The following is a 72,089-nucleotide window of genomic DNA, read 5'->3' on the forward strand; positions in this document are numbered from 1 at the left end:
TTTATTGATTATTCGAAAGCGTTTGACTGCGTAGATCACAACAGATTGTGGCAAGCTCTCCAAGAGATGGGAGTTCCAATTCACCTCATCTGTCTCCTCAGGAACCTTTATGAAGGGCAAGAGGCCACAGTCAGAACTGGGCATGGTCTTACTGATTGGTTTCCGATTGAGAAAGGGGTGAGGCAAGGCTGCATACTGTCGCCCTGCCTATTTAACCTATATGCAGAGTGCATCATGAGAAAGGCCGGTCTGGACGAGTCTTCAGCTGGAGTGAAGATTGCTGGAAAACGTATCGACAACCTTAGATATGCGGATGATACCACTTTAATGGCAGAAAGTGAAGTGGAACTCAAGAGACTTCTGATGCGCGTACAAGAAGAGAGTGAGAAGTTTGGGCTTAAACTGAACATTAAAAAGACGAAGATCATGGCGTCTTGCCCTATCAAGTCCTGGAGCATCAATGGACAAGAAGTGGAAGCTGTGACAGATTTTCTGTTCTTGGGCGCCAAGATTACCTCGGAAGGAGACTGCAGCCATGAAATTAGGAGACGCCTGCTTCTGGGAAAGAGAGCAATGGTTAGCCTTGACCGCCTAGTAAAGAGCAGAGAGATTAGTCTGCCAACCAAGATCCGTATAACCCGTGCTATGGTCTTTCCAGTTGTGATGTATGGATGCGAGAGTTGGACTGTGAAAAAGGCTGACCGCCGAAGAATCGACGCGTTTGAATTGTGGTGCTGGCGAAGACTCTTAAGAGTTCCTTGGACTGCCAGAAGATCAAATCAGTCGATATTGTCGACCATAAGCCCTGACTGCTCATTGGAGGGTCAAATTCTAAAGTTAAAGCTCAGCTACTTTGGTCATCTGATGAGAAGAGAGGAGTCGCTGGAGAAAGATTTGATGTTGGGAAAGGTTGAAGGTCGCCGGAGAAGGGGTAGGCAGAGAACGCGATGGTTAGATGGCATTCTCGAGGCATTTCAGATGAAGCTATGTGATGTTAAGAAGATAGTGAGAGACCGGAAAGCGTGGCATGACATGGTCCATAGGGTCACGAAGAGTCGGACACGACTGAACGCCTGAACTGAACTGATGTATGTTATATTTCTATGTTATGTATGTTATGTTACATTTCTATTCTTTCTTTCTTTATTTTTATTTTATTTGACATTTTATATTTTTATACACCAATACGCATGCGTCAGCAACAATCGGCTTTTCATTCTGAGCAATTTGACACTTTTGAACACATTCTTCAATTATTTCAATTAATAAATTACTTCTAAATTTTCTTCCTTAGCATCACCAAGCACTGGTTTTTCATTCTGACACCTTTAAACCCTTACTGTCCAATGTTTCCTTTTTTCGTTTCTTTATTTCATCAATTGATTAATTAATTACAAAGATTTTACTAACTCGTCATCGCCTATCGCACACCAATCAATATTCAATCACTGGAAGCACAAATTGGCATGGCACTTTTATTTTATGCAACCCCCGATTATTTCCGAGATGAATGCCAACTACTGCGTCGACGGCATGGGAAGGAAAGTGCTAAGCGCCAGTCCAACTTGCGTCAAATTACGCACGATACTTTTGTCATAAAATAAAATGCATCCTCGCTCATTTCACCAACCAAGTATCTTCTAGTGGGGTGAGCGACGATGATTGCGCAAACCAAGCTAACAAACTCGCGATGATCTCTCATAGGCGTTTAAGGAAACAGCAAAGGCGCACCAACAAAAAAAAAATCCACATTACAGAACTCTGGATACTGTACCTGGATAGGGATGACGCTGCGGATTGCCGAGGGGCCCATGCACAATTCGTAGAGCAATTTGTAACTGCGCTCGGCAGCGCGGCCGGTGGGCTCCGCCTCGTCTCGGCTGTCAAAATACGCTTCTAGGCGTCGCTAACAGAAACTGCCAGGGACCGGAGAGGTTCAAGCACAGCACACTAGGTTAAAACGTGAAAAGCGCGAACAGAACGGCGAGCGCTGACGGACGGACACGAAACGAACGGATGGAGCGAACAAAATACGGCGGCTAGCCCGGGATCAGCGTGCCGCTCACGGTTGCCAGACGTACTTTTGTAAACCCTCTATTGCTCTGGCTAAGTGTCAGCAGAGTCTGCTGTAACCAAATAAAACCTGCTTATTGTAACCACAGAGAGAAATTTTCTATTCGCAGGCATCGCGGTGTCTAGTTTGCCAGCGCCAACTCATGGCTGAAGGTAACAGGGAGTCCACAACACTAGACATAGTGTTGTCGGTACATCTAGTGACAAAAAGAAGACCCCCAGTGAAGCGACCAGTTCATGCCCAGAAATGATGTACTTAGGTGGCATTTATTATTTTCACTAGAATATTTTCACTAAAATTTTATTCTAGAACTAGAATTTCAAAAACACTTACTGTAGATAACACGACGCTAGACCGGAAAACCAAAGCGGAATATCGAGCCGGATTCAAGCACGGTGCCGACCACTGCAAAATGCTATCGACCTCGATCTTGTCAGCCCCATAAGAAAGAATAAAGCCTTCCATGCCTCTATATTCCCCCCGCATACACTCTGCAAACTCATTTATCCCTATTTAGACTGTGTATCGCGATTGTGTCATGTGTGTATGAAAGCCGTGACATGAAAAGCGGGAAAGCAATCATTTCTGGTAGTGTTTCTGACGTGTTGGGTTGTGGGCCTCCTGATGATATAGGAAATCAATGCCTCTTCCTCCGTAGGGTCGCCAATTTCCCGCGTGCATCCGGGTCTTTTTGCCGCCTTTGGCATCGTGTATTTTCCCTTCCATGTTTCAACAAAGACAACATAGCCAATTTCCTCGCTCGTTTTGCTTATAACCATTTGTGGCGACATCGCACAGCAAAAGCTGTGATTAATAATAGTCTTAAGCGACTAGACGTGCGCTTTGCAGGTTAGTCACCGGGAGCTCTTGCGGTGACTAACCTGCAAATCGCACATCTAGTTGCTTAATTGGAAACGCGAGTATTTTATGTTGGCAATAAAACATTATGACGAGCTAAACGCACCTTAGAAACACCTGTCATCCTTAGAAACAAAATCATCGACTCTTATGAAGGTAAACGAATCAGTCCGATATACTGAAAGCTTCATTGAAACTTCCATAGAAAGGACATAAACGCAGAGTTTTTTATTGGAATAGATACACACTGCTTCACAGTCATGAGTTGTAGGAGACGCACTGCTTCCTCCCATTGAAAATCTATAAATTTTACTTTTTTTGCCTACGGTGCCACGCATTATCTCGTTTGAGCAAACATTTGCTCTCTGGACAGAGCGCTGCACTTATCTCTCTCCCCCTTCTATCTCTCCCGTGTTCCTTGTTTTTAACCTTCCTTCAGGACGCAATCACTTTGCCTGATGAAGGGAAGCAGTTCTTCACAATGATTTCTCTCTAGCCCAGCATGCGTAATAGGTGACCGCTTAGAACTTATTTAATTAAATGTCACTCCGGTCATATGCTGGCTTTTTGTGGACATAGGGGATTCTGCAGCGACGTTCATTTAAGGTATATTTCAAGCCGACAAAGTACTGCCAATAAACTGAGATTAATAGAAGTTATAACGAAACAACCTCGTGCCTACTCCTTCGCTGTATCCTGGCACCATCATTATCCTCAGCCTGACTATACCCAGTGTAGGGCGAAGGCCTCTCCTATACTCCATTTAACCTGGTTCTGTGCTAGCTACATCCACTTGACCTCTGCGAACTTCTTAACCTCATCCGCCCACCTAACTTTCTGTCGCCCCCTGCTACGCTTTCCTTCCCTTGGAATCCAGTTTGTTACCCTAAGCGACCATCGGTTATCTTCTCTTCGCATTACATGTCCTGCCCATGTCCATTTCTTCTTCCTAATTTCCACTAGAATGTCGGTAACTTGAGTTATGTCTCTGACCCACTCTGCCCGCTTTCTATCTATTAATGTTACCCTTACCATTTTTCGTTCCATAGCCCTCTGGGTTGTCCTCAATTTAAGTAGAACTCTTTTGGTTAGCCTCCACGTTTCAGCCTCATAGGTGAGTGCAGGCAAGATGCAACTCTTGTATACTTTCCTCTTGAGCGATACCGGTAAGCTGCTAATCATAATCTGCGAGTGCTTGCCAAATTCGCTCCATCCCAATCTTATTCTTCTTGTTATTTCCTTTTCATGGTCCGCATCTGCGGTTACTATCTACAATAAGTAGACACATTCGCCTACTACTTCCAGTACTTCGCTACCTAATGTAAACTGCTGCTCATTCCCGAGGCTGTTGTACATTACCTTAGCCTTCTCCATATTGATTTTCAAGCCTACCTTTCTACTTTTCCTGTCTAGGTCATCAATCATTATTTGCAGTTCATCCCCCGAGTTGCTTAGCAAGGCAATGTCATCAGCAAATCGCAGATTACTGAGGTATTCTTCATATATACCTTATCACTAACTGCTCCCATTCCAAGTTTTGAATACTTCCTCTAAGCAAGCTGTGAATAGTACTGGGGATATCGTGTCTCCTTGCCTAACACTTCTCTTTATGCAAATTTTGTTATTTTCTTTATGCAGAACTATGGTTGCTGTGCAGCCACTATATATATATCTTCCAGCACTTTCACGTACGGCTCGTCTACCCTCTGATTTCGCAATGCCTGCATCGCCGCCGAGGTTTCAACTGAGTCAAATGTTTTTTTGTAATCAATGAATGCTATGTATAAGGGCTGGTTATATTCCGAGCATTTTTTTATCACCTGATTGATGGTATGGATATGACCGATAGCAGAGTACCGTTTCCGAAAACCTGCTTGATCCTTTGTTCGATTGCAGTCTAAGGTTGTCCTGATTCTATTAGCGATTACCTTAGTAAATACTTTATAGATAACAGACAGTAAGCTGATTGCTCTGTAATATTTAAGGTCCTTAGAGTCCCCTTTCCTGGCGCCAACACGTACTCAAAAATAATGATTTATGCGCAATTTGATGAGCAGGTCATTCGGCTCTTAGCATCCAATACCTATAATAGTAAGCTCTATGCCGTTATATAAGCACGTTGCGTAGACTAGATGGTGAGTATGACATCTACGGCAGTCAAAGGCTTTTCACGCATCTCTAAAGGTGTCCAGATGAATGGTGTTTGATTTGATCAAAACAAACAACAGGGCATCATGGGGGCATGGTTTTCACCGCAGATATGATCAATAAAACAGCACAGACGGCCAAAATAAGACACGCCAGGGAAGACATGCCGCGAATACAATTTTATCTCTAGTTGGGTTCCCGTCTAGTATGTGATCATGTGACAATTTATTGATATGTGTTTCAGTTATTAAAAAATCGAAGATGCAAAGATGTCAGGAGTTTCAATAGCGGAGGTCCTGACTCATTTCCATTCGTGCCGAGGTTAGATAATGCGGCATATCTGCATCTCTTACCATTGAAAAACGTAGTAACAGGTAGCACAGTAACACATGCCGACCTTCTGTCATTTTCGAGTTGTTTTACGCGACTGTCATCAGGACGTTAGACAGCTTCTTCATCAGGGTCTCAGCCCCTAATGTCGCAATTATTGGACGTTCGGACCTTACCACAACTGAATTACAATATTCATAAGCAAATGCCCAATACCACTCTGAACGGAAGCCCATGTTTCATAAAAAAACATAGACAAATATAGATCATTAATGTACTTGATAGATCCTCACCACTGAAAGTGAGTTGCACTGTGCTAGGATTTAGCGTCACGAAAATACCGAAGGCTACTGAAGGAAGCCCCTTTGATGGGCTTCGAAGTAATTTAGGCCTCTTTGCAATCATGAAAGATAATTGGCATTGCACAATGCATGAGCGCATTTAGAGCTTCGCGAAATGCCTCTTTCTGCTTCTTGGAAACAATTTTTTATTTTCAAATGTGGAATTTTGCACGCACAACGTCAACAGACACTAAAATTGACTTGAAGCCAACGTTACAGTTTCCGCACAACTAAAAAAATAATATATATTGCTTTTTTAGTTAGCTGCGAAGGCTTTTTCTCCCTTCTAACTTTACCATCTGTTCTGATCGGGTGAGGTTCCAGATGAGGCTGGCGCCGTTCCCCCAGCGGTTGAGGACAGAACCAAAGCTGGTGCTGGCGGGAGTACCTAAGCCGTCTAGCTTCTCCGGCTTATTAACGCTCATTGAAAAGCCCCGGCGCTGCGCAGCATGGCAGCGGCGCCCTGAAAGGAAGCCTCGGCGACCGACAAGTCAACGTGACCTGGACTGACTGGCGCTTTTGCCCCGGTGGCGCTGCTGGGTAGAAGAAAAATAGTTTCCCTCACATTCCAATATCAGTGTATTTTTGGTCATAATTGCCTCTCGTTTGATTCATCCTCATCGAATCTACATTAATTGACAAACCTACGATATTTTATTTACGATATCAGGGCTGCCAGATTTGAAATCCTCCCTGAGCTAATCAGAAAACAAGTGTAGAGGAAATAAAAGGCTTCGTTGGAAATACACATGAAGGGAGCCAGCAGCCACTGACACAAAGGAAGGAAGGAATGCAGAGAAAATGTGTTTGTGTGTGTGTTTGTGTGTGTGTGTGTGTGTGTGTGTGTGTGTGTGTGTGTGTGTGTGTGTGTGTGTGTGTGTGTGTGTGTGTGTGTGTGTGTGTGGGTGTTTGTGTGTGTGCGCGCGTGTGCATGTGCACGCGCGCGCGTGTGGGTGAGAGAGAGAGAGAGAGAGAGAGAGAGAGAGAGAGAGAGAGAGAGAGAGAGAGAGAGAGAGAGAGAGAGAGATTGAAGGCGCTCTCTAACTGTCGCATTTTATTTTTGTTTGTGGGGAAATATTAGCTGCTTGTGCCTGTGTCCCCATTGGATTCACTAACCCTCACTTTGTGCTTTTATATCAATTTCGGGCTAAGATAGGTTTGAAATATGGCAAGAATATTTCCCTACAATATTTAGCAACGTGCCACACTAAGGTCTATATTATACGATTAAGCGTGTTGCGAACATTTCAGCATATATTGAATAAGCCGAAGAAATTACACTAAATTCAGGGCACGTCTTGAGTTCATTTAAAAGGTTTCTCTCAGTAAGATGAGTGGTTTGACTTTGCTTTATTTGTCAATATATTGTATTTGTCAATATTTGTCAATATATTGTATATATTTGTCAATATATTTTAGCACTCTTGTTCGAACTTCATATATTTTCAATTAGAGAAAAGCGAAAAGCGCGGCTCTGAGCGACGTAAGTGGCAAGAGTGCACCAAGCATCAAAGTCAGCGACTTCCGTTAAAAGGGTCGTCTGAGATTAAGATGATCGGTGCGACGCTGTGAGTATATTTTAGCAGTGTGTGTCTAAAGATTGGCACATGTTGCCCGAGCGATGAAATTGTGCACAGTAGATGATAATGCACGTGGCGAAACAGCTGTAACAAGTTTGAGCAAAAAGAGATAACGGATGATTGTAAATGTTTTCATGTGGAACCTGCTTTGTTCACATTGTTCGCCTAATACTGTGCAGATAATACTGCACTTTCTGCCACGCGCAGGAACAAGCATTCGGCTGCAAAATATGACACAAGAGCCCGTATTTAGAAAAATGTCGTCAGGTTGTGTAAGCCACTTTTAATAAAGTTTGAGGTAAAATGTACCGCATCCCCTCTCCTTAATTCCAGAAACATAATATCAGGGCGAAAGGTACCAATATTAAAGTTGTCTCTGTTATAGGGAACTGGTTGCGTGGTTGCAAGTTTTATAATTCGTCATATGGGCTTCTAAAGTTTACACCAAAATGCACTGCTCAAGTCACCGGTGTCAAATTTACAAAGCCCATTCCTCCCCAAGAACAGCTTTTCTTTCTACTTGTGCATTCAAACAAGTCCTTTCTGTGGAAAAATAAATGACCTAGCTCGTAAAGACATTTACAGAATGCATCTTGAGTTGAGGGCTTCCTTTCTATCCCTGATTCCAACCCATACTATGACCGAGCGCGTAGAAAGGTAACAGACACAAGCAACTGTCACGCTCCCAAGGCCTTGCCTTAGATCATGGGATTTAATCTAACTTCTGTGATTTGTTTTCTCTTTCTCGTCGGCTGTGTGATTATTGTGTTCGTTTTAGAGCTTTCCTAATCGCAGCTCGAAGCTGTTTCGATTTAGGGCACTGTTCGTCTTTAGAAAAATTCCGAACCTCGGCGACGATTTTGTGCTCCATTCTGGGAAGCAATGAAAAAAAATCGCACAACACGCGTCCTATCCACCTGAGACACTGCGCGGTCAATGTCACTCTTGCGAAGACCCTTGTTCGTCTTTAGAAAAATTCCGAACCTCGGCGACGATTTTGTGCTCCATTCTGGGAAGCAATGAAAAAAAATCGCACAACACGCGTCCTATCCACCTGAGACACTGCGCGGTCAATGTCACTCTTGCGAAGACCCTTGTTCGCTGTCCTAACTCATAAAACTTGACTCTCTTAATATTTGCTATCGTACTCCAATGTCACCATATTTTCTTCTCTTGTTTCCGTACCGGGCGTTCGCCTCGCAAATTTATCGTAGTAAAGTGACGGAAAACGAATCAGCGCTTCTGCAGCCTGCGTGATCGTTCGCGCAGTGCGTCGTCCTGCGGACAATTGTCCGTACAAAGTGTGCTGGACGCTGACTCAGTCAGATGTCTCGAAAACACCAGTCACACAGACGTGCGAACAAACAAATGACCACTGCGAAACTCGAGCGGACGCCCACTATGTGCTTATCGGTCACTGCGTTTTGCTCCTTTCTTCACTTCTTTACCGCATGTCAAGCTATTCTGTTTTTCGATTTCGCTGATGGCTGTGACAACGTTTCCACTGGTCGTTGTATTTTATCCTTGTCCCCCGTCGACTACGAAGGCTGTTTCTCGGTCTGTCTTTGATTTCTAAAGATAAACATTAAGCATGCTTTCCCCTGTCGTTATTTTGCCAGTGACGGATGTTAAGGTATCTATAGAAGACGGATACTATGAAATAGTGGGGGAATCCTTAAGAAGAGAATGGTTACCGTGGAAGAATAACGGTTAGTGTGTAAGGTCCAGGGCATGGTTAGACCATAGTAGTGCGTATCCACAGGATGGGTATTAACGACAGCGATCGCAGGAGTTGGCGAGATATGTAATTATATTGCAAGGAGGAAAGTACGATGGAAGCAAAATAATACGCAACCGAGTGTCGTTACCACAGAAAGGGGAATGAATTGCCGAGGCGTAGCAAGGCACTATAGGTAGGGAGCTTGTTCCATTCAAAGATGAAGGTATGCGGAGTGCTAGATGTGGTTGAACGATTGGTGGCTGATGTGGGAAGAATACAAAGAGTGGTTGCTGGCTGTCTTCACGAAATAAACGCTACGCTGCCATGGTGCAGCGGACAAGTCTCAGAAGTATCGGCAGCGCGGAGCGCTTTGTATAATTTTTTTTTCTAAGTGTTTGGTTAGCATATTTGAATGACTCTTGTCGTAGGTTTCTTTTGGAAACTGGCGATTTAACATCACTGGTGTCATACTGTGTTCGCGCCGCGATCTCATTGGCGAAAAGCTCGCTCGGCGGATTCGCACTGCGTGTAGCGAGCATGCGAATTAGAAAGCACTGTGAGGTGCCCTCCCGGAAACAGTGCGACAGCAAAGAAGCTCAGCAGCTCTGCTGTCTGTGAACTTTTTGCAGGTTCTTAAGATAGGAAAGCTGAAAGTTGCCAATCCATTTTTTCCCCACTGCTGGCAGACGGAAGAGAACGAATGTAGCTTTTGGGTGTAGAGAAACGGCAGACTGACAAGTAATCAAAACGTCAGTGATTGTGTTTGCGCAACAATATCGGGGTGACGGCCTATTCTTCCGGACAAGAGCTTGGTGCCGTTTAGACCTTTGTTTCTTTTTCACTTAAGCCATTGTTGTGATAACTGTGACTTATCATTGTAATTTCGGCTGGCACGCAACTGTAACGATCGCAGAATTGTTTCCCTTGATAACCCAACTTTCCATTGTATCGCTGGAAGTTTACTTTTCATTCTCTGCGTTCTTATACTTTCGCTTCATTGCGTTTTATTATAAACGCTCTTGTCTCACAGTTCGTTATATAAAACCTCTAAAATACACACAGGCGACTGTTGAAAAGGCAACCGTCAAAATCACGTTTAGCTTTGAAAGTTGCGCATTGATTTCGCAAAGTCTTGCTTATCTGTAACGATGATAACAATGCAGCACTGGACTCGATACATGCTTGTATTTTTCTGGCTATAAATTGTGTGGAACAGCTCGGAATTGTTCGTCTTGACATCGTTAGAAATGCTCTGAATGCGGGTGGCGATTCTTTTCAATTGTGCTTGCCCGGTGGAAGTTCCGGGACACAGGCCACCGATCTTCAGTCTATCATATTGTTACGTGGCGGTAAGCGATAAAAACAGGAGAACACAGGACAGTGAGAAGATGCTCGATGGTCGTGAGATGACGCTTAATAAATGTTAGCGGGCCTAGCGCGCGCGCTCCTGCCCACGCCACGGCCTTCTTCTTCCTCCTTCATCCGTAACATGACCCGGGGCCACCGAGCGGTTGTCTCGATCGCAGACGAGGAAGTTTCCCGATGATAATTCCATGGCATGATGATGGGCGTTCTGGATGCTTGAAGAAGAAGAAGAAGAGGAAGAAGGAAGAACAGAACGGCTTGCCGGCACGAGGATTCCCGATGAACCTTGGCCCAGAAAACTCTCGTCCTTCGTCCTTCGTCCGTAACCAATGTTCTTTTTCAGGAAAACTTATTTTGCCCAGGCTGATCAGGGAGTCCTTATTATGATCGCCATCTTGGCCCTACTTCGGCTCTACTTGGTTCTAAAGCGTGAAAATGGCCATCAGCGTGAAAAGAGGGGAAAGTATCGTGGGAGCGGGGAAATATAACACACTGCGTTAGCTGCAACTATACGAGACACGTCCCATGCGGCTTGCCACACTTACTAAGGCATTTCATTCGTTTGCTCCACAATTATTCCCAAACATGTGACACACTGATCTCCTATGGCAGTCCTTACTACCAGTGCGACCACAGGATAGCATTAAAAGTAACATTTTGCTGCTACTCGTAAGGCTAGATAATTTCGATCAATATGTTCATACCTCTATGTTACGAATGCCACAGTTGCTTTACTATTACTAGTCACTAATAATAATCATGAAATAATAGTAGGCTGATAATGAAACGTATATATATTCCCTAAAACTCTAAAAACAAAACAATTAACTCATCACAGCTTTTCGACAAATGAGTCCACATAGTAGCTCTTACATGCAGAAGTCATTGACGTACTCATTAGCATCACAGCAAGGGAGTGCGCTCTTCGCATCGCCAGTAAAAAGGTGTAGTTTCCGCTGTACTAAGCACTATGGGTAAGAACATATATAATGTTTGAAATTACGCGTAACATAAGCGGAGGTACTTTAGACAAATGTCACCAGCCGCTGTTCACGAATAATTGGCGATGACATAATAGTCAGATGCCAAAGCAGCGCTTACCACTGTGCCTATTAATGGCATTTAAAAAGTATTTTCGCCCGTCAAGCAAATTGTACTCGCATAAACGTTTCCAAATTAAAAGCGAAGACGGTTGTACCGTGTACAATCAGTCATCTCAAGTAATTTTTTCTCGAGAGCCTCAATTCCCATTATAAGCCTGAATAACAAGAAAAAGTCACTTTTTGCGGAATTTGTGCATATCGTTTTAGAAATCGCTTTGTTCATTCAACTGGAACAATTTTTACTATCGAGTAGTAGTGAAAGAGTGAAATGGTAAATTTTTGTTGTTGTTGTAACGTTGAGGTTATTGTAAGGAAGATATTAAAACGCCACATTTCTCGCGCTATTACCGACTCAAAATAATGCGAAAAATTTTGCATTGTTCAGTACTGAAGCCACATCACAGAACAACTCAAGTGAAAAATATAAAAAAAAAATAATCTACGTTACTGCATCTGATTTCGCTCATAATTTAAAATTTTGTCCCTTAGGACATTATTTGCTCTTTTCCAGGAACTTCGAACAGCGCTTATGCAAGAAAAAAAAAAATTCGAGAAAATAATTCGCTGGAAGGGCGGCCGCGCAATTGCTAAGATGACCTATTTTCGGGGCCTGGGTCGTTTTGCATAGAATGAACCCACACTAAATGTATACGACAATGAGACTGCTAATGGTACGGCTATCCGTTATGCCGCTGCCTGGCGGTACACCACAGCAATCGGGAATGAGAAATATTGCAATGCACTGAGGCATATTGCAAAATAAAGTATAAATAAAGCGCATAAAATTAATCGTGGGGTAGTTCTTGTACTATGAGTTCTTCATGACGCCTTCGCCAAGCTATCTGTGCAGGCTGATACTAGACTAGTGTCCTAAGGCACTAGTCATAATTTTTCTCCCCCTGTGACCCTGCACTATTTCTCTTACTAAATTACTCCATTCTCCCCTCCGCACCCCTGGACCGAGGCCTGATCGTGTCCACGGCACAAGGACAAAAATCAGTCGATTCCCTGGCCTTGGCTGCAAAGCAATGCATCTGAATGCGTTTCGGGAATCAGTTTTTACGTGAAGATGTCACGCACTTGACTATGAGAAAATGGCACTGTCCCATTCCGGCCTCCCTAAAATTGAATGAATCCGGAATATCACACTCTTGGCATTTGTGAGGTACGCCATGCTCGCAATTGATTGGCTTAAGGTGTGGACCCTATTTCTTCCAGGCTTTTGTGCTTAGGCGTCCCCATCGATGATTGACCGCCGTGTGCACGCTGCTTCTCCAGGGAAGGCGGCGGTGTATGTTGAGACACGTTTCCATCACGCGTGCCTCTCTCTGGGACACGGGTGCAATTCATACCAGGAGGTTGTTGCAGTTGCTGGTAGTTGCCAAAGGCAACAGTTGTGGTAGTGTCTTTTTACGTAAGGCTAGCAGGTGGCTATCTCTCACGTATTAATCTTGGCTGGCTGTTGACGTAGGAAATACCCCAGTTACCCGATTCTAGTCGGAGCCGATTTCAACGCTCCACACCAAGATTGGGGGTATTCTACTTCAATCCCTCGTGGTAGGCGTGTGCGGGACGCCTTCGCTGATGCGTTATTTACTCTTCTAACCAATCCCGGCACAGCAACGCGGACTGTTTGTAACAGCTGCACTGCCGCATATGCTCCTAATCTGACGTGGTGGTCTGGCCCTGGCACTCCCTCGTGGCGCATTGAACCTGATCACTGGGGGAGTGACCATCACCCAATCGTCATTGGTGTTCATCCATCACGAGCCCGCTGGTTATGCCGTAAATGCACGGTTGTCAACTGGCATAGTTTCTGCACTATTTTGCAAGAGCTACCTGTGGAGTCGTCACCACTGCTTGTTCACTGCATAAAATCCGCGTTCGACAAGGCTACAACTACTACACGGACAGACGTCGATCGACTGGTTCCTGATATTGGTCGGCTAAGCTTGTAGGCTGCTCACCGGCAAGCCGAGCTGGTAGCTTCACGAGACCTTACATCGGTTCAAGCACGTACAAGGGTGAACCATATTACAGCTAAGGCTCGCAAAGTATAAACGGGATCTAGCACGACGGCAGTGGTATACTTGGTGTGAGCAGTTTAATGCCAATTTATCAAATGCATCTCTCTGGCGAACGAACTTTCCGGGCAATGGAATAAGGTCGCCGTCGTCCTGACGCAGCGACTACCGCATGCTTCGCAGCTAACTTGTCTCTGGACGATTTTGCCAGAGAAGCGGCACGGAAGTTGTTTTCAAAGTATGGTGTGTTGCCTACATCAACTACCATTTCTTACGTTGTAGGGATTCCATCACAGGCAGGAAGACTACCAACAGCAGACGACACCGATGGTATTGCCGCTTCTTTCTCCATGCCTGAGTTGCTTGCGGCAATAGATGAGGCCAAACCAAAGACATCACCCGGTCCGGATGCCATTTCATACAAAGTGTACAAGAACCTGAGTAATGCTGTACTCCCTCAACTTCTGGACACAATTAACAAGGTATGGCTAGACGGCTCTGTACCCGAGATCTGGAAATCGGCAATTGTGATCTCAATTCCAAAAGAAGGGAAGCACCGACGGACCTCGGCAACGTTTGGCCCATTTCTCCAACGTCAACACTGTGCAAGTTAACAGACAAATGTTGGCCAGACGATTGTCCTGGCGGCTGGAGCACCACGGTTTCTACCACCCCACACAAATATCCTTCCCTCCACCCATAGGCACTGAAGATGGGCTGGTTGTTTTGGCCTCGCACGTGCTGTCGTCAACCCGCAGCCGCAATGTGCGTACCATTCTCGCGATGGACGTCGAAAAGGCGTATGATAACGTTAGCCATGCCGCCATTTTAAATTGTATTGACACGCTGCATTTCTCTCTAAGGGCACGCAGTTTCGTAAAATCCTTCCTTGAAAACAAAAGATTTGCAGTACGGCTTAATGGCGATTCCATCGGATCCTTTGTCCCTGTTCGCGGTGTACCCCAGGTCTCGGTACTGTCGCCAACGCTGTTTAACATTGCCTTCATTCCCCTTGCATGGGGCTTACATAATGGCTCTGAAGTCAACTTTTTGCTCTATGGTGATAATATCACGGCGTGGAGTACACACCATGACCTGTTTACTCAAGCGGCAGCCTTGCTGTCAGCCTTGGATATTACTGTCAACTATGTTAAATTTGTCGGCCTAGAGCTTTCCAAGAGCAAAAATGCCGATCCGTCTGCAACTACCTGGAATTCCCCTTCACGGAAGTGAGGCATGAAAAATTCTGAGACTGTCGATTCGTCAGTCGGAAACAGGAACCGCCTGGCTTTCTCAGGCTAAAACGCAAGCAATGCAGACCTTGGGCCTAATAAGACAAATTTCTCCTAAATTTGGTGGCGCTCGCTCCCACGTCGCACGGCATTTGGTGACAGCGCGGTTCTGCAGCCAAGCCTAATTTATCAAGCACAGTTTCAGCACTTGACAAGAGCTTAATGAAATTGTCTAGAAGCAGTAACTAGAGAGGCTATGAGAACCATCACTTGTCTCCCCCGCATCACACCGGTCGTGGCACTAGAGAATGCTCAGCTTAACACATTAGGTGAACTGGTACAGCAACGCCATGATGCTCGTAGCCTTAAGGTGACCCTTTTGCACTCCCCGCGAGCACACCGGGCCTATTCTACATCGCACATCATATTGCCGCCGCCATCGCCAGTTCTACCTCCATAGAAATTTGTTCAGCTGAGCGAAAACAAACCTACTGACCATCATAGACCAACCACATCTTATGCGGCATCATCCCTTCGTGAAAGGATCGCAGAGCAAGACACTAACCTGCCCCAAGGATCAATAATTGTATATGAAGATGCTATCATTGACGGATGTGAAACGAAAACTGCAATTCATTGTCCTTGTAAGCCGGCGCTTAATAGCACATCCAGATACCAATTTGCAGACACGCTTCGCTCTCTATCCGTCGCAACCTTACTACCTGCAGCCAAAATTGTCATCCACACCGACGCCCTACAAGCAATACGTCTGCTCTGACGCGTCAGTCGCAGCCCAGAAATATGTCAGGATATACATCGTCTGCCATCTCGCAAACCATTCGAATTGAGTAGGTCCCACGTGACCTGCTCAGTTCACAAACCTCTGCAGATTCTGCAACCCGCCAGGCGACGCCACCTTCATCACTGACACGCTTCCTTACTATGGATGGTGCCACTGTGCTTCTTACAAGAAAGGAGCACCTCCGGCGCCGCACACGTGCTATTGTCCTACCGTATGCGGTAACCTCCCCAGCGGTCTTACCCGCGCAGAGGAGGTTGCGCTACGGAGGATCCGGGTCGGGGTTGTCCTCACACCTGCTGTAACCCGAACATAGCCTCAGGATATCAATATTTATATCAACGTCAGGATTTCTTCAGGATCTTCCTCATAATTTTCTGCAAGTCAGAAAATTATGAGGAAGATATTCACCACTTGTAGGTTTGCCCAGCACTGAAGCCGACGAGAATTCGGCACCTGACGGCAGTGGGCCCTTCTTCGAACAACTCATCATCGTACATTGCTTGGACGCAAGGGCCTTATGATCGCTCTCTCTTCTTTCATTCTTATCATCACATTTTTTTTAAAACCACCAACCTTTTTTATTCCATTTAATAATCCCCTAAAAGTTTTTACACATTCTATTATGCCCTGAGGCAATAAACAATGTGATTAAAAACATTTACCAGAAGCCGAGACATGCCATTCCTGCGGATGGTTTCCTTCTCTGGACGAGACGAACAGCGAGGGAATAAGTGCCTTACGACATTCCATGCAGATGGAAACATCTCTCCACGGAAACCTTTGTGTTCTTAGTCCTACAGTTACTCTGTGCAATCCCTATTTCAGTTATCTTCTTCAGTGAGTGCGCGGTTCTGAGCTCCCGAAGCAGAATCGCGTATGAGGATAGAAGGATTGACATAAATCTTGTACCAGGCCGACTCGGTTCCGTGATGGCCGCTGAAGGACAAACAGCGGTGCGATATACCTAAAAATAAAGGCGGGGGGGGGGGGGGGAGGCAACAACCAACTCGTTACCGGTTACCACACACATTTTGCACAAAGTGCGCCATCATTTTTTATTCTAGTTCTTTCATTTTGCCCCCTTTGTTGGAACGCGACGGCGGCCAGAACGCGGCTGGATGAGGAGATCAACAACCACGCGCGCTGGAATGCAGCGCGGAGCTGACGACAACATGGGTTTCAATGCAGGGCGGAACAGACGACGCGGCCGCTCTGCGCGGAGGTTTTGCTGAGGTCTCCATGGAGGCCACTGACGCACATGCGGCGCAGCGCCCACTGGCACACGTTGTCTCGATCTGGGAGTACGGCCCCAGTGAATAACTCCTATACGTAGGCTACCTCTCCACAGTGCGGGCACTCCGGAAAGTATAGTGTAGGATACCGTCGGGGTAACTTAGCTGGCGTTGGGAGGGTGACGGAGTGACTTCGAACACCTGGGGATCGTTAACGTGCAAAAACATCGCACAGAATACGGATGCCTTTGTGTTTCGTCTGCATTGAAACGGGGTTGCCATGGCCGGGTGCGATGTAAGGTAGTCCGATTGAGTTATCGAGTGTCATAACCACTGAGCTACCACGACGGATGATTTCGCTCATTATAACCCGGCTTAACAAGTATGGGTATATCTTCGTCATTTTTTCGAGAAGGCTGTAATTGTGCTACGGCACTGAAGGACGCGGCCTCTGAAAGGAATTCGAAACAAGCCTATCAAGGAGTACAATCAATATCCTCTAGAGTTCTGAAGCTGTGCCTTTCTGAACCCTTACCTTTTTATTCACTGTATTGCAGGCATTTGTAGGCCAAGCAGGAGGCCGAAAAGAAACAATACATTACAAATTGGAAAAATAGACGCATCATAAATGCGCATACGTACACTATTCATATCACTGCGACAACTGCACCTGTGGAGCATCTGTGAAATTTACTGACACAAAAATTCATTCCAGAGTGAATTCCAATTTTCACCATTTTTGAAGTGTTTTGTTTTCTTACATGACTGTTGAAAACGCCGTAACTTCCTGTAAGCTCTCTTGGTCACAAATGAGCTAACATCTGTTCCCCTGCTTCCACCATTCGCGCAATGGCGAAAACCGCTTCTCGGAATGACATAAAGTCTGAATAAGTTACCGTCCTAAATATTCGAGGACTGATGTTGTTGTAGACTTGTTTCGACATGAGCTTTAAATCAGTGGGGAATCGCCCATCGCGACTGTCCTCTGAAGCAGATCAGTATCCCGAGGAGAATGTGTCGATTCCATTATTGAAATGCAGTTAATAATGGGTTGATGATTAATATGCCTCATTTTGTATTCGTTGTTCACTGCTTACCAGCCATTCACGCGTGTCAAGCCTCCGAAGTCTTTGTGAATTGAGATCTTGACTGGCCCTTGCTAGAAACAGCAATGCAACAGCCAGCGTTGGCTTACTGTGGGCATTGCGTTCTACTTCCGCCCTTTATATTTATCGGCAATGCTCCCAATCGAGAATATTTTCTATATGTGACCTGTCAGCCTCAGATATACATTGTGGTTTGTATTCACCAGCTCTAATCTTAACAATGTTCAAGCCCACTCTACGAAAATGTGCTCATCGCTGAAGATGTTCATGTGGCAAAGAATTGACATGCAGGTGTAAAGAGGTGGCATCCACGTGACCTAACGGCAAGGCGAGTGAAGAACAAATGCAGTGCATGAGAAATAAAGCTGAAACAATGAAAATGCTCCATGGCCTGTATTGAACTGTCTTATCTGACAGGTCAGTTATCGTATGTTTTTGTGTCCTTAAAAGAGAGCACTTCAAGCGCCACTAAAATGGTTCTGGTATACTGAGCAGTCACGCAAACAAATACATACATACCTGCAGCCGCTACAGGAGAACCGAAAGATTAAGATTTTTGTTTTCAGACCCTAAAAACTAGCTGAATAATTCAGAGTTCTCACAAATGCATAGAACAATGCATACATGAATGCATGGCGTCTGGCGACATGTTGCAGTGACCGCTACTGAATTATGCTTCCCACCTTCGACACTTTGTAGATGATGAAAAAAAAAATGCCAGGAAATGTAAAATAGTTTGGAAGTTTTTGCATATGTACCTCTCTTTATGCGTGCGTACGGTCGAGAAATCAAATATCAGCCGCTCGTGCCGGGTAAAACATCCCCACATTTGCATTAATTTTGGATTTATTTACTTCTAGTCGTGTCATTGAAGATAAATTTTAGAGAAGTGCATCAGATAACGGAAGCTGCATTCAAGTTTCACATCTTGAGGCACAAAACATGCGGATTGACAGAAGAGACGTTAACAAGGTCGACTTCGGACACTAATTTCTCTTCTAGTCACGACGGTTAGGCTATTGCTGCTCTAAGCCTAATCTGCAAACGGCTGAAGATAGAGATATTTTACTTCAAATGTTTTTGGACTATTGGAAAGATGTATGACTTTCTAAAGTGAGAACAAAGCTGGTAATTGAATAAAAAGCAAACATGCATTAAGAATTCAAGCTCGTTATCGAGAACTTTTAATAGGAAGCATCGCCAACATGAATGCATCCACATCAAAAATCTTGGGAGAAAATTATCGAAATGCTTGAAAAACATCAAGGGCGCACTAGCAGCCGAGACTCTCACGAAACGTTCTGCGTTTGTGCGTTTCAATTTCAGAGTGCGGTGCTGCTTACTTTTCGTCGCTTTATCCCATAGCAGCAGTCAGCAGATCGATAGCCCCGAGCCCCGTAATTCCCATGGCTGTAATTTAGAATCCAATCTCACGGGCACCACGCCACAACAGCTCTGGGAAGGAGCAGGCAGGAATATGTTTGTCGCTCTTTGCCGCTCTGCCGAACTCGCGTTGAAATCATCAGACTGTCGTTACACAAGCGCTTCCACTGATTGTTTAACATTCGCTCGAAACTCTTGTTTTGTAGCTTACATGACGGGACGCCAGTCGCTATCGAGCGTCGAATGATGTTTTACGCTAACAAATTTTTTTTTCCAGGGTATTTCTTGCATTAGGTTCTAGTCCTTGTTTTTTTTTAGCCTTTTTCTTTTGGACTTCCCAGTGTTAGCGTTGGGTGAAAAGTGTCGACGGGTGTGCATTTGCGTTTCGTGCTGCCTGTATTGATTTTAGTCAGAATAGTAAAATAATTTGTGCTAGATTCGTTGAGAGCGCAGCTCGTGCCGTAGAAAGTCTCCCCATATGTTAAGAGCATCCAATGCTTTACATTATGGTTGGACTTAACCTCGCCAACTAATGACCTTCCGAGCCTCACCCCTGATAACAGTTTCTCGTCAAGTATACAGAAGCGAGAAGCCATTAGCTCGTATACCTAATACGCAAGAGTGAATATGTTTCTTTTAAGTGAGAAAAAGAATAACACTGAATTTAAAAAGAAAGATATATTTTTAATATACAAGGGTTAAAAACTATTATGAACTTGTCTTGAAAGTTCAGCCATGATCTGCGCAAAAGTAACCTAAGAAAAGAAAGTATCTATGACGAGTGGCGCGCGAACAGTCAGTGCCTGCAGTGTCCACAAGCTTGTTTCTTACGCACAACATTTTTGCGGATCCCAGATTATCACAGAGTGGGTTTTCATTTATATAGACCGTTAACAATGCCGAGTGGACAAGAGGATGCGCAAAGGAGACCCCAGACGTGCGCGTTTAAGGCTGTCACCTCACACCCTTAACGGAAGAGGTTGAGTGTTCCCTATTACGTTTTTACTGTTCATCTTATTCTAGCTAGCAGTAACGAGCTAACTGCACTTAAAAAACAGAGAAATTTCACGTGTAAACTTATATCTCCTTAGGTGCGGTAATTCGATATAATTTCTGCTAATGCTTCTGACTATGTTGCTGCATATTCGTTCATGGTTGCTTTATGCGTATGCTGTTCTGACACGCTTGTTTCGCTATACATCACGGGTAATTTAAGACTCGCGGCTAGCTTGCACGAGACGGCTGGGCTGTTTTCTGTCAACTTCGCGACTTGTCGCAGTGCGTCTTTCTAACGAGAGATTTGTTGTCTTTATTTTATTTTGAATATCGCATGCTCAGATTTCGAAACGCTTTTGGTGCCAGCCATAACATATAATCGGGAACAGGTTTAGTAAATATTTGTCCACTTAGCCTATTGTTTTTACTTACTGATATTGTTCTTTCCATCAGCACGCTCCGGCGTCCATACGCTTTAGAAGGGGGATTACAGGCGCGTTCTGAGGCACTCAGCGTATCGTACTTGTCTACACGCTCGACTGAGAAGTGGAAGAATGGTGGTTTGGTTTCTGACTGTGCGGACATATTTGACCACAGGTTTTGTCTACTCCACTCATCAGTCAAGAAATGTTTTCGCATTAAAGATGAGCGAAAAAAAAAAATAATTGAAGAACATTACAAGTGCTCAAAGATTTTATGTTCTACTTCTCAGTCCGCATTTATCGGCCAAAAACGCGTATTGAGGGGAACAATCGTTTTCACACAACGCAGCCAAAATTTACTTCATAGGTAATGCTTCAAGCAAAATTCGATGGGGAATAAGACAAGGTGATTGACATCATCAGTTAGGATATCATAAAAAGAGTTCCCAATTTTAAATAGCACTTTTCAAGAGAAAGGATCTAATTTTGTTTATTCTTTGCGTGATATTTAAAAAGTGTAGCCTATAAAACAACACCGCTTTCCTATATCTGGCATGGCGTCTTTCTCTGGGGTGAAGTATGCCGGAAAAGCGAACAAATTACAAGGATATTTAAATTTTGTTAACCCTACTAACCCTCCGTTTGATGCTAATGCATTATTGCACCGACAAAAAATCAAGATACAATGAAGGAATTTTCTTACGTTCTAATGGACAGACACAGCGCCCTCTGGTAACTTTATTCATGTACGAGGAAGCTCAGTTTAAGTATATGAAGGCCGCCCTGGAATCGTAAATTCAACTTGGTGATCCTTCTTTGCGTAACCTCGCAGGGCAAGGTTTGTTTTTGCGTGATTCGGTTAAGTTCTAGGAACGAAGGTGTGTCTCACCGATCTGTTAGCAGTAACGACAAAATATCTCTCCACAAATTCAGTAGGCCAGCTTACTAAATGTTCGAGCTATACCACACTTTTGTAGTAATGGCGCCTCCACTGTTACAACTTGACATGCAGACCTTTACCACGCATGAAATTGCATGCCTGAGCTCGTACTCTCCTATATTTATTTTATATAAAACATTGATCGCCGATATAGACCGACTATCTGGTTGTTCAAAATATGTCAGCTAATATGAAATGATATGTGCGCATGTCGTCTGTTCTGTGTGCTGTCTTGGCTATACGACGACAATAGAGTGCACTCGTACTACGCAAGTGTTGTTTTTGTTGTATATGAGCCTCGAGCATTGTTGGTAAAGAAACGCTTGTTAACTTGATTTGTGGCGGTATACTTTTTTTCGTGCCGTCGCCCAGGACACCGGCCATGTGATCAACATCGAATCTCATTCGTTGGTGATGGTCGAGCGTCCAATGTTGTCTTTCAAAATATGTCGGAGATGCGATGTACCTTGCAGTATAGGCGCCTGCTCGATGCTTTCGGAGGCGACACCGCTGTCTCTTCGGTGCGGTATGCGCTCTACCTAGCTTTCGTGGCTCCGAAAATAATTGCCTCGATGACCTCTTTGCGCGTGCCTCTTCTGAACCCGTTTTCTACCTTCACCGACGCGGCGAGCTTTTTTTTCGTAATTAGTATAGTGTTAGTCATGTGCTTGCTTGTCGTGCCTCTATTTCTTTATTCTGAGCGCTGCTATGATGGCATCGATTCTCGTCGTTCACTCCACTTTAGAACCCCAATTTTTTTAGCAAAATGCCTCCAGTAACATGCCCAGGTTCGTCGCCATGACAGCCAAGTTGTTTAAAGCGCCACTCATGACTATATGCTCATGCTCAAGCTAATTAAGTTTGAAACCTGTTGAATTCATTAGTTGATACTGCATGTTCATTCTAGGTAGCTTTTTTTTCTATTGGTGCAAAAAGACGCGCGAAAATTTGCAGAGATGGCGAGGCAAAGATGAAGACGTTGAATAAATTCCTGCATTAATACCTGCCCGCGCGATCAGCAGACTAGGGTTACAAATAAACATTGAACATAGCGATGCCATGCAGAGGACCATTTGCGAAATTTGGTCTGCCCTAGCAAGCCTAGACGCAAGCGCGATTAAGCTCGCCAATGTCTTTCAAGGTGCTTCTTTAGGATAACCTGAACCAAACCAAACGAAACCAAATGAGCGTGTCTGGGGCTGGAATAGGATAATTAAGAAAGCCTCTAAATGGCGTACAGATGCATAACAAGGCCTGTATTGCCCTTGTAGGATGGATCTTGGAGATTTGTCAGCAAATTGTCGTTTATATTGTTCTACTATTATTCAAACGGGCGCCATAAATCGCGATGGCATTCTGCCGATTTAGAAAACGCTAGCAGTCACAGATGGTTAATATTTGGAGGCTTTGGATCACTTTATTGTGGCATTCGTATTCAAATTCGGACAATGATTCTGTATTTGCGCAAATTCGACTCGCTATGGTAAGTCCCGATTGGATATGCCACACAAATTTTCTTGCGCCACGAAACTAATAAGCTTCTTCAATGGAAGCGGTGGATTCTGGTCCTGAATTCTGATTGTAACAGGACTGTATGGTACCTAGACTCCCTATACTACTCTTCACAGGCTGTTTGCAGACCTACAAAAAGAAAGTGTGATCTGTGTTACTCCGGATAACACTCGAAGCATGATTTTGCTCCTACTACATTGTCACACCAGGATAGACAGACACATATGAGTTCGCGTCATTTATTAGCCCAGGTCGTCTTACGTTTCGTAGTCGTACAAAGGAGGAGGAGGAAGATGAGCAGGAAAGGCAGGGAGGTTAACCCGTAAAAGCAACCGGTTTGCTGCCCTGCACTAGGGGAAGGGGATGAGTGGGATAGTTGAAGTTAGTACAGTCACATAACAAACAGGCCCCATCACATCACGTCACAGTCATATCACTTAACATAACAGCAAACTCATAGTCTTTAGATTAGGCCTGTGCTTTTCATAAAACGGAGCAGTGCCTGGGAGGCCTTCACCGCAGACGATCGCCGTGGCCAGAGACCAAGAATCGTAATTTTAGTCAATGGGCGTCCATCTAGATGCTCCAGCGTATGGCCTTTCCTCACTGTATATCGGACACTCAAAAAGAATGTGGCCTATAGACTCGTCGCATCCACAGTTTGTACATGCAGGGCTGTTTACCATGCCTATCATAAAAGAATACGAGTTTGGAATGCTACCGCAACCCACAGGCGGCACAGCAAAGTTTCTTCGCGTCGGGGTAGGCCAGGTGGAAGGCGGAGCTTCAGGTCAGGGTCCAGGGATTTTAAGCGGCAGTTCGCAAACTGGCCATAATTTCACAAGGAGAGCGTGTGTTCCCTCGCAAGTGCGCGAAGCTTGCCCACTGCGTCTGCCCTGGAAAAGGGAATCAACACACAATCGCCGCCTTGGGAAGCTGTTCGTGCGACCTCGTCCGCCCGGAGATTGCCCACTATGCCGCTGTGTCCTGGAAGCCATTGGAAGATGATGACATGTCCTCCAATTATTGCACAGTGATGAATTTGTCTTATTTCCGCAACGAGTTGTTCATGGGCTCCACGGCGAAGAGCTGCTTTTAAGGCTTGCAGGGCTGCTTTTGAATCTGTGAAAATAGACCACCGCTGGGGGCTCTGCAGACTGATATGCCTAATTGCTGCACGAAGAGCGGTTAGCTCTGCAGCTGTTGAAGAAGTCTAATTGTCTTAACTTTTATTTCTGTATTACTTGAGGGTATAAACATGGAGCCTGAAGAACTCACGGTATTCACTGAACCATCGGTGTAGACGTGCAAACGATTTGCATGGGGCTCATGGGAGTATTCAAGAGTGATTTGTTTAGTCCTGTCGGCGATAGCTCGACCTTCTTCCTGATTCCGGGTATTGAAAGAAGCACGTGTGGTTTATGCAGGCTGCTTAGTGGAGAGGACGGTCTAGATGCGGGTGCAAACTGGGACGGTAAAATAGCGCGATGCGCATCAACGGTCTCTGTAAACGATGTACGCGGCCTGGTAATAGGAAGATTGGCCGAATGATCAGAGGGAACCCAAGAGATGTGTCGGAAATGTGCCCTCAGGACGTCAACTGTTAGGTAGTTAGATATGGGATGTTCCTGTGCAATTAAAATGGTAGTAGCCGTAGAGGCACATTTCGGCAATCCCAGGCAGGTTCGCAGAGCTTGAGCTTGAATGCTCTGTAGAATTCCTAAGTTGGTTTTCTTGATATTTGCAAGTGCAGCTAAGCTGTACCGAAGAAATCCCATAAATAATGCACGGTATAGTGGAGCATCGACCGCAGTCGTACAAAGAGCTTCTGAAATATTTTGCTGCTTTGCGGATTTGAAGAGTTCTCTGGAGTGCCAAAAGAGTACGCCATTAGATTCGCGCAGTCGAGTTACAAGTAAGTATTCGTATCCCGCAACATGCATTTGTAGCTCGCCCAGAGCCTGTGGAGTCTCGAGTAGCGTCACAATCAGCACTTTCGGCTTGAGATGGTGTCCCTACCTGCAAAGATGCAAAGTTGCGCGGTAAAGAAGATCTTATAAAGAGCTTATATGTCTCACATTAGGAAGGGAGAGCGCTGATACGAGTCACTGAGACAATGCATAAAAATACATTTCTGCAGGTCTCCCCTATGCCATTAGGTTTGCCCTTCGTATACAGTGACGGTTGAAGATAGCCAGGGGCGCTTTTAAAGTAGAGCGCAAAAAACAAGAGCCCAACTTACCCAGGAAGAAGTTATACTGATAGTCAGAGGGCCTGCGTAGGTGAAACAAAACCGTGGCGTGAGTTTGATTACCTTCGCCTGGTGAGCGGGGTTCTTCGGAGAAGGCTGATGCGTATGAAGCACCCTTTTAGCCCCCGTATATGTATCCACGCACAATGCAGTAGTTACATTATACACCTATGTCGTGCTTCCCTCGAGAGCCGTTCTTGCTAAAATATCTGGCTGTTTTTTCTGTGTTTTCATCCTACGTAATTCTTTTATTTGGTGCGGAATAAGGGCAGTTCAAATGAAAGTACAACTGCTGACACATCTTCGGAAACGCAGCAGCACCTGGTCGCAGAAGTTGCGATAAGGCAGCTGAAGCTGCTACCCTCGCTCCCCCCACCCCCCTCCTCTACACCCAGTTTGAAATCCCTAAGACGCTTCCAGTATATGCTGCCTGTCAGACGGGCAGCATGCTGCCCAATTTGCGGTTCAAAACACAACGATTGCATTCCAACGGTAGTATCGCCAATGAGTCACGACTACCAACCTGCTGAATGCAAACGCACGAGGCTGTTATTCGTTTTCAGGGGGCATAGAGGCGCTTTTCAAACGCAATATGAGCACAGCTAAATTACGGTAGACAAAAACGCACTTAAACTGGAAACAAAAACTCCTGTCTTTGAAAGAAGAAATAGAAATAGCTCAATGAGAAATGTAAATTGTGCTGTTTATGCACATTGAGAGAAAAAAGAAAAGCGACCGAGCTGCTTGTTCATCCCCACTGCGTTAAATCTCCGCCTTTTTTCTAAGTTTATGCATTGCTCTTTGAATGATTCATTTCGATAATAGTATTTCATGAATAATAAGTATACATAATATTCCTAATCATTTGCAGCAGAAATTTCTGTCCGGGATTCAAACCGTATACGAGAAAAGCGTCCGAGGAAAAAACTCTGTACACCTGTCTACAAATATATTTGCTGATTTTTGAGACCACTAAATTGGTGAACAATGCAAAACTAACGGATAGCGATGAAGCAGCATGACGTTAATAATTTCCTTTCAAAGTGCAATTAGCGCCTTTATATGCCAGCTGTAGGTGCAACTATAAGAACCGTTGAAATGAGGCTGAAACTGCAGTGACTCTAGTTTTCTGGCACCAATGTTTCTTTTTTTCCTGCTCCACTCTGCCTAATAACTTTTTCATATAAGAAGAAAGTAAGAACCTTGATTTTATAGCAGCTCTACCTAAGCGGTACTCATATAAAGGGGAAAAACGAGGAGGCTATCGAAAAAGGTTCAACCAAAATTCAGGAGTACACACACAGCAATACATTGGAAGTCATAGGTGCGAAGTTAGGAGATAGGAAGCGTATAGAATTGGTCAGAAAACAAATCCTAGTTACTCACCTTCTAGCCTAAGTCGAGGAGAAAAAAAGTGGCATGGGCAGGATATGTAATGCGAATAAAGATGGCCGATGGTCGCTAAGGACGACAAATAGCATTAAATGGGAAGACAGACACGACACGGCGACTAAGCATGTTAGGTGGACAGATGAGACTGGATTAATTGGAGGGATATACAAAGCTTTTTGTTCTGCAATGTATGAAATCAAGCTGATGATACACCAAGTCGACACTTTTGTTAGCCATTCTCAAAGGTATAGAGTCAAAGGGAGCCAAGGGAGAAACAACCAGAATTACCTGGAGAGCTTTTTAGCGCTCCTGCCAAGCACCTAACGGTAACTTTCCTACAGTGGCCAACTGTCGAAAGGAAATGTTAAAGGGACAGAACACACGAGGCGTCTGGTGAAGAGAAAGCCACAACCGTTCGAAGGTCGTTGTTGAATGCAGCTTACGCTTCAGATTTGGCTCTCGTGTTTCATTCGAGCCCGCGTTTCCCCCAAACCATCAGGGAAGTAAAATGGATGCACACAAGCATCTCCAATGGGACTCGGAAAATCGGCAACATCAACATGGCCTCGCCTGCCCTTAAATTCGAGCTTAATGTCTCGAAATATATTGGGAAATTAACAATTCGCACTTGCCTGCATCAGACAAGGTGGATCCGAAATAAAATATTTGTCAAGAGTATTTAACTGTCTGAAAATACTGCTATATATATATATATATATATATATATATATATATATATATATATATATATATATATACTCAGCATACACTCGCAGAGCTAACTCATTGTTGGTAGAGCTGAGCAAAACATTGAAGGTAATGATGGATAGGACTGCTCATTGGGGAACGCGTCTAGACTGACCAATTATCGAAGGTACACCACTTAAAAAAATTTTTGCCAGTAGGAGAAGTGGGTAGCCTTGCCACAAAATAATTGCAAGAATCCAAAATTAGTAACTTCTATTGCAAAAGCACATGCTCTACGCTATTATAGGCTTTTGCTGGTAACTAAAGTGACGAGTGCATGCAGCTGTGGGTCACCCGGATGTGGCCTTCGAGGTTAGTGTGATCACTCTAAATTGGGTGTAAACCCGAATGCTCTCTTTGTGAGGTTCCGAGAGCCAATGTCAACCACATTTAATATCTCTGCTAAGAATTCCAAGCACTATCTTACTGGAATCTCCCGCTTTGGAGGATTGCTAGATCGCGGTCTCTAGCTCCGAAGCGTCCTTACAAATCTGGCTTGTAGCGTGGGCTGGAAAGGTTACCGCATGTGATGGACTGTTGGCCTCCACCTGGGATAAAGGGCCAGACCAACACTAGGATGTAACATTCTTTTTAGGGCTCATCAATAAAGTTTTCATCCACCTGCCTAGCAGAGATTAAGCTAACTTATTGCCGTGATAAAATGCATAACTTATTCATACAAAACCTTTCATCCAGTTTCACTGTGATTTAAGTTAAATTTATTATTACGTTGTCTAAACCATACCCAAAGCCTCTCTTCTTAAATGCAAGGAGAATCCTGAAAGGACGTCAGGTATATTTAGCTATGGTGTTCTTATAAAACGATTTACAGGTGTCGATAAATCACCCGCAGATTCATAAAAAAGAATTTTCATAATCACTGAAGTAATACAGTAAGCGCAAAATGAAGTAACCAGTTTATAGCTTTGAGAATTCAAAAACAGAAACGTTACCGAAGAGACTATCAAATCTGGGTGAAGGGACAGGGGGAGGTGGACAAGAGAGTTATAAAGCGATGCTCCTGGGCAGCACCAATTTCTTCGAATGTTTTCAAGATTTTTCCTGCAGTCAGTACTGATTAAGGTACGTTTCCAGCTGGCGTAAGTATTTTCAAGGAGCTCATGTAACGAGATAAGGCTTTTTTTTTGTTTCATGACCGAGAAAAGCAATCACTATCTGTCATTGTATTCTGCCTTGGCACGTGCACCTGTTTTGTTTTTTTTTTTTTTTCTAGCCTTTTCAGTTTCTGAGACGCCGATTGTGAATGAGTTTTTTCTAGTTTGCTTTCCGACCCCTATAGTACCTCGTACAGTATGCGTTTTACGAAATGGTTGGAGATTTACCTGAACCAGCCCGCTCAATAAATTTTGATTGCTTCCGCGATTGATCTAAAGCTGACTGAATTCATAATGCCCTATGCGAAACATGCAAATTCTACATAGATTCAAGTTTAATGTTCCCGGCACAGCGGCCGCTTTTCGATGAAGGCGAAAAGCCAGACGTTCGTGCGCTGTGTAATGTTAGTGCACGTTAAAGTACCCCAGGTGGTCTAAATCTCTGTAGCCCCACACTACGGCGTCTCTCATAGCCTGAGTCGCTTTAGAACGCTAACACCATAAACTCAGGATCGATGTCCAACGAGGTATTGAAACGGTTTTAACTGACGACCGTGTAGTTGAGACATTCAAAATATGTTACAGGATAGTGAATTTGTAAACTGAATGCGAAATTATTTCTTTTCAAAGCCGCGTCGAAAAGAGTACATTATGAAACTGCTACACTCGAGGAAGAGGAAGTTTAATCGAATACAGAATGTGACTGGCCTCGGCGAAAATAGGTAGACCGAGCTAATACTGTTTAGATTATGCAGACGTGTACAGTCGCGTAAACACGTGCCGTAATGGTCTGACCGAAATAGCCAAATTATATGATGATAATTGGTTTGGTTTGTGGGGTTTAACGTTCTAAAGCAACTCAGGCTAAGAGAGACGCCGTAGTGGAGGACTCCGGCAATTTCGACCACCTGGGGTTCTTTACCGTGCACTGACATTGTACAGCACACGGGCGGCTTACTTTTCGCCTCCACCGAAAAGCGGCCGCCGAAGCCGGGATTCGATCCCGCTTCCTTGGGAACAGTAGTCGAGCGCCGTAACCACTGCGCCACCCTGGCGGGGTATATGGTAAGAATTGAAATCTCTGACCAATAATATGCTAGACGGTACGTTATGTAGCGTGCACTGGAGGTCTATACTGCTAACAGTTATTGCGTAGAGTAAAATATGAGTTGTTGCACAGCATGAATTTTACAATCAGTATCCACAAATTCAAGCACTATCTTTAGCTACTAACGAAGTCCTCGTTAGAAAATGAATACTGAATTTGCGATAATTTTTCATATGGAGCTTAGTCTCTTTATATGACCACGTTTCTTGCGATCCCGTTAAGATAAATCCGATTAACAAGACGAAATAAATAAGTGAAATGAGAACTAACACTCATTCTCACTTCTTCCTTTCATTGGTGAAAAGGTAATAAAGGCAGGAACATTTCACAGAGAATATCATATGGCAAACATGATAAAAAGGGCCGACGAAACAAAAAACAAACTCGTGTAGCCTGAAAGGGAGAATAAATGGGGGACAAAATAACGGAGCTGACCAGCGAAGTTTCCACGACCTCTAACAAAACTTTCCCTTGTTTGCAGCGATGAGATGAAGGTAAGTGATTTATAGAGTAGTTTGTTTTCTTCAAAATAATTGCGTTTAGAGTAAGAGTTTATTTCAGCGAATGGAATCGATTGCTATATACGTGTAATGCGCATTGTTGTTCTTTAATCCTTTTTTTCTTCATCCTCGGTGTCGTTTTCCTGATTGCTTTCCTATACGTCGAAATACAAACAACTGACAGATGAAAAAGTGGCCTCACAGCGACACCCTCCCACACATCCCCGATTCAGTAAGACCTCTTGTCTCCTTTTGTGAAACAGAACAAAGGGAAACCACGGCAGAAAAGATTCTTTTTTTAGACTGTTGGAGGGCTAACAATTCCTCGGCGGGTGTAACGGAGTAACAGAGGCTTTTCAGAGGAAATATAACGCCAGCCATTAGTGCTTTTGTTCGGATCGGTTGTGCAAAAGTATGAAGAGAAGATCGCCGCACCACTTTGGAGAGTTTCGAGCGGTATGTGTGTTTACACAGTTGAGAAGACTCGGTAGAAACCTGCTGCAAAGTTGTCTGCTCATCATTTGTATGTGTCGATAATTATAGAAGCTTTATCCAATAAATCATCCTAATTCTAATTCTGGACGCGGGAAGGCGCAAGACTTAAGGAACGTCTTGTTTTTTTTTTTTACTAAAGATAAAGCGCACCGGAAACACACACAGGAGAAGCAGACACAGGACACGTCTTTTGTTGTCGGTCCAGGAGAAACGAGCGCAGTTGAAGAAACACCCGGAGACGAAAATGTGCGTGTGTGACGTTTTACGGAGTAGTCGGCGTTAGTAACGATTGGCTTTATACGGTGGAGGCGCGCGCCTAGTATGTGGCAGCATGAGCTCCTCGGACAGCAAGGTTTTTAAACAGTACATCTGGCATGACTTAACATTATGTGAGCCAAACTGCATGGTTTAGTCGCATAGGATATTTACACATAATGTCTCCTGAAGACAGAACATCCGAGGAGACGAGTCTTCCTGGAAACGTGTGATGGGTCACATTTCATTTCATTGTAATACTCCCATTACACTGAGAAAATGGAGAACATTATAATACTATGCCATTTCGACGTCTCCTCTACCTATATCAAGAAATGTGGTGTGAATGTTTCACTGTGCGCAGTGATCTCAGCACAGGCAACATAACTGCACTCATTTTGTGCATGCTTAAAATTTAGAAAAAGTAACTGTAAAAGAAGAGATTTGATTGTAAACTTTATTGAGTGAATGGGAGGTCTCGGAGTTGTGGGTGGTCCGCCTATTCCGGCAGCCCAGTGGCCTGCGCCGCAGCGTGGGCCCTGCGAACCAGTCCTCTTTGTTGGTCGGGGTCCTCGCTGTGCAGAATGGCCTCGCACTGCTGCAAATTGGGATTAGGAAGTTTATCGATAAAGGGATTTAATTGGCATGTCCACACCATGTGAAAAGCCGTAGCTATTTCTCCACAGTGTGGGCACTCTGGTGTGTAAAGTGAGGGGTACCATTGGTGGAGTTTAAATGGTGTAACGAGAGTGTCTATCTGTAGCCGGCGGAGGGTGTGTTCTTCTGCCTTGTCTAGAGTTTTGTGAGGTGTGGGGTATGTCTGTCTGGCTTGTCTGTAGGCCTGTAGGAGTTCAGCAAAGGTGATTATAGGCTGTGTGATATGCTCTTTTTCCTCATCGGCTAAGGGGGGATCCCGGTGTAAGAGAGCTCGGGCGTGCCGTTGGGCGGTGTCATTCCCTCCTGTGTGTTACGTGTGTCCCGGAAACCATATGATGGAGGCCCGATTAGGAGGGTCTTTTGCTAATAGTGTCAGACATGATTGATGGATGTGTCCGCTGGTAATATTCCTGCTCGAATTTTGGGAGTCGGTGAGTACAATAGCGTTTGGGTTGGTAGCCAGCGCTAGTGCAATGGCTACCTCCTCAGCTTGAGTGGGGTTGGATGTGTGGAATGATGAGCAGTTGACTAATTTGCCCTCGGAATTCGTTATGGCGATGGTCATCCGCCCTTGAAATGGACCGGCTGCATCCACATAGAGCGTGTCCGGGTGGCCATCCCATTTCTTGCGAAGGCTTTCAGCTCTGGCGTTTCTTCGCTCCGTGTTAAATGTCGGATGCATGTTTTTGGGTATTTGATGGACATAGATGTTCTTGCGGATTGATAGAGGAAGTTCCGTCCTTTGGTCCACTGTGTAGGGTACTTTGAGGTGTATCTTGTTAAGAAGGATTTGGCCTGTTCGAGTGATGGCTAGGCGGTTGAGCTGTGACAGTCGTTGCGCCTCCCAGATTTCTTGGAGTGTGTTGTGGATGCCGAGAAACATTAGGCGCGAGAGAAAAAATAAATTCGTGAACAAGAGGGAGCGCATATGAAATACGAAAAACTTTAGGGCCATGCTGGAACCATGATTTGTAGAAAAGATGAGCAATGAGAAAAGCGGACCTAATTATTTTAAGAATGACGTCCGAAATTATCAGTAAGACGCATAAGCGCAACCTCTTTAATCCGATAGCAGCATTTCCCAGAAGTGATTTTGTTGCAAGCAATTTTACAGCCATATCGTCATTGCTAACTGCTTCTTCTGATGAAGAAATGAAGAAACTCACAGTAGACAAGCAATGTTAGTAGCTGCTCAATCACAGGCAAATAGAATAAATGGCTAAGGAGAAGACTGAATGAATGAAGAATAAGTTGGCTGTGGTTTAGCTCTGGTTAACTCTGAATTGCAAAAGCAGCGGCTGCATGGCTACGGTTGCGGCCAAATGATGAGTACGATGCACCATTTCACTTACCTATGTTAGATCACTTTATAGCCACAGCCGGTCGCACACAGAACACACACTTCCAAAGGGGTTGTTCGTGTATCGGCGGTGAAACTCACGCGTGGTCGACTAGTACTCAGCCACTCTTTGAGCAAAGTCTGCGCGTTGACCACCTTCCACGTCTCCAGGTTTAACGATTAAACCGGTCAAATCCCTCTTCCTTCTTTTCTGTACACCTGCAGCGCGCTCTTCATCCATTTCTTGTGCACGCCGTCTCCTGTGGGTTTTGTTGCGCCTGCCATTTGTGGCTGAGGCATACGAGTGTGGAGCGTAAGCTTTGGCTGCGGGCGACCGAGTGTCGCATCGAACACAACCAGTGTTCCGTTGAACGCATAGAAATTCACCAGCGTTTTAGGTGGTGGTGATAAACGCGTTTATTGTATCTAAACATGGGAGGCACTTAAGCTCCGCCTTTAAGGGTATGACGCGATAGCGTATAGGCTGCCAGCCCACATATAAAGCCCTGCTTTAACCAAGCCGTATGAACGTGCCCTAGTGGCCTATAGGGGTAACGTGAATGCCAGGGTCCTGGAAGGCTGATTCAGACATAACCGTCCCATGTCAAACGAGAGACCCAAGTTGGCCGCTCCTGACATTGCGGCTACGATATACGAGCATACGCGACAAAACGAGCTGGCTGGCGTAGCGTTCCTTTTGCAACAAACACAACTCTGAAGTGTGGTTTCTGTGTATCGACGTTTCTCCTCGCAAAAAGGGAACTGAGTAGCTGCTTTATGTCGGACGCTATTAGTATCAAGTGCCACTCTTTTGCGCCCAACATCGCAGCCTAGTAGCAAGGTCATAATGACGGTTTGAACTACGCTAACCCAACTAGGAGAACTTCGATAACATTTCCTCAAAATTTCGCATGTATATAAGAATATTTTGTAGCATTGTAAACTTCATTTCTTTCAACCCCCCGCAAGTGTTGCTGAGCTGTCCTTTTTTTTCTCTTTCAAGGTCGACATAAACGGCATTGGCGTAGAAATTCACCCCTGTTCAGGACCTCTTGTTCATTCCCGGTAAATATTCAATAGCAGCTAAAAAAAATACCAATGGAGCTAGCGAACATCCAACCTTGCTGCACAGAGTCAGGCAGATTTCACCTAATCTCTCACAAAGCCTCGCTTAAAAACATTTCAATTTTCCATTATTCCAATGTTCTAACAATGTCTGAAATATACTCCCTCTGCGCCATAATCATTCTGGAATACACAATAACATCCAGCGGGAATCGTACACTTTTTCCACAACAATTGTTCTTCCTGTATAGCATGACTATACGTGCATTCTAAAGTTTTCATTTTTTCATTTTTTTTTTGTTTCTTATTAATATTTTTTTCTCCCTGAATCCTTTCCTTTTGATAACATTTACCATGTAACGCACATTACAATTTTTGTGATGATTCTCCTTACCCCTTCTTTCGTTTCTCACTACGTCGCTTCATCTAGGCTCCTCTCCAATGTTCAATGCCTTCCTGAAAAGCCACTGCATATGAATTTTTCTCATGTTACAAACCCTTCCTTTTAAGCTGTAACGTTCTTTGTCAACCTATGCTGGTAGTGCACCGCTTCCAGAGCTCTCTTCGCAAGTATCGCACAGCAGCTGTATTTCTTATCAAGTCCTTTTGAAATCGATGGCCCTCTTAAGGATTCAAGTGCGAACATCGAGCCTGGTTTTTCTGCTGAATAATTATGTACATCGGATTGTGCTTTTCCCTGATATTATCCCGTCTTTATTTTTCAGGCAACAGAAGCGCCCATTGCCATTTCAGAAAAATACATCTCAACGGAAACATTCTTTCATTTCAACCCCTAGACGCCCCAGCTCCCCCATTCCTCCTTTTCTGCATAGGATGCAAAACCTAAACAAACCCTGGCAGTGACGCGATGTCCCCCTCTTTGAAGACCGATTATAAGTGAAAAAAAAATAATGCCAGAAGTAAATGAGAACGGGATAAAAGTCTGCATCTTGCCTAGCGGACGTCCAGTGCGCAAGACAAGGTGCCTTTGCATTGCGGTGACTTTACCTTGCGGAATGAGGTGTCCCGCAAGCCTTGTTCGGTATTCTTTGATATTATGTAGCCATCGTCTTGATCTGGTCCTACCCTACTCGTGCGTGCGTGCATGCGCGCGTACGTCCGTGTACTTATCGTGTAAGGTACTGCAGCCTCACACGTACACGAAGTAAATATTTTGTGGGAGCTTGTGCAAGTACTGCCACAGGGCGAAAATGCACTAACTGCGAAAAGTACTACTTCATTTGTGTAGGCTCTTTAAATGATGTGACACGGGTGTAATAAAAAGAAAACTGTTCAGATTCTTCCATTGAAGGTGGCCTACCCAAATGCAAGCGCTCCAAAAAAAAAAAAGGTCTTGGCTGATATTTTAAGGGTATATAACAATTTCGTCAGCAGCTCCTGTCCGTACGTGGCTCCTGTCTCTGTTTATCTAAAGTCACTTTTCAGCTCCCTAAATTCATATTCCCTTGATTTCTGCCTCTGCTGCCTCGCTCCTACTCATTAGCATGCAGTCACAGTGAGCGAGAGAGAGGAAGAGAAATCGAGTAACACGGACAACATTCCCTCTCTTTCCCTGCGTAGTATGCTTGTCCGCATCTTCTAGGCATCGGCGCAAGGTGTGGGCTGGAGAGCTGCAGTGTGGAACACGAAACGGGCTACATATGATTTGAAGGCGAGGATAAATAGCGTATGTATAATAGAGGAGGGCAATATGCGCTTAATAACACCCGAATTCCGATCCGCATGGCTCCCAAGCGTCCAGATACAACGAAAACGAAGTCATGCTTCGTGCGCGTTGCTGGGGAATGTCTCGTTCAAGACATGCGCCGCGTGTTTTAGATGAGAAAGAGGCTAGAGGAGGGTAACGGAATACCATTTGAAAGAAGTTTACGACGAACCTTCCTCGGAAAAGGAGTTGCCGCTCTTCCGAGGCAGGGTGAGATCGACAGACTCTGATCCCCAGCGCGTTGGTGGCGGAAAGCAATGCTGCAACAGCCTCCCAGTCCGCGACAAGTATGGAAACATTAACGAGCACTCAATGCTGTATAATCCAACGTTCTATCTCTCAACGCGTATAGGGTACAATCACAGCAGGCATTTGGCAAGTAGGACATGCTTGCAATGCTATATTAGAGCATGCACTCTAGCAAATTTACTCTCTCCTACGTGTCAATGAAGGTGACGGCCAGGAGCCCGGGAGAAGAATAAGTGTCGGGCTGGGAATTCTGGAAAGTTCTAGCTGAACGCTGCAGGGCGTCGCCTTTGACTTTTCCAGGAGGGTGTTCATCTAAGGGAAATAATTTTATCTGTGTCGAAAACACACGCCAGCGAGTGCATTTTCATTCACATTACATATTCGTAACCATGCTAGCTCCTCAGTTCATAAGGCCAAGATACAGTCCTCCAGTCTGTTACGCATGCTGAAGGAATATTTTACCAGTAAAATAAGATGCATGCAAAAAAGAACAACACAGGACAAAGGCTGGACTAACAGCTGAAAAGTTTGGATCAAAGTCCCCTCCTCGCATGCGGAGCGGAAGGTCAAATGAAACTGGAAGTCACCTCTACGGCACGGTTCAGGTATACACAGAAAAAGAGTGAAGATACTTCGCCTTTCCTTGCTATAAAACATTCCATTAGGGGTAATCTTAAGGTCAAACCACTCTTGGAAATCATCATGTACTACTCGGCTTCACAAAGGAAGTGTTAATATCCCCAGGTTGCCGAAATTACCCGTAGCCCGACACTATGCCCCCCCCCCCCCCCCCCCCCTTCTTATCTTTCCGCTTTCCCTCCCACCTTCCTCCCTTCCCTTACAGCGAAAATAAGGTGTCCAAAGAAAACGTGTGACAGATACGGAGCATTTCCTTTCCTGCAAGCCGTACTAGAGCGCTTTGCTTGGTCTAGCCGGCAGCATGCCTGGCTCGTTGCCCAAGATTTGAAATTTCGAATCCTGCCTGAAATCTAAAATTTATGGACTATTACAGAAGCGAAAGTAATTAATTTATAAAGTTGTATTGTTTGAAACAAGTGGCAGCCTTCAATTGGCATTGAACATGATCTTTTAATCCTTTCCGTTCCACTCGTGACGTCACGCCGAAAGTGAGCGGTGGGGTGCTCGAAATTTCCGCGCGAGGCAACGTGGCTGCGACGTCATTACACTGTCGACCAATCAGAGTTTTTCGCTCGCAGGCAACGACTCTCAAGCCGGATTTTTTTGCGTCAAGCGTAAGGCGAGAAGCCGTAAGCACTGCAAGGACACTTCTCTTCAAAGCGCAGTGATATGTGAGAGGGGAAATAATGTAGAAGCCAATCAAAGCAGTCGGTAGGACACGTGGCTTGACGCAAATGGGTAATATTGGCAGCCAAGGAGTGGACTGTGTCAAGCTCGACGGTAGATTTCAGGCCATCTTAGCTAAAGAATCGCTGGTCACTAGAAGTCCCAAGGTATAATGAGAGAAAGAAGTTGGCTACACAGTATGAATGAAAGAGAACTAAATAATGGTTGAGGGGATGCCTCTGTTCGCGAGCTGGGCCAACGTTTAGACTTGAGGACGTGACTCACAGCTCGGTAATTACCTGCGTCATATATTAAAAGATGTAACCTTTTACAGAATAACATATTAACACGATATCGCTAAAGGTCTCGTTCTACAGAAAAAGTTAGCGCTGTGAGCGTTACTGTTGTCGAGCGAACAGTAGCATCACCCTAGCAGGTGGTAGCTAGCAGTTGTCATGATGGGAGCATGGTCGGCCCGTTGAGTGACTATAGGTTATGGCAGAGTTGGCAGAAGATGTCCACCTGGACGGCTTCTTTGTAATGTGAGTCTGAAATTGGAATCGAAACCAGAACCTTTGGATCGTGATTCGGACACACATTGGTGAACGCTGCATGTTTGCAGACCGTGGTTTCCATATTCTTTTCGGCTGACCTTCGCAGTGGGAGGCGAAGATGGCTCACACAGAGTTCACATTTCAGCGCCAGCTGATCGGTCAGGCTATAGAGGGCCGTATTCGCCAATGGTTTCCCGGCCCTGGGTGAACCACCCACGTAATCACTTTGTATCAATAAAGTTTATTCTCTCTCGTGTTACTCGCTTTCTTTTCCTCTTTCTCTCTCACTGTGACAAAACGAAGGCCAGGAACCTTGCCAACAGAAAGCGTAAGGCGGTAACACGAGTTGCGGTACTGATCTCCCAGCTGGCGATTTATATCAAGCACTGTAGTGGTTCTTTTTTGTACGCCGGCGTGTTGCGCTATAAATATCAGTGCCTACTGCAGCCTGAGCGCGGTGATACGATCGATAAGCTCAGCCCATAGCGAACAAGATACGCAGGTTTATATAGCGAATCTCAGCCATGGGCGTAATCACGTACGTTCCAGAAATTATCTATTAGCCAATAATCAATGAAGGACAGGATGATGTGAATGCACAAGCGCTCTCCGGCAAGACTTTGTTATGACTGCCGTTTCGTTTCCATTGTTGGTTCTACTGTCTGAATATATCCTCTATTGCAGATAAGAGAGGTGTTTTGAGATTGATAACAGCAAGGAGACAGCTTGCCTCTCACTGTGTGTGGCCATCGCTTGAAAGAAACAAGCGATTTCTAGATCCAATGGTTGGCTAGCGGGGTTTAACGTCCCAAAACAACTCAGGCTATGAGAGACGCCGTAGTGGAGTACTCCGGAAATTTCGACCACCTGGGGTTCTTTAACGTGGACTGACTTCGCACAGCATACGAGCGCCTTGCTTTCCGCCTCCATCGAAAAGCGGCCGCCGAGGCCGGGATTCGATCCCGCGTCCTTGGGAACAGTAGTCGAGCGCCGTAACCACTGCGCCACCCCGGCAGGGTAGAGCCTAGGAAATACTTTCCTCTTAATGAAGTTGATAATAGTCAGCTATGCATGAAGAACCTTTATTTACTTTTAGTGCACACAAGGCAGGGAGAAGAGAGAAAGGCATTGGTACACGTGCCGGTTCTTTTCTTCAAGATGTCCTCTCTGGGCGTGCGCTAAAATAGCCGGATTATAAGGTGTACATGAATGTCAGCTGTGGACGTCTAGCGAATGTTAGCGACTGAGAAATAATTGTAAATGAATGGGAAATGCCTTGTAGCTCTGCCACGCAAGCCGTTTAAGATGAAGTTTTCCCAGCTGCACGAAAGTTCAGTCTTTCAAGTAATGTCGACCTGGTTCGCCAAGAGTTGCAATTGGACGCTACGTTCTGCATAGTGACGTTCAATCCTTTGATCATTGGATTGTGCCACGTGCAGGTCAGCAATAAACAATAATAAGTTGAGATTTTGGTATTTACAGTTTTAAATGTAACTCCACAAATTATCTAACTGTAGTTCCTGCCACGATATGTGCCTCGCATACATCGTAGCCGCCGATTACCTGAACACAAAGCCTACACGCCGCAAATAAAGGCTGGATAGCATTTTTCGATCGGCTGAATTTGTTTTTGCCATTTAGCGGGATTTTGTTCCTTACTCTCATGCACACTGTGCTGGCTACAAATAAGGGCATTTTCTACCCATAGCTGAAACTTCCGAGCTATATGACAATTTGTGGCGTCGAGAAATATAGCAGATTCTGCCACTGTGGCGAGTCCGTAGACTGCTATCTTGTCAGCTTCCCCGTTCAACTCATATCCGCTGGACCTCAGTTGAACTGAACAGCTTTTGAGATGTTCAGGGCAGTTGCTATCTCACGAAGTTTACTGCCGTTTTGTTCAAACACATCCGTTGATTGGTTTGGTTATGATTTTTGGCGTTTAACGTCCTAAAGCAACTCAGGCTATACGAGACAGCGTAGCGGAGGAAAGCGAAACTTTTGACCACCTCGGGTTCTTTAACGTGCACTGACATCGCACAGCACAGGGACGTCATCCGTTTTGCCTCCACCAAAACGCAGCCACCGGCGGTCGGGTTCGAACCCGGAAGCTCCATCACAGTAGTAGGGCTTCTGAACAACAGCACCCCCCCCCGCCCCCCAGCGGGGCCGTCCGTTATTTGTTGGCCATCATTTGTCCAGTAGCCGACGTATTTCGGCTGACGATGATGACTGTGGTAGTGGCGGCCTTGGTGATGATGGTATCCTCCCACTTTTTTTTTTAACAGTGATTGCCTGAAAAAACAATTGTCCACGTAGCTTCGGTTGGTTATATATGCAGCAATGTTGGGAGAAGAGCCAAATCCCACCTGCGTGGAAAGAGGCCAACTTAGTCTTTATTTCGAAACCAAGTAAAAACCTAAGTCTACAAAAACAAAGGCCCATTTTGCTTACTTCATGTGTAGGTAAGCTAATGGAGTACGTAATTCGAACGAAACCAAGATTCCTCGAAAAACAGGAACTTTACATCGATACAATGATTGGATTCAGGGCACATCTCTCTGCATGCGACCTCATGCTTCCACTTAAATGGAAAGTGCTAGACGATCAGCGTTAGACACGAGAGTAATAATCGGTCTAGATGTGGCCACAGCTTTCGACAACGTTGCCCGCTCAGTCATACTAGAACGCCTAAAAACTCTAAATTTAGGTAGAAAGTATGCAATTATATCAAAGACTAAATTGAACAGTTAATATCTACCTAGGAGGGAGGGTCTTAAGAGAAAGGAATGAGACTGGGCAACAAAGGTACCCCCAAGGCTCGGTCCTGTCACCAACACTCCTCATCCTTACCATGATTGGCCTGCCGAAGATATTGGCAGGTATAGAAGCACTCAAGGGCACAATATACGCGGACACCTCACACTTTGGGTTACCAGAGGCAGTGATGCCCACATCAAAAACACACTCTAAATGGCGATCGATTAAATTTAGTTGTACCTAAACGAAATAGGACTCAAATGCTCTGCCGAGAAATTGGAAGCGCTCTTTCTGGGAACACAAAATAGACGAAGAAAGCCCCAGGAATACGAGATAATTCTAACGGTAAACGGGGACCAAATACCCTGGATAGAAACGATTAGAGTGCTGGTGTCTTCGGATACAGTCAAACGGTAAAAACATCGAAGCGATACAAACCTCGAATTGGCTGTGGGCTGGACGTGTAGGTGTATCGACAAAATAGCAAACAAACGCGCGGAAATGAGAGACGAAACTACTGGGACTAATTCATTCATTCGTAATCAGTAGAATCACACACGTGGCACCATACCTACAGCTAACCAAAAGCAGAAAAAACATGATTCAAATCCTAATAAAAAAAGGTATGAAAACCACCCTAGGCCTCGCTCCGTACACATCCACTGAGAACATTCTCAACATGGGGATATCAAGCACATTAGGCGAGCTCATTGATGCTACCAAAGTAGCGCTACAGCATTGACTCCCACGCAGCAGATCGGGGCTAAAAGTACTAGAAAAGCTAGGCTTCCAACCTCGAGCAAAACTCAAACTCACAGAGGATATCCCATCAGGCATAAGGAACAAAATAACAGTCCCACCACTCAAAAGAAACATGGACCCGGTACACTATGAGTGTAGAAGAATGGACAGAGCGAAAGCTTTACAGAAAAAACACGAACAGCAAACAGGCAGGACGTGGTTTACACGGACGAGACGAAATACGAACGCAGAACGGGTTTTATAGCCCTGGAAACCACGGACGATGGGCACCGAGTCTCGTGCTACAGCATTGAACAGAGGGACACGACAGTGGCTGAGGAGGTGGCCATTGCGTTGGCCCGAACGCAACATAATGTGAGGGTGACTGTAACCGATTCCCAATCTGCTACCCGAAACTACAACGCAGGCGGGGTGTCTGCCGAAGCAGTTAAAATTCTGCGGCCAGACCGCCACTGCCGGCGCTAATTAACCTTGTCTGGACTGCAGCCCACGAGGGCCTGCGAGGAAACGAGACAGCGCACGCAAGTACTGGCCCGAGGACTCACACACCACTGCAGTCTCGTCGAGCAGAGAGCTCCTTCGGAGCGAGGAGCTGAATGATCTAAAAACATATCAAGATATTCTAATCATTACAAATTGGAAAACAGACAGTACCTAGAGCATGGCAAAATGCTGAGCAGAAAGGAAGAGGTTAATATATGAAGAAAGTTTCAGGCGGGGCTTTTCCCAACACACAGGCACTAAGCAGATGGCATCCGGAGATGCAGGAACCACGGTGTGAACATTGTAACAAAATTGCAGACATGATACACATGGTGTGGACATGCGCAAGCTGCAACGATCCAGACAGGAATATGGAGCCCTGGGAGACTTTATTGATCAGCCAGAATGAAGACGCCCAAAAGAATTATCACATATCTAGCTCTAGACACCGATGAATCCCAAGGGATTCTAGCCTACTAACAGGGGCGGAAGATTCCTTAATGGATTCAAATAAAGTTAATTATGCATGCCCGGCCTACGAAACAACTCAATTAAACAGGAAAGCTGAAGATGGGTCGCTGATCCTTTTTAGCCATTTCCTCTACTTTCCCTTTCTCGAACATGCGACTCACCTTTCTTCGTAAATAATGTATAAATTTGCGACAAATTGGTGAAACTCGGGATGAAAATGCCCGTATGTATTAGCAATTATAACGAATTACCTATTCCTGCCTCTTCCTTTATTGCTATTGATCCGACCTCTTCTATGCCAGTTGTCATTTCACCTGTGAAAACATATTTCATTGCCTCTTTCACTGCCCAACTGCTCAGCAAACGGGTTCCCATCCATCTCCTTCCATAACCACCTTTCTCGACTGGCGTGACGCTAAAGGGCGAGAAAGATCAGCGTAGACTGCTCGCCGAGGCAGTCGATATGCTAGGTCTGTACTTTTTGGCCGGGAAAGTCTCACTACTACTGCTACTACTACTACTACTACTACTACTACTATAACAACTACTACAACTACTACTACTACTACTACTAACTACTACTACTAACTACTACTACTACTACTACTACTACTATAACAACTACTACAACTACTACTACTATACTACTAACTACTACTACTAACTACTACTACTACTACTACTAACTACTACTACTAACTACTACTACTACTACTACTACTACTACTACTACTACTACTACTACTACTACTACTACTACTAAGTACTACCGAATGTTGAAGTGAAGCTATGAGCGCACATTTATAATGATATTCTTTCCTACATGCTGCTTTGGTTGTTGGAGCCAAATATTGTAAGGTCGAACATTCACAATTCAACATCCATTTCAGCATCGAAATACTGGTAATAAGCCTTATGAAGTGAAATTTCCGTGAAATGCGAACCTAAAACGCCGAAGGAGCTTTTATTAACTAATCAGTTAGAACTTTTGTTCAACGGGAAACCGGTTCTCAACTTCAGTGCCTGTACGTGTGTGCTCGTGATAGAGTTTTCAAGTTCAATGCAACGCATTCAGCCGCTGAACAAACCTAGGTGCCCGGTAAGAAGCTTCAGGCACTCTAATTTCGTAAAATTAGGCTCATGCACATGTTTTTCTATATAATATTTTATCGGTGCGTTCTTTGATTAATTGCAAATTCGGTCGTTGCAGAACCACCATCATGCAAAGGCCAAACCTGCATGCACTTCACCGAGTTATTTTTCTATAAATGCATTTCCCGCTGCGCAGACGATAAGTTCCGAATTTTCGAGAAGCTTATTTCTATCTCTAGGTGCACTTTTAATACATCGTCTCTTTTTTTTTTCTCCTTTTCAAAGATAAGCCATGCTCGAGTTTTCAAATACTACGAACACCGTTCTCGCTGGAACTTTTAAATTCTGATGCGTGGATTTTTCTTTCCTCAGCGCGGTCTTCCTTTCTGACATCAAATTAACTGGGGCCGATCACTTCCGACACGGGTAACTGAGTAATAAATGATCTTGGGGGCCACCATCGATCAAAACACCGGTTCCATCCTTCCTGTCTGTTATATTCTGATTTTCATTCTCCACATAATATAAGTAAATAAATACGGTCCGTATTTTATAGTAGGGAGAGGGTCGAGTGGCTTCAATTGCAAAGCGGCGAGAATAACAAGACTTGCGTCGCGGAGCTGTCCTTACAGGGCGTTGCTCCAATTTGCGCTGCCGGCTTGGGCCTTGCACTTTGCCAGCAAATTAAAGCCATCCGGCTGTCGCTGATGGAATAAGTAGGTTCTTTTTATTCCGTGCTTTGGTCTTTAGCACGGAGTGTAGACAACTGTGCATAGAAGGAAATTCCTTAAAGGATTGCTATAAATGAAAACAAAAAAGAAGAAATTGCACTTGAAGGGCAAATGATCATGGGTAAACACCGAGGCAGCGATAAAAGATTGGTATGTAGCAAGTGTGGTGTTTGGGATGTATATCTTCCTAACCTCTAATCAGCACGATGAAGAGATGGGAGAAGCAAGACCATGCAATTTCCTGCTTTCGTTTATTTTACGCTTTTTCTGCATTTAAAAACAGCTAGCTCGACTAACAGGCATCAATTTTGGGATTAATTGCTGAAAGCGAAATAAGTTCTCTTGATGGATACCGATGAAGGAGGCGTTTTTCTGGCCTTGTCGTCATGCCGCTGTCTCAATCGGTCAGTACTTGTGTCGTGCTAGCGGTGAAGAGTGTTTTGGTATAGTGGGGAGTATCATTACGTACGACACGACTATACGTCATGCGGGGTTATGACAAGCATTAGAGCTGATATTTAGGGAGTTGGTAAGCCATTTTGAAGAAAAATACTACAACTGTGATAATAACGGGAAAAGGACACACACGGACCACGCATGAAATATTTCTGTAATATGACAAGCATATCATGTCCTGACTCATCCTTATTAATTTGGCGATTAACTTATGGTGATCGACGTACTAGAGTAGTTTGTATGGGTCATGAGGACACTCAAGATTAATAACTATGCGCCCACGGACCGATAGTTACGTCTGAAAACTCAAACGAAGCCACTTAAACGTTTACATAACGTCACATAATATAGAAGTGGGCACCGCGAAAACGCATCCTTAAAAGGCGTTAATGGGCTCTTTTGGACATCAAAAACCAGGTATGGCATTGCCTAAGGACTCAAGACATTTATTCCCTTTAATTGCAAGCGGCTTTAGAACATTTTAGAGGCACATATGTTGATCGTCCACGTGTGCAGTTTGGACGCAGGGGCCCCTCATATCCCCGCTCACACCTCGACTTCATTTGGTGCGTCAAATGTTTTTTTTTTCATTCCTTTACCCCCCCCCCCCCCCCCCCCCTACACACACGCAAGCACGTATAAGGCGAAAGCCTCGCTAGGCTCAAGGAGCGAATAATCTGTTCCCTGAAGCTGTGCGCTGGAACTGTGGGCGTGGTCTGTGCGTCGCATCTGGGCGCTGATGTGTCACTTGCAAATAACGGACGTCTGAGGAGGAAGATATGGAATGAAAACGATTGATAATGGTAGGCAATCAATAAACGTTATAAATATAAACCATAGAGTTCATGAAAAATACTAATGTATAATAATGACTAAACGAGTTTTAATGACCAACACGTCACACAACGAGCCGGAATTAATGCAACTGATTGGAAACGAGTAAAAAGCATTAGCTAAGAGTGGTAAGGACTACAATGACTAGGCTTCAATCAATCATGACTGCTAATGACTACAAAGTGACTAATATGTCAAACGATGATTTCTAATTGATGCAACTGACTGGAAACGAGTAAAATGCTTATCGATGAGTGATGATGACTAGAATGACAAGGAATGACTCATCATGGCTACAAAACTAAGAATACCTCAAAAACAACTTCAACTGTCCTCAACTGAAGCAGACGATGAGAGGCAAACAATAGGAGAGAAAGGGTAGGCTTTCGCCTTTTTCCCAATAAGAGATATCTTAGAGGCCCTTTAAATTATTTCTTTAACAACTACCTTTATCCCCTGGTGTAATAAATAACGTTATAATAATCGACTTTTCGCACAAACATTTTGCAGTTAGTTCAGTTGTATTTTAAGTGGATGTATTGCCACCTGCGGTAACAATAGTAGCTTAAACTCAAAATTTCTGTTATGAGTTGGGACATGAACGTGGCACCGCGATCAGTGATGACATTCGTGTAAAGTCTTGGTATAGTTACGAACAGTCTTAGCTAGTTGAGGCCAGCAGTACTTAGACTGAGTTCGTGCGAATGTTCATTCTACCGCAAATGTCACGATGTCTCGTGATCATGACGGGCCTCCATAATTTCATTACATGTGTCAGCCGTAACAACCAGTAGCCAAAACCTCGCACTCGCTAGGAAGTTCTTTTTGTATAAAACGCTGTTAGCAAGGCATAAAGCGGGTAGAACATGCAAGAAGACGCATGGAGTAGTGCCTTCTTGACCTTGCAGATGGGCGATTACTAGAACGGAGTTCAGTGTTGAGTTGCTGCCGTGCTGGCACATATCAGCCGTACTCAGATCTCCTCAAAAGGCGTCTTCATGCTCGTCGTTTTGATCTCCAAGGTGCTGATTTTATTGGGGCTCACGAGAGGCAGTCGGCATAGGTGTGCCTACGACCGAAGTGCATACGAACTATCGTAGTTACGAATTCTTGCAACCAAAGGGCCCACCGTAGAAATCTCCCCGAAGGCTCTCTCAGAGTGCTGAGTCAACACATACGGATTGGTGGTAGGTAACGACCTGAAATGGGTGTCCCTACAAGTAGGGCCTGAACTGAGTAATCGCCAAAACTACCGCGAGGCATTCTTTTTCAGTGGTCGGGTAGTTATTCTCTGCCTTCGATAATGTCTAACTCGCGTAGGTGATTACATGCTCAGTGTCGTTCTGTTGCTGAGTGAGCACGGCTCCTAGGCGCTTGTGCTGTGCGAACATCCGTCTCGGCGTTCTGGTCGAAGCGTCCGACTACAAGGGAGGTCTCTAAGGTCTTTTTAATGCGGTAAAATGCACGCTGCTGTTCATCCGACCACAGGAAGGTTATCTTCTCTTTTCTTAGGTGAATAAGTGGCGTAGCGACATGTCACGAGCTCGGTAATCACCTAATCACCGGAGGTCATCACCGAGACATGACAAAAGAGGGGGGTGGTCGTTCGATGCCCGGCGTAGCCGGTAAGCAAACGTGGAGAATGAGACGAGGACGCGTTGACTTTAAACAACAATAAGAAGAGGTTTATAGACTCAGAACGAGGAATACACAAACATTTAAAGGGCAGCAATTAACATTCGAACAGGCAACGACATGAGTGAAGAAACAATCTAATTAAATACTTCGAAGTACGTATACAGGGTCATGCTTTTCCAGGATGGAAGTAACAATTCAAGTAACAGTAAGGGAAAGAAAGTTCAGAGTAGTTTCGAACATACAATTGACCGGGGAGTGCGGCGGCAGTCCATTACTGAGACGACGCAGACGGGCGACACTCGAAGGTGACGGTCCTTCCGGTGCAGCTTGCGGCCTGAGAATGCGGTGCCGGCGGCGGCGCTGGGGTACCCCCCGAGAGCACGCGGCAGCTCGGGTTACCCTCTTCGGGAGCGAACTGGGCGGACTGACTTTGGGTCCTCGGCGGCTCCTTTTTAAACCCTCGTCGACGATGCATTGTGCGCAGGGTCGGGGTCCGAATAAAGCACGCACATAGAGCGCACAAAGTAGTTCACTCAAAGAGGAAGGCGCAAGTAGACACACCACACTTCAGCACTGCATGGTCGCCATCTTGGGTTTGAAAAACATAACGCACAACAAAAAGAACAGTCACGTACGCCCCTAACTTCGGTTCTTCTGGGGGTCACATTGCCAGGGAAAAAAGAATATAAGGATATACAAAGGAAGTAGTAGGGGTCACTTTGAGTGGGGAACGTACGACACAGGCAGTACGTACTCTTCTGCTCGAGCATGGAGAGGTTGTAGCTAACACAGGGAAAGCTACACTGTTCCGAGGCAGCGTGCACGTAAGCGTTCTTGCGCGCACGACCGATGGTCACATATACAGGTCCCGTGAACATATGGGGTTTGCAGAACAATTCCGCGCGTGTATAAATGCAACATGGACAAATTAATTGATGCCGCCCAGTCTGTGACACGACATGAGAAATACTGAAAGAAAAGAGGCCATTATAAGCGAAAAGACCCAAGAACCTTTGTGCAGCTTTCTCTTCCCATAGCGTGATGAAGGAGGCGACGGCAGCTGTTTTATCGGGATCTGGTAGGACATCAACGTCCCTGATGACGTGGCCAAGAAATTTGACTTCATCGTTAGCATACTGGCACTTTGGTGCTATTTTGTGTGTTTTTTTAGTGTGGCTGCAAACCGTATACCATCCGTTCAGCATGGCGGCTGGTGTTAGAAATAGCACAAGCGGCCGGGGAGACTACGAAGGACTGCGCTCCGCTTACGCAGGCAAAACTCGTCAGAGTCAACTGTGAGAATGTATGTGTTTAACGGTACATGTATTTTAATTATATTTTATAATCGCAATGATAACTGTGCACACAAACACACAGCGAAGGAACCGCACGGGCAGCTACCGAACGCGGAATACAGATACGACCAAAGATGTTTTCCAGTCATCGCTGCATTGATTTAAAGTGAAGTGCGACCTATTTCATGTAGTGTATTTCATCTCGACAGTGCACATCTATATTCGATGTGGCGCTGCTTTCATTTCTCATTAAAGGCACGCACAGCGTTCACCGCGGTTGCGCCGCTAACCGCTGCTATCGCATGCCGAGCTTGGCAAATGCACGCGTGTCTGTGGTGCGCTGGCGAGCTAGTGCGAAAAGCACACGATCGATTTGTCCTGCTTCAACAAAATAGCGGTTTAAGAACAGCACTTAAAGGAAGCAGTGACTAAAGGGCCATCCGTCGACGTTTTCATGCAGCCTTGGTGTACGTCCGGCGACGCAGCAACATCGTATCCTCGTCCCGTCGTAGCAGCATCGTTTGCACGACGTATTGCTGAGCAAAACGTCGCAAAACATGCGGTCTCAGCTGCACAATGAACGAAGACGACAAATTAGCAGCAAATACAGCAGCGCTTACGAACGCGGCGCCGCCCGCTGGGGCGGCAGACGACGGCCCTCTCGTCGCTAGGCCAAAGTTATCAACAAAACGGTATGGGTCAGAGAACCGCAAGAAAGATGCTTTTCTTTTTGCTGCCGGCTTATTGTTAAAGTGAAGAGCAGATTTTAGCACGCTTTTTTTGGCATTGGCGGAAGAGATCCTACCGTATCGTTGGTGCAGAGGGCTTCCGGGAGGCGCGACTTGCCCAGCCTGCGTGTTTACTACGGCGGAGGAAGTAAAATGGGCATCACATTTGTGAGTCTGCTATTGGTACAAAGTCTTTTTGGCTTACACAAAATGTTCATAGGCGAATTAAATCAGAATGGACTGGAAAGCGGTGACGCAGAAACATACCACAGCCGCACTCGGACAGTCGTTGCATGCTTCCCGCATGCGCTCTCGGCAATTATCTTGCGCTTTTTGTATTGTTTGTGCAGTCCACGATCACGCATTGCTGTCCCGATGACATTACTACTAAAAGGGGCGCTAATAAAGGTATTTAAGTCTCTCAAACGACAATATACCGAGGTACAAGGCTACTTTGCAAGGCATGAAGCGTGCGAATGCACAACCCACTCGGTACTGGCAACAATGGGCCGGCACAATATATCTGGTTAGAGAGTATTTTTCTCCTCTCCTGCTTGCTCTCGGTAAAAAAGTCAATACTGCGATTGGGCGGCATAAGGACCACGATGCTCGATTTATTTTTTTAAAGATCGTTTTTTGTTTTTGTTGCTCACAATAGTTTGCTCGATCTGTTCTCAAGAAGTTGAAGCTTAGTTTTAATATCCCGCACTAATACGTCACTGTCTATACGCAAACATCGCTTTTATCTTTACATCTGTGTTCCTACATTTCGTGTTATTCGCAATTTTCGAAATAAGAAGACATTTTCCCAGCAAAACTACGTAAAAAAGAAGAAATAACCCAAGAGGCCACATCTACGACTGTCACAAACATAGCGACAGGAATCATTTCTGCACACAGCTTCCACGTGGAAAGTGATTGCCCGCCAGCCGGTCCAGCCGTTACATACCGAAACCGTTCGTGCAAATAGCCGCAGTTGGCTATCCCCGTCGGCAATGCGCCACGCTGAGCGAATCACTTTCTACTCTTCGTTGTTTCTTTTTTTTTTTGCCCCTGTTTGGATGAGCCTGATCGAACCAATTAGGCAGATGAGTAGAGTCCACTACTTCCTAGACTGAGGAAGCTGCCCCTAAAGCAAAAATGTCCCGCCGGCTCCGAAGAAAAGTTCATCTCTTTCTGGGGCGATAGCAGTAACAGTACAAGAGGCTGCAACCACGCGCACATATTTATTTATATATTTATTTCAAGTACTTTACAGGCCTGAAGGCATTACAGAAAGGAGTGGCACAAACAAAAACAAAATACAGTGCATAGTTATGCAATAGTAAAGTTATATGAAGGCAGAAAATACAGTTTTCTTGAAATTTTAAACATCAGTAATGGCAGCGATGGAGAGATGAAGGTCATTCCAGTCAACGCTCGTTTTAGGAACAAAAGAATCATGACACATTTTTGTTCTCGAAAATGAAATACCAACTTTAGATATATGATAGGAACGGGATGAAATGCATAAAGGGCTCGCAAAAAGATGATTCTTTAACAGCGCGTTATGATGATACATTCTCTGGAAAATACACAGTCGAGAACACTTTCGGCGCGAAGAAAGGTCCGGTAAGGCAAGCGTGTTTTCCACCTATCTAGCTGCTCTAAGGATACCAGCAAATCAATACAGTCGAACGTCTTAATATGAAGCCTTCTACCTTCATGTACAGTCGTGAGCAGCCTTGTCTAGAGCGCGCCGACAAGGCTCTGTGGAGCAAGTAAGCGACATCTAACGTTAGGCTATATGTAGGCAGCTTGCCTGATGACGCTACACAAAAGAATCAATCACATTTGACACGTGTCCGTACACCATGTCACATCATTTTTCTCTTTTCTTTAAAGCTGCAGTCTTGCACCGGCCTTCGTTGTCGTGTAGAACTCCAATATCCCGGTGGAGGAGAGCCACTTGTAGCTTGCTCGGTAGGTGGCGATGTCACAGGCACTGGAAGTGCGTCATTGTGCCCTGAAGACTCCGGGATGCGTTGTTCACCATGCGGTGAGGCCCGACGATCTGTGTTGCCTGGGCTGGACGGAGCGGGGTCGTGCGCTTGTCTTTAGTTGCCTGGGGTACAAAGACGCCCGACGGCGAATTTGGTCGAAATGACGCCGGGTTGGGCCGTCTAGAGTATCAGCCGTCACCAGCCGAGAGCCCTCGATGCCTTTGATGACACAGGGACACCACCTCTTCCCCTGGGCAAAGTTGTCACACACTTTCCGCACGAAAAAAAAATATAAATAACGGGTGTTTATTGTTAATGTAGAGAAAAGTTACTTATAGAGAACGCAACTTCATTTCGGCAGGCGCGACGGTTCCGCGTTCGATTTCAGTTCCACTTTAAACACATAAGAAAATAAATAAGCGAATCATGCGGTTGTTCATGGTTCGTTTCATCTTGTATTTTGCTTCGGTATTATCTGTTTTCGTAGTGATGGGAAAACGGTGTTAGTAGTCTGTAGCCATGTTTTACACAGATAAAAAGAGGCGTAATGAACTGTGAATATGCGGAAAGCAACCGTGCGCGCGAAACGGGCCGATCCTCTCAATATAGCCACTCGAATGGTTTTTTTAATCCCCGGCTTGGTTAAACAAAGAATGAAGTAAAAGTAAAAATGTATCACGAAATACATAAATATCATTCAGCCAAGGTTTCATTGTTGTAAGTTGTTTTCATTAACCTAAATATAATGGTTCAGGTTTTCAGGTTTTCATTAACCTAGTATTGCACATTATTTTATTTCGCTCTCCTAAGGCTTGAACGTTGCGCTCAAATCGCGCAAACTTTTTAAAATCTGTCACAAAGGTGTACTGATAAGCAGGCTTTGTTTTGGTACACATAAGCTGTACAGGCAAAGCACGCTTTACAGGCTGCAAATATGTGTGCTGCTACGTTTGCAAGCTGTTTGCATCAGTACGAAAGGGAAGTGCGAATTGGGCCAGACAGGATTGCGCGCAGTGCATGGTTTTTATGTTAATGTGTTCCTGTGCTCATGTCTATCACTGTGTAAGGATGTGGCAGGAAGTCAGTCATGTTACTATCCTCAATCTGAGTGGGCCAGGTGGTGCTTACATTTCGTTATAGTGCGAACTAACTTGTTAAACAGAGTATAGGCTATGAACAGATGCGTACAATTTCTGGAAGTTTTCAATGCCGTGAAAGAGCGAAGAAAAAGCAATTTTTTGTAAATGCTATAAACACTAACAGAAACACAAAGGAGAATACACGTGCATGTTTTATTGCAAGTGCACCCAGGAATGACGACAGGAAGACATTGGGTAGAATGAGAGTAAGGAAATGGCTACACAGTAGAAAGAGAGCTGAACATTGGTTTAGGGGGGCCTCAGTGCGCAAATCATGCCAACGTTTTTGACAACGGGATTTGTTTTCGTCTGGGCCGAGACGAAGACAAGTCCCCTTGTTGAAACGTTGCCTCCGCTTGTAAACAGAGGCTCGCCTCTGTGCTAACATATTGTCACGTAGTAGTGGGACGGCTGTCCGACAGTCTGCAAGAGAGTGAAAGACATGCAAAGAAACATGTATCCAAGCACACAAAATACGAAAAAATTGGTAGCGGGGGCGACTGGAACGAAGCGCTCGGAATCGATGGTCGTCGCATAACATAATTATTACAAGCTTTAAGCCGCAATCCATTTAAAACCGACAAGCAATTTTGAAATAAGATGCTAAAAGCAACTACTAAAATTTCGAACCTAGTGAAAGCTGTTGGCTGCGGCTGCGGTTATCCGAGACAAAACCTGGTTGCAGCCGCGCGACGGCGACTTCCGCCATGAACAACAAAGAGCACAAAGCTTCTCGGCAATATTTTGGCAAGTTCTGCTGCTATATATCCATTCTGCATCGTTCTTGCGGTTCCCTGTGACTGCCATTTTCTGTTTCGTACAATCGGTGTAGGATACGCATGCTCCCGTTCGCAGCAACAAAGAGAAAAAAAGAAATGAGCGCGTGCATGCACGACATATGCAAGGCTTGCCCATAGGATACAACACAGGCTGCAAGGATTTCGTCTTGTTACCGCAGCTGAAGAAACGAATCGATGAATAGCAGTTACTGGAATGTGCTGTCAAAAGTATAAAGAGCCACAAAAACAAACAAATTTGAGAGACATGCCAATCAGTACGTTACAATGTAAACATCTGATGAATGACAATCACCAGAGTGCCACGACCAGTTTTCCGAGGTTCTAGCACAATTTACACACATAGGTGAGGCAAGTTGCTTATTTATAACAAACAAAAAATTTAAGGCTTCCAGCTTCGAAAGCCCAAATTCCTGGCGCCGACAAGGTGCTGGCTTTGTGGACGATCCTTATGCTTGTGAACACGAGATGAGGATGATGCAAATAGAAAAAAAAGAACTTCCTTAGATCGCGTTCGTTTACTGATGATCCGGAGCTGAAACAACGTTTCGGAAGAGAAAATAAAAGGAAAAATTTTCCTGTGCCTTCACCAGAGCTAATCTTTGACAATGTCATAAAATTTGGTAATTACGAGGAAAAGAACAGAACATGTCTGTAGACGTTTCAAAGAATATTGGAGAGCAAGGTATACAGCGATAGTGGGCGTAATGTAGGGGAAGCTGGAGCAGTTTGATTTTATTTCACATATGGGTGATCATACTAACTGTTCGGACGCGCTGTTGCGCATAGCTTGCATTTGTCGGAAGAATTAACCTAATTACTGTGTAAGAACCTGTAAGTCAGCATGTGTGATCATGTAGGATAAGAACGCTTATGTATTTTTCGGCGACATTGCAAAGCGATAAAGTACTCTTGGAAGAAAATTCTTCTTTGGTTTCTATACATTCTAAAAAACCCCTTTCACTTCGTGGAGGTGAGCATTTCCTGCCGCCCTGGAGCTCCGCAACCGCACACTCCCGACACAAGCAATGACCGACGCTACCACCCCCAGTCCAACCGGCCCCTCATCCGCGGTGTTCTGCGCTGGAGCTTTGCGCCAGCGTGATCCTCCTATCTTCAGCGGAACCGGCGACCATGACGTGGAAGACTGGCTGGCCTCATATGAGCGGGTCAGTATTCACAACCACTGGGACGACAACCAAAAACTCAATAACGTCATTTTCTACCTAACGGACGTTGCAAACCTATGGTTCCGCAACCACGAGGCCGATATCACATCGTGGTCTACTTTCAAAGCTAGTTTTGCCGATATTTTCGGCCGGCCTGCAGTGCGCAAATTGCGCGCTGAGCAACGCCTGCGCGGCCGTGCACAGCTTCCTGGTGAGAATTTTACCAGCTATATTGAAGATGTCGTCGACCTGTGCAAGCGCGTGGACGCTTCAATGTCAGAGAGCACCAAGATTGATCACGTTATGCAAGGAATTGATGATGACGCGTTCCAGATGCTTCTGGCTAAAAATCCAGCCACCGTCGTCGACGTTATCAACGCATGCCACAACTTTGATGAATTACGCAAGCGCCGTAACATCACTCGCTCTTCGCTCTCAAATCCCGCGCCGCTTGCAGCTTTAACACCTGAAGCAGACCAGTCCACCTTGCTGCCACAAATACAGCAGTTCGTTCGAGAAGAAGTTGCCCGTCAACTATCCCTCGTTCGCCAACGTCCTGACGCTCCCACTCCTTTAGTGCCAAAGCTGCAGCAAGTCATCCGCCAACAAGTTGCGGAAGCACTCCCCACGCTTCCTGAAGCTCCTTCTGTTGCTCCATTGACATACGTCGACGCACCAGTCCAGTATAGTCAACCTGCTGTTCCAGCCCCTTTGACCTACGCGGCTGTGGCTGCGCGGCCACCGCCTGAGCCGTCACAACCCATGCAGCCTGTTCTATGCCCTGCACCGCTTTCTCAAACGGCCCCGCTTCATCCGCCCACTGCGCGCTATTACAACCCTTGGCGTACTTCGGACAATCGTCCTATTTGCTACTACTGTGGTTTCGCTGGACATGTGGCCCGCCGATGTCGTCGTCGCATGGCCGAGCCTGCGTCTTCTGATTACTCGCCACCGCTGCTTCGTTCTGCCCACTCTCCGCCTGCGTATGCCCCAGACCAGCGTTCATATACAACCCGTCGTTCTCCTTCTCCGCGTAGCCGGTCACTGTCACCAATGCGCCGGCGACCACCACCTGCTGACGAGGGAAACTAAGCTCCGTGGTTCCTGAGGCAAGAACTGCGTACTCTGCGAAAAGCTCAAGGCCTCATATTCCGCCCACGAACATTATAATGATTTCTATCGATGGTCTGTCCGTATATGCGCTGGTCGATACGGGTGCTGCAGTGTCAGTGATTCATGAGCAACTCTGCCGACGATTACGAAAAGTTACGACGTCATTTAACGGTTTGTCGCTCCGCACTGCCAGTGAAGAGAGGATTGCACCTTTAGCAGCATGTACAGCGCGTGTCGTCATTGAAGGTATTTTGTACAGTGTCGAGTTCGTAGTTTTGTCATCTTGTTCTCACGACGTGATCCTCGGATGGGACTTCTTGTCTAAAAATAACGCCGTGATCGATTGCGCCCGAGCTGAAGTAGAATTTTCTGCACTGTACGACGCACTGCCCGACGACAACCGTTCAGTGTGTCCTCAAAAGCTGACCATCGCTGAAGATGTCGACGTAGCACCAGAGGCTTGTGCCCTTGTGCCTCTTTCGTGTCCTGCCGTGTCAGACGTTAGTGTTTTATTTACACCGTCTGCATCCTTCATCCACCGCAAGCACCTGCCGCTGTCATCTGCTGTTCTCGATGTTCACGGTGGCTTCACGAAGCTGCTCATCTACAATCCGTCCCCACGCCCGATTACTCTGCTACGTGGAGAATCTCCCGGTTCTATTCAACCAGCCCACCTTCTCGCTGACCTGGATGCCTCCGAGACCTACCGCAGTAACTACATTGATGCTCTGCAGTCCGATCCGACGCCTGATTCGTTGCCAGACGACTTCTTCCGAACCGCCATCGATAACGCTCTTCCTTCCACCTACCGGACTCAGCTCGTGGCCCTTTTACAGACATTTCGCTTCGCTTTCGACGCCGCCCACACACCTCTCGGCCGTACTTCCACAGTCGCGCATTACATTCAGACCGGCTCTAATTCGCCTTTTCGACAGCGCCCCTATCGTGTGTCAGCGGCAGAGCGTCGCGTGATCAATGAACAAGTTGAGGACATGCTACAACGTGGTGTAATTCGTCCATCACAATGCCCCTGGTCTTCACCAGTGGTGCTAGTGAAAAAGAAAGATGGCTCGTTTCGCTTTTGTATTGATTATCGGCGCCTCAACAAAATTACCCAGCACCTCCACCAAGTGAAAGGGGTTTTTTACTGCGCTTTAACAGGGATAATAGCCCTGTCGAAGTTTCACGGCGAACCACACAAGAACACAGCCAGTCTCAGTCTCCACAAACGAGCACGAGCAGCGCAGCGGCACTTCGTCGTCCTTATCTTCGTCTTCGTGATGTTCTCGCCTACTTAATCCTCGTCTTCGTATATCCTCGTGTAGTTCACTACAATATGATTATTTCGATTGGCAGTCAACGGCTAATAATTTTTTCACAAATGAAAACAAGAAGGTCCTGTAGTGTCTGTAGGCTCAGAAAGCACAGAATGCTACATTCTGATTAAGGGAAGCAAATTTCGTATGTATATAAAAACCGTGCTGAAATAGCCACTGATTTACGCCAGTTTTAAAACTTTCATCAGCATTCATCTATTACTCGGTTGTAATGTAGACATGTTGACTTCCAATATTGACTACAATAGTCTTCCATTACCGTTTAAAAGGGAAACCGGAGATGCCACATTTTGTCCCTAAGCTGTTTATGCCTTGAGAAAAACTACAGAATAAAATGCAGTTTCGGTTTCGAAACAATATTTGTCAGAGACCTCCCATATCTACAACGCTGAGCAGGATGCCTCGAGTTTGGCTAAACTCAGAATCTCCCAGAGCTCTGGCGATGCCTTTAGAAGGCAACCAAGATGTGAAATTCAACTCTCAGAACACCTTCCAGTTTCAATGGTTTATTTAGAATAACTATGGGCTTATCACCAGTTGGGCTTCGTTTCATGGGCTTCTTGTGCAGTCGACAAAGTACGACTCGCGTGATCACACCTATCGTGCATTCTTGCACTTGTTTATTGTTCTAACGAGTACATTACTTCTGCAAGTGGGTCGGAGCCAAAATATTTCTAGCGCGCTTTTGTTATGATCATTACGGTAGTTTACATGACTGTTATAGTTTGAAAGATATGCAGTGAATACGCTTTAGCCCAGCATGCAATATATTGCATTTTTATTTTCCGCCAGAGAACGCTATGCCGCTGAGTGCTCAGCCGGGGAGGTTTTTATTGATTGAGAAACTTACTCAGGTTACTGATTCTGTCCTTGCTACGTGGCCTGGCAGACTCCGCGAGTGATTTGAATGAAGCGATGGCTCTGAAAGTTTCCTTTGCGAAGTCGTCTGCTATATTCTCTGCCCCATCGTGTACAACGAGGGCGGAGAAGCATGTTAAGATCAAACATAAGTGACTTACTGCACCTGCTCAGACCTTTTTGAATTGTTTTCCTCACTCGGATATCCAGATATCTCGTTACTTCATTGACAATGCCAGTATTTCAAATCGAAGGAGGTTCAGTGTATATGCCGTTGACACATTCCACAACAATTGGGATGCTGCAGGGAAGGAAACTTTATTTCATTAGGCATCCTTAAATGGTAGCTACTGAGCGAGCCACTGCTTTGCGAAACCTAATCAATAAGCAACTCGTAGGCGCCGTTCCAAATAGAAATCGCAATGGACTGATTAAGTATATTGCACTTGCATTAACAAACGTTTACCGACAATCTACTTGTTATAGTCTTCCTCTTCGACTCACAGCGCATGGCGCACACCACTTAGTCACCGCAAATGTTAGTCATCTAGCTCGGCATGCAGTCAGCACGATAGCATAATTGACTTGCGAAAATGACACTTGAGATATACTCCTGTCAGGCTGACAGCTTGAAGCGATGGTCCATGCAGCTGATGCCTTCGCCATGGCAGCCACTAGTTGAACAAGGGAGCTTACAAAATCCATGAGTTTTGGCAGAGTTCGTCTCAATCTAAACTGTAAATCACGCCTCGGGCTTGGCGAGTGGTTGTTATGCGCGCACATGCAACGATTTTCATCACTTTCCCCCGAGTTCGTCTCATTCAGAACTAAGTCAGGGCCCGCGCGCGCAGTGTGGAAAATACGCGCACACATGCTACGGTCGGTACAAGCCCAAGTTGGTTGCCGGCTTCAGTAAAGCCATGCGCCCGCACGCCAAAGACCTCGATAGTGGAAACGGAACGCACTTCATCTAGGGACATAATTATAAATTCATGTGAGCACCATTGTTAAAGACACGTGAAATATTACTGGATGTTGTTTTTTATTGTAGGCTGCGATGGCATATGAGTGCTATAACGTGCATTGTAACCGTGTACAACACAGTGAAAAGAACTAAGACCGTAATGCCAAGGGAATTAAAAGCGTAAGACGCACAGAAAGACGATGACGATGCGGTGCTATAGAGCACACGCAATACTCCAGCATAAAGGTGTCACAGCTGTCTGACTGTGAATAGGCGTCCCATGAAAGGCGATAAAACTGAGCTCAAGGAAACAGGCAGTTGCCGCCTGGATACTGTCTCTCTTCCGCAACACCAATGAATGGCGCTAGCGTTTTATCAAGAAGGAAATTAAATTGAAGGCATTGTTTGGCGTCGTCAATGAGCCGAGGAAATCGGCTTTGTTCGAAAAACTTTTGGCATGTATGTAGTGGATGCCAAGGTATTCATGAACAGTTCCGGTGACTGAACTCCTACTCTGTGCGCTGCTTCAGCTCGAGCGCGCGGTTTCATCAAGCAATGATTTTTTATCAAGTGCGTAACGCATAAAAATTCGTCTGTTGTTTCCTGGTGTTGGTATTATATCTTTGACTATTGAAGGGGACAGTGATATGTTTTTTATTTATCATAACGTGAAAAATGATACGAAGAGAGGTTTCATGCGGCAGACGCCCGAAGTCATTTCGTGTGAAGGCAGCAAACAGGATCACACAGCGCCGTGTGTGGCAGTATCTCTTCGTACAAGATTCTTCGGCGCGTTCGGCATGTTTCAGTTGGCCGGCTGCAAGTTGGACTTCACTGGCGCCACTCATGGCAGAAAGTGCTGATATTTTGGCATTACCGTCGCGTCTGGGTTTTCACCAAAGCTTCCGTGCACTGAAAACAAAAAGGCATAATTACTCGAAAAACATATTCGCAATATTATAGGTTATCCTTCAACGCATCCGAAATGGTGAAAGGGTTAGTGCGAGAATGCATTGCATGTGTGCTGTTTACCTTCGAGGCTGAATAGATACATGGTTACTGAGACACGTCTTCGAACCGCCTGAAGCGAGCGTTACAAGCAACTTCCAGCGAGTGCATGTACCGATAGTGGGTAAGTCATGATGTTGTGATTTTCAAAGTTTCATCCTTAACAAAAAGCGACGCTGGCGCGTTGTATTGCCCTTTCTGGTATGTTTCAAACAAGGGAGCAGCTTGCGCAGAGTGCGCTCGTGTGACAATTTCGGCATCACATTGCTTGCAGTTATGTTCTTCCTATGGTATCTGCGTTCACTATCTTCTTACAAAGTGGGATAAACCTAAGGCAAGCGCAGAACTCTGAGCATGCTGAATATCTCAAGCGGCCCTATTAAAACCGGCCTCCATAGCGGATATTATATGACTAGGTTACCGAGGTGCCAAACTGATCAGTTCTACTTACGTTGAGGACAACCCTGAGGGCTATGGAACGAAAAATGGTAGGGGTAACATTAAGAGATAGGAAGCGTGCAGAGTGGGTCAGAGAAATAACTCAAGTTAGCGATATTCTAGTGGAAATTAACAAGAAGAAATGGACATGGGCAGGGCATGTAGTGCGAAGAGAGGATAACCGATGGTCGCTTAGGGTAACAAACTGGATTCCAAGGGAAGGAAAGCGTAGCAGGGGGCGGCAGAAAATTAGGTGGGCGGATGAGATTAAGAAGTTCGCAGGGGTCAAGTCGATGCAGCTAGCACAGAACCGATCTAAGTGGAGAAATATGGGAGAGGCCTTCGCCCTGCAGTGGGTATAGTCAGGCTGATGATGATGACACTGATCAGTTCTTTTTTTAAGCTGTAACAAACCTAATTACGAATAAAACAGTTGCGTCTTTTATGCTGTAATAACGCTAATAAGGTTAATTTTAACATGTATCTGACACTGAAAGACCACCCGACACAATCAGTTATGAAGGAAAGCTTTTCTCAGAATATTAGATCTAAATATCAAGCATTGCGGAAAACATAAACACTGCGCAGAGATGTTTGTTATGCGACCATGACAACCGTTCGGTAGCGTTTCCTTGGTTTTATTTTCAGGAGTATAGTAAGTGTGCTGCTCGGAAAAGTAAACAGGAAACCAGTACACTACGCTCCCGATCACAGGGAGGGGCACAAGATAGCTTTCTGAACGGAGTGGAGGCGGCAGGAGCAAAGACTCGCCCTTTGGTTACGTGTCTGCCTTGTATACGTTCCGTATCATATCTGCACTCATCCAAACCCTACTCGAGTAGGCTCGTTAAGAAGCAGCAGTTTGTCTCGGGCCATGCCGTTTTGTCTCCTAGCATAAAGCCCTCTTCCTCTTTTTGATTCCTATTATAGGGGAAAAGCGCAAGCAACCTTGCATAGAATGGCTTTTTGAATCCAAACAATACAATAGCCACGTTTAATAACAAAATGGGCGCATTGCTTCTTATTCTGTAATGCACATGCTACGATTAACCAAGAAAAGTCGTTCCACTTTGCACTATATAGCACCGAGAACATGCGCGCGGCAATATGGAGAGAAGTCATATTCGCCGCGAGATCGACCTAGAGGTGGCGCCCCGTCACTCCGGTAGTGTGGATCGGCAGCCGGCGGCGCTCGCAGAAACGCACGCTGCGTAGGTCTGCTTCCGAGACTACGGCGGGTTTGTTGGCGATGAAAACGTGTCTTCTGCAGTATTTCTGTAATATTGCAGTAAAAATCCAAGGATTTCGCCAATGCAGCAGAAGAAGAGCGGATTTTATGAAAACAAAGCACGCAACCACCAGTCTTCTAGATTTACTTTGCACGTTTCTTGCGCTGTACCGCGCTCCCGCGCCTAATGCTTGAGCCTGCCTAATGACAGCTTTATTTTTCTTATCGACTTTTAAACAGTTTGCGCGTGTCTCATGCGAGTGAGACCGGCGTATTTAGTGTCAAGCCCACGCAGATACAAGGTTCGTGCTCTGACCTGCAGTAATTTAGATTGAATCGAGAAAGCCTGGTTCATTATATCGTACTTGACTCGAGGATTAAGCAGGTTAAATGTAGCATTGGCAGCGCACTGCATGGCGAGTTACATTAGACTGAGTGCACATCAACTCTGGCCCCAGACAACCACGCACAAGTATTCCCCAAAAATGAGATCACGCCGACGCTATACAGGAAACCTCGCCGCACAGGAAAGCTGATTGTTCACGTGTACAGCGCTGAGTAGATTGAATTTGCCGAGTGGCTTTTTGCGGCCACTGTCATAGATTGTGACAGTGTATTAATGCATGCGCCACTAACTGTAAATGATTTCCTGAAACCGAGGAAAGTATAAGGGATTTCTGATGTGTGTGATGTTAATATATAACGGTAAATTAGTAGAGTAATTATTTTGTTTTGCAATGCGAATAAATTTCACCGTGTGAGAGAACTTTTACACACTTGACAGAATTTACAATAATCAGCGATTAATTTTCAGTAACGTTAAAGTGGAAGCTACTAATTACTCGCTGCGAAGATATCGTTATAAACCGCGCATGGGCACTGTCATGTTCTGGGAAGCAATTTTACAGGCTGAAAATTTTTTTATCACAAATTATTTAGCAGTGACTAAATCTTATGCGAAGTAAAATATTAGGGTTGCTTCCAAAACAGATGCCGGATATAAAACTATTCAGAAAGAAATGGAGGTCATCTTAATATGCGACTATAAAAATGTATTTATTCCCGAACTAAACACTGATATTTAATCCCGCATGAAGCTGTTTTACTCCCCTTGTCAGAAATGACGAGTTTTGTTGGAAGGCAGCACTTGGACTAAAAGGGATTATAATGATTATAATAGGCTACCAGTAAAGTACATTGATCTAGGTGTATTATGTAATATTTAGGGTAACAATTAGGTGCGGGGAATATGTTTCCCAAACATTAGAGCATTTCTCTAAAGCAAAATGTGCTCACTAAAACTTTTACGGATGCACAGAAGCCTTCAACAAAAAAAAAAAAAAGAAAAAAAATGCATATTGGCCCGGGTTTAACGCATGAAAGCGGCATTGGCTATGACGGATGATTGCAGAGGCTAGTTTTGGTGTCGTTTTTTTCATTATTAACCGCACATTTGCCACGTGGGATTGTTTATTGTGCAGTCAAATCCCACAGCAGAGGAACGCCTTTCGAAACGGTTGTGATTGAATCCCCCGTTCTCGAAATCAGCAGTCGAGCGCCCTTACCATTGAGACACCGCGACAAAGATTTAAAAGCAAAAAAAAAAAAAAATGTACTCACGCAACTCTATCATGCATACAAACGGCATAGTAGGCATAGCGTGGTCTGTTCAAACTGCATTCTGCTATATGAAGCAGTCTGCGGTGGCATATGTTTTAGTAGCTGCAGTATTCCAAACAGAAACGGGAATATGCGATTTCTGAGCGTTTGCATTAACTTTTATAGACAGAAACGACCTGCTTTGCTTTTACACGGCGGTAACGACAGTACCACTTCGTTTGAGACATTGCATGTCAAAGGATCTCAAGCGCCGAAGACCGCGATGGATGATGGCCTTATCCAAGCATGACATGCTCTATACGGACAAGTATATTTTTTTTAATGAAGCGTGGGGCTATAGACTGTTCATATTTATTTTGCAAGAGGCATATAGGTGAGCAAAGGCTCACAGGAACTGCGAAACTAACAAAAACACTCCTACACACGCCGCATGCGCGCGCGTAAATAACTGCGGGCTGGCACGCGACGCGAAAACGCATCCACACTGAGTAGGTTTCGCCGCTGAGCCGCAAGGTGGCGACTCTGCTCGATCTCGAGGCCAATAGTATAGAGCGAAGCAATCGTGTGCAGCGCATCTAGAATGAAATGAACCATGCTAGACATACATACGGGGGCGATTAATAAATTAGAAGATGATTACAAAATTCCCCAATGCGAAATTTCAACGCAGTTCCTTAGCTTTTTTTTTTATTAACTGATACTCGTTGCACGCTTCTGATCACTATCATGCATTTATTTGGCATATTAAGACAGAAACACATCTACCTCCGACTGGCATGACGTCATACGCATTGAACGTCGACATTAGTCGTATGGCTATTTCGACGTCTGATTGATTTTATTTTGCATTTTTGGTTTTCATTAATTATCTAATCATCCTATAGAGATCTGTTCTTTCTGAAATATTCTCACATCATCCTCTATCGATCGCAACCATACGTTTTACTCTAACTCTTCTTAAATCGACACAACGGCTGCGGATACTTTCTGTACGACATATTCGAGACATATTCTAGTAACGTTTTCGCATTAAAATTTCCTCGAGACAGCGGCGCAACTGTAAAGCCCCGAGACGCGCCCGAGATAACAAAATCTGCTTTTCTCTGTAGTTGTTCCTCTGATGAAGTTTGGGGTACGCACCTGGCGAATGATTTAGAATAACCGCTGGTCGTATGACGGCAGATTTTGACGGCTTAAGATAGAGCTGTGTAAAGCATAGCGGGACGTAACAGCGTAGCTAGCCGTCTTTCGAAGCGACATACAACTTTTTGCATTGGCATGTATTTCCTAAATATAGTCAATACTAATTAGCTACTTCAGTTCAGTTCAGTTCAGTCGTTCAGTCGTGTCCGACTCTTCGTGACCCTATGGACCCTATCACGCCACGCTTTCCGGTCTCTCATTATTTTCCTAACATCACATAACTAACATAATTAGCTACTTACCATTTACTTACCAAGATACTTTGTTGGGCGAGTTGGTACTTATTCATTATTAATATAAACATATTAATAATGAATTACTATTTATTAATTAATTAAATATTGGGACAGAAACAAATATTACAGATTAGAAAAACCGAACCTCAATAGCTCTGCATTGGTTTACCTTGATTCAGATTCACCGTATCTTATATAACAGTAACTATTTAAAAGCTAATAAACTAATCTTCGGACTTGAGTTATGAATCATTAATTACAAATACAGTCGCAAAACACCGATTGTATCTGAGCCCATGTCCTACACACATCGCGTACGGTGCACCATCAACGGGGCTCCAAAGCGGCTGCCTAACATTCTGTTGTTCAGTGTGCAAGTAGGACTATAAGGACTATAAGGTGCAGCGGTGGCATAGGGGATGATCTTCTGCCTTGCAGGCGAAAGGAGCGGGGTTCGAATCTAGGTGCCGCGCAATTTTCCACCTGATAAAAAAAAAAAAAAAAAAAAATCCGCGTGTCGATGGCATTGAATAAACATGTTTGGGTTTCGACGTGATGCCGGTGAACACCCTCCGCAACGCACTCCCTCACCAGAACAGGAGTTGGCCACACTGGTGCAGTAAGTGGCCGCATCCTCCCATGATTGGTCCTATAAAACCCCGGCTCTCATTTACCGGCGGCTGCGTAACAACTGACCACGGCGGCGGTCAGACCTGTGACGCTGCGGGAGGTTTAAGAATCTCTGGCTCCGATAGACAGGCCGTCATTTGAAACTGACCCTGGTAACGTTTAACGCTAGAACCCTAGCTAGTGAAGCTAATTTAGCCGTGCTGTTAGAGGATCTAGAGGTTGTGAAATGGGATGTCGTAGGAGTTATTGGGTTTAGGAAGCCGAATGAGAATTATACTGCAAGGAAGGAAGCGCATGCACTGTGTTACGAGGTTTACCGGATAGGCGCGAACTAGGAGTAGATTTCTTTTTCAATAAGTAAATTGCTCGTAATATAGGCGAATTCTATAGCATTAATGAGAGGGTGGTAGGCATCGTAATTTAGCTTAAAAAGCGGTATAAACTGAAGGTTGTACAGTGCTGCGCACCTACATAGAGTCAGGATGATCAAGCAGTAGAAAGCTTCTACGAAGATGTAGAATTGAAAACGCGGAAAGAAAAGACGTAGTGTAGTGTAGTAATAAGCTACTTTAATGCGAAGGTAGGGAAAAAGTAGTCAGGAGACCAGGCAGTGGGTGAATTTGGCATTGGTTCTAGGAATAGCAGGGGGGAGTTACTAGTTGAGTTGGCAGGGGCAATAACTTAAAAATAATGAAAACCTTCTTCAGCAAATGGAATAACTGGAAGAGGGCCTAAAAACATCCTAACGGGGAGAAGACAAATGAAATTGACTTCATAATGCGTTCTAACTCCGCCATTATGCAGGATGTCAAGGTAATCGGAAAAGTGCGATTCAGTGACCACATAATGGTAAGGTCTCGAATTAGTCTAAATCTGAAGAGGAAACGAAACAGATTGGTAAGAAAAACGTCCATCAACGAATTAGAAGTGAGGAGGAGGGCAGAGGAGTTCAGGATCTCGCTTTAAAATAGATATTCAGATCTAACTGAGGATGACGACATTAGCCTAGCAGCAATGAACAATAATTTCAGATTTATCATTACTGAGTGCGCTGTAGAAGTAGGCGGTAGGATAGTTAGAGAAAATACCGGTAAGCTGCCAAAGGAGTCGAAAAATTTGATTAAGAAGCGACAAAGTATGAAAGCTTCCAATCCTACAGACCACATACAATTGGTAGTGATATCAAAGATAATCAATAAACGCAAAGTGGTCGATATAAGGAAGTATAACACAGAGAAAATTGAGCATGCTGTAAGGAACTCGGGAAGCCTTAAAACGATGAAGAGGAAATTGGGCATAGGCATAAATAAGGTGTATGCGCTAAGGAACAAGGCGGGCAATGGCATCACGAATATGGACAAGATTGTCAAAGAAGCCGACAAATTCTAAATGGATCTCTACAGTAGCTAAAGAAGTCAACGCAATGATGAGATTGGCGTCAGGGAAAAGCAGTGAGACGTTCCGCCATTGATGAAGGACGAAGTTAAGAAAGCATTGGAAACTATGAAAAGGGGGAAAGCTGCTGGAGAGGATCAGGTAACTAAAGATTTGTTAAAAGACGGGGGGGATATCGGGCTAGAAAAACTGTCCACCCTGTATACACAGTGCCTGGTATCATCGACGGTGCTGGAGCCATGAAAGAATGCAAACATTATCTTAATTTATAAAAAAAAAGGGATGCTAAGGAGTTGAAAAATTACAGACCAATCAGCTTACTGTCTGTTGTGCATAAGGTATTTACCAAGGTAATCGCTAATAGAATCAGGACAACCTTTGACTACAACCAAGCAAAAGATCAAGCAGGTTTTCGGAAAGGGTACTCTACTATCGATCAAATCCATACCATCAACCAGGTGATAGAAAAAAACTCGGAATATAACCAGCCCTAATATTAGCACCCATTGATTACGAAAAAGCCTTTGACTCAGTAGAAACCTCGGCGGTGATGCAGGCAGTGCGAAATCATGGTGTAGATGAGCCGTACGTTAAAGTGCTGGAAGATATATATATATATATATATATATATATATATATATATATATATATATATATATATATATATATATATATATATATATATATATATATATTATTTATTTAAGAACATCCTAAAGGCGCCCCACTGAAGGTGGATTACATGAGGGAGTGGTACATTCAGCACATTAAATTTTTGATTCATGATCTGAATGATGATAGATCGGTGTCGTCCACGATGATATCTGGCAGGTCATTCCAAGCCCTTGCTGTGTTGACAAAGAAGGATAACAAATGTGCAGATGTCTGAGCAAGGGGAGGGTAGTCAGCCTTCCCATGGTTTGGGCGGTCAGATATGCGGTGTGCGGGGTTGATAACGGAGTTCAGTAAAGGAGGGTTGTAAAATTTATGAAACAAGCACAGTCTAGCATTCTTTCGGCGGCTAGCGTTGCGTTTTAGTTTAGAGATACTTACGTTATAAGAATAGGCTGAGAAAATGAATCGAACAGCGCGGTTTCGTACTGCTTCGAGAGTAGCTGAAAGGTTGTTTTGATGAGGATCCCAGATGGCGCAAGCGTATTCTAGTTTAAGGCGAATAAGTGTTGAATAAGCCAGGGATTTTACTGATGAGGGTGCTTGACGCAAGGCTCGATGGAAGTAACCGAGAAGAGGATTTGCGCTGCACACCTATCATAGTTCTGCATAAGGAAAGCAACAAAATTCCTATAAAGAAAGGTGTTAGGCAGGGAGACACGATCTTCCTAGTACTATTCAGAGCTTTCTTAAAAAAGGTATTCAGATAATTGGAATCGGAGAAGTTGGGGATAAGGGTAGATAGAAAAAACCTCAGTAATCTGCGATTTGCCGATGACATTGCCTTGCTAAGCAACTCGAGGGATGAACTGCAAAGAATGATTGATGACCTGCAAAGGAAAAGTAAAAATGTTGGCTTGAAAATCAATGTGCAGAAGACTAAGGTAATGTGCAACGCCCTCGTAAAGGAACAGCAGTTTACGTTAAGTAGCGAAGCAGTGGAAATAGTAAGCGAATATATCTAGTTAGGACAGGTAGTAACCGCAGGTCTGGACCATGAAACAATAACAGATAAAGATTAATATACAAGACAGCAATAATTCACAGTAAGATAAATTGAACGTAGATAAATAAGTTGATACAAAAATAACATTATTTTGCAACACAAGACGAACTAAGCAAGTAAGTTAAACACCAAATCAAACAGTAATAGCAGATATGCAGCAAATATTTTGCAGCACAAGACGAACTGAGCAAGTAAGAGTAATACCAAATCAAAAAGTAATAAAAAATATGCATAAAAAGGCATGTCAGTACAGACTTTGAACATGTTAAACCAGTTAAAATGCATACTACGCAGAGCTGATAACATAGCCATTATAAAGTATCAGTTATTTTTTGTTGCTAAAAACAAACGGTTAACTTCGGATGTAAATCTGTTTTTGTTAAGGAATTTGATGATGGATTTTAACGCGTTCCAGATCATGATGGGATTAGAATTAAGCAAATTTGCAAGCACTCGCAGATTATAACGAGCAGCTTACCGTTATCGCTCAAGAGGAAAGTATACAATAGTTGCCTTTTGCCTGTACTCACCTATGGGGCTGGAACGCGGAGGTTAACAAAGAAGGTTCCACTTAAGTTGAGGACAACGTCGAGCGCTATGGAACAAAAAAACGGTAGGGGAAACATTAAGAGATAGGAAACATGCAGAGTGGGTCAGAGAAATAACTCAAATTACTGACATTCTAGTGGAAATCAAGAAGAAGAAATGGGCATGGGCAGGGCATGTGGCGCAAAAAGAAGATAGCCGATGGTCGCATATAGGATAACAGACTTTATTCCAAGGGAAGGAAAGCGTAGCAGGGGGCGGCAGAAAGTTAGGTGGGCGGATGAGGTTAAGAAGCTCGCAGGGGTCAAGTGGATGCAGCTGGCACTGGACGGGTTAAGGGGAAGAATATGGAAGAGGCATTCGCCCTGCAGTGGGTATAGTCAGGCTGATGATGATGATGATCAGGAGGATTATAAGAAGTGCTAATACTTTTGAGTTCTATGGGCATCTAGCCTGAATACGCTCGTATACTAAATGATCCGACTTTACTGATAAGCACCCACCTGCCGACTTCGCAAATAAGTTTGTTAAGGCTCTATTTCAGATCGTCGCTGATTCAAGGCGAAAAAAAATTACAATATTGTGCTTAAGTCCGCGTGACAGCAAATATGAGGACAGCCTAACTGCAACAAAGCTAACTGGGTTCTTGGTGGTTTGAAACTTAACTTGCGTCTGGAGCCGGGGGCAGGAGAACTATCGGCATATTTATCTCTCGTCTACCCGAAACCCGAATACTCATGCTATATCTGAGACCGCTAACAAAATAACATTTCTAAAGTCCCTGAGCCCGTTCAAAAACGTACCATAAGATTCGTATACTCTGATTACTAATATAAACGAGCGTGACATCATTGAAAGCAAAAGCTAACCTCCCAAGCCTTGAATATCGTTATATAAAAGCCAGACTTCCACAGGTTTTGCAATTGCCCTTCCAGTGATTTTTATATCACTCGTCCTCAGCGCATTTCACCGCACCAGCCGCATGAACGCCTTCCATACACCTTAAGCCCCCACTTCTGCGCACCTCAAATAACGGCCTGCCAGCTGAAGCTTTTGCCCATCCTAACTATGAATGTTTCAGGTCATTCATTACCGAATTAATTAAATGATCTGTTAGCCCACCCCTCAAGTAAAGCCCCCACTAGGCCTTTGAGGTACCAATAAATATATAAGTAAAAAAGTCTTTCGCCCTAATAATTCCAATTGAAGCCAATCTGATCCTTCTTCATTGCTTTCCACACGACGTGACAAAAGCTATGTTTGATTTGCTCTGATACTAGGAGGTCACCTATTCCGACGTAAGTGGATACGAAGAGCCGTCGCCGCGCAGTTGTATCGATCCTACTGTCCAGGGCTTGGCCCCTTGTGTCTCCATTTGTCGCCACCCCTGCTATAAATCCTCGGCTACAGAAAATGTGTGCGCTGTTCGTGTGCGATTTGTTTGCGAGTACGTAATTGGCAACAGGTCACTCGTCGACCTCACTGCTACGTTTGTTGTAGAACCAGCGGAATTGGGAGGCCATGGTGATCACTTGCAGGCGCGTTTCAGACCCGATGTGATTACCAGCAAAGAACGCCAATTTGTTGCGATTGCTTTGCCCTAGGCTCTGGCTTACACTAATCCTACTCCAAAAACAGCCCTGTGTTATTCCGCCTGTCGGCTGGTGCTTTCTCCTCGGTGGGTTCCGAAGTGAGAATAGCACAGTGAGGGCTTACTACTTTGAATCATTGATTAGTTTGCGGACTATATTGTTGTGCTGGCCAGCACGTTCCCATGACTGATTTATCAAATAAATTTTTATGTTATCTCTGCATCAGTTCTTGTTTCGCTGATGCTGACTTAACATAAACGCCATAAAAAAATCGAACGCTTATTAAACTGCAGCGTGGTCTTTGTCATCATTATTATGCGAATAGATCACAGGCGATCAAAAATTTTACATATCGGTGGTTTATGATTCTTACTTCGCCTTATGGCCATGCATTTTCGGTACCTTATGCCGCACTTGTTTCCAGACCTTAACTTGGTTTGAGCAATATAGCCAGCGTGAAATAAGATCACGGAGGAAGCTTGACTATGGGAGAAAGAGGCGTACGTCAGCCATTCAAAAACTGTACCATGGGCTAAAGTGATGTGTTGAAGGGGGGAAAAATCTGACTGTTTAGCTAATTTGAAAGACACGTACGTTAGTGAGCTCATCGTGTTGAAGAATATACTGTGTTCCCTAGCCCACTGAGGAGGAAACGACGTTGTTGTATGAAGAGCGTTGGCTCCATTTGAAAGAAATCACCGATAAAAGTAGAACTTCTATAAAAAAAATAAGTGCAAGTTTGCTATGTGTAGAGCTGTATACATTATGAGTCTGGGAGAATTAAAAACACTCGGCCACTGACGTTAAGAATGCCGAATTCTCCCGATTATATGCTGCCTTCTGAAAAACGCTATAATTAGCTTATATTTGTATTTGCAGTGTCAATAAGCTCCCTGCCTTACCTTGTTTGCAGCAACTGCAGCGAAATTCAAGACTCTGTAAGCCCACCAATTTTAAAACCCTGTGTTGTATAGCGTTTCGTCCAAAACGCTTTCTTCTCAAGAACTCCAGATTACAAATTACTCCCAAATGCACGTTCGATACTTCACAACAAGGCTACCACGACGTAGGCCGACGCAGCTGCGAAGTATCTTTTCAAAGAGTCTTCAACGGAGCACAGGTGTCCATAGTCGTGAAGTACCACACGATCATGCTAGGCGTCTGGGCGGCGGAGCTTGCGCTGGACCGGCGTCGAGCTGCTGGTGGCGTTGGATTCAACACCGTACAAACTGGCCAGTTGCTTCAGCTCGCTGGACGATGGGGTGGGCATCAGCATACACCAAACGTTACGGTGTCACTTTCGCCGTGACCAGTGGATAGCATGGCGTTCGTTATAGTCGCGACATATCTGCAGAGCAGCTAAAAAGTGTGACAGGTCGGCTCCTGTTTGGCCGTATGTGCAGCATAGATTTCATCTGGAATATCGTCACACGTGCGATGTTCCATATCGCCATACGTAGATGACATGCCGATGAGCCTCCAGTTGAGTAAGTCCGGTCATTCCGTTTTTCCAAGGGTTGATAAGCCGTATTCTGATGGTGACGGGGGCAGATAGATAAAAGAAAGGTAGCATTCTTCATGATGAGAGATAGTGTAGTGAACTGTGACGCAAGACGGCATTTTGTCAAACGCCTGTGCCAATTTTGCAGTAGTTGCATGAGGAAGCGGCTCTGTGTCAGGGTACAGTACTAATTAGTGTGTCACTACGTCGGTTCATGTATTCTCAGAGGGTGACGTTGGGAACTGGTCCAGCAATTCCTCTACCATGGTGACACACTGTGTGGTGTAACTCACAAAAATGCTGTTAATTTCTCTCAGCTGCAATCTTTGCTGACCAACGGAAGCATCTTTGAGTAAACCACATTATATATATATATATATATATATATATATATATATATATATATATATATATATATATATATATATATATATATATATAGTGGCGCATAAGTATCAATCAGGAGGGAATAAAGGCAC

This window comes from Amblyomma maculatum, chromosome 4, assembly GCF_055883805.1.
Source record: "Amblyomma maculatum isolate TAMU_Amacu chromosome 4, ASM5588380v1, whole genome shotgun sequence".
Classification (NCBI taxonomy): Eukaryota; Metazoa; Arthropoda; class Arachnida; order Ixodida; family Ixodidae; genus Amblyomma; species Amblyomma maculatum.